At 36.6% G+C, this 72089-nt stretch overlaps 3 protein-coding genes and 1 pseudogene across 4 annotated transcripts; all 4 read left to right on the forward strand.

The window, feature by feature from the left end:
* The first annotated feature begins 16459 nt into the window (after positions 1-16459).
* On the forward strand, positions 16460-24553 carry LOC107821902 (large ribosomal subunit protein uL29m-like; annotated as a pseudogene).
* Positions 24554-26750: 2197 nt separating this feature from the next.
* LOC107821901 (uncharacterized) lies at positions 26751-29049 on the forward strand. The gene is made up of 4 exons (XM_075242947.1): positions 26751-26900; positions 26963-27626; positions 27741-28793; positions 28901-29049. The coding sequence occupies exons 1-4, from the start codon at positions 26751-26753 to the stop codon at positions 29047-29049; spliced, it is 2016 nt and encodes a 671-aa protein (XP_075099048.1).
* A 3705-nt stretch (positions 29050-32754) lies between these two features.
* On the forward strand, positions 32755-35104 carry LOC107821905 (uncharacterized). The gene has a single exon (XM_016648362.2). The coding sequence runs from the start codon at positions 32903-32905 to the stop codon at positions 34868-34870; it is 1968 nt and encodes a 655-aa protein (XP_016503848.2). The 5' UTR covers positions 32755-32902; the 3' UTR covers positions 34871-35104.
* Positions 35105-38579: 3475 nt separating this feature from the next.
* On the forward strand, positions 38580-47212 carry LOC107821904 (uncharacterized). Of its 2 annotated transcripts, none has more exons than XM_016648361.2 (5): positions 38580-38827; positions 38939-39278; positions 40708-41079; positions 41371-45825; positions 46439-47212. In XM_016648361.2, exons 2-4 carry the CDS (start codon positions 39129-39131, stop codon positions 45787-45789), a joined length of 4941 nt encoding a protein of 1646 aa, XP_016503847.2. In that variant the 5' UTR covers positions 38580-38827; positions 38939-39128; the 3' UTR covers positions 45790-45825; positions 46439-47212. The 2 variants fall into 2 exon arrangements, with proteins under 2 accessions (XP_016503847.2, XP_075100252.1); XM_075244151.1 differs by having other exon boundaries at positions 38685-38827; positions 38939-39289.
* Positions 47213-72089: the final 24877 nt, after the last annotated feature.

The raw sequence follows: 72089 nt of genomic DNA on the forward strand, positions 1-72089 counted from the left end.
TTCATCCTATCATTTCCTCTCCTCTAACCAGGTTGAAATACTCATCATAGCAACCCTCACAATGCTAGGAACTTTAATTGGATATGGAGCCTGAAATTTTTCAATAAAATAAAACCCTTTTTTTGCTTGCTCCATCATGAAAGACTCCCCACTAGACATTACCTAAATAGTATAGGTCTGAATGTCCCATCTTTTTGCTCCACAACTCTAAACCAATCCCTCACATCTTTTTATTATGCCCTGATGTTATCATTTTTTGGCAGCACATTAGCCGCTTCTGTACTGATAACATTCTTGGTAACACTCTCCAGTTCAATGCCACATACTGGAACACAACATGGAATAGAATCAAGAATGGGAATTTCAATCAAATGCTTACCTGGAAAATTCTTATTCCCTTTTGCTTTTGGCACATGTGGGATGTATTCAATAATAAGAAGAAAACTACTTCAACTTACAATACAATTGTCAAGTCTTCCAAAGCACAACTCATCCTCAACAATGAAAGAATTTAGAACATTAATGTAACTAGCACTGTCAGATGGGATCCTCCTTTTATAAGGTTCTATAAGCTCAACACTGATGGTTCATCAATTGGGAAGCCATGTGTGGGAGGTATTGGTGGTGTCATTAGGAATAGTCAAAGTGACTTGATTATTGGTTTCATGGGAGGATTACCAAATGCTTCTAAAAATCAAGCAGAACTATTATCACTCATGCAAGGTTTAAAGATAACTATGGACCAGAATCTCACTCCACTGAAAATTGCAACTGACTCAACTGAGGTAATCGACATGTTGCATAATGGCCTACTAGCTTATGAACCTATTATTTATGAATGCAGGCAGTTGATGCAACAATTAAGAAATCCATTGATAAGGCACACATTCAGGGAACAAAATAAAGTGGTTGATGCACTTGCTAAGGAGGGTGCAAAGAACAAGCTTTGTCTTTAATGTCTGTAATAGCAACTTAGGTGAAAACTCTTTGATACTCGGGTGCAACCAGAGGCGGAGCCAGGTGCGGAACCAGAGGCGGGTGCAACTCTTTGATACTTCGGCATCCTAATCGTTTTAAGTTATTGAGTTCTAAATTAATATTTCATACATATTCACTGGATTTTCTAAGACAAATACATGGTTCAAACCAAAGCTACTGGGTTCGGCCGAACCCGTTCCCCGCGCTCTAGCTCCGCCCCTGGGTGCAACAATGCCCCATCTGATGCTGTAGTTCTGGTAACACCTTAGGTGTTTATATGTATATATAAATATAAATCAATTTAACCAAAAAAAAAAGAAAGAAGTTATGTGAAGTATAATATACTTGAGAAGTCACATATATTTACTCATGATACTTCAGACATGGTTTAGATAGCAAATATTAGCGGGTTCTTCCTAGTTTTATGATTTGATCTCAATATTTTCTTGTTATTAGTGTTCTATGGCTAACATTTTTGGAAACTGAATATTTTTAATCTTTCACTTACCATATTTTTCAAAAGCAAATAACTCTACACTTTTCACAAATTTTATTTATTTTTGAAATAGCCTCTGCTCCATTAAAATAGTGCCAGCCCTCTTCAATGGAGTATAGACTGAAATTCAAAAATAGCCAGATTTATAAGTGGTAATTGAAAAATAACCACAGTTTTAAAAGTAATCGAAATTCATCCACTTTTCATGTAAAAATAAATCTGAAAGAAAACACTGTTCAAAATCCGGAAAATATTCCAGCATAATATACTGGAGTTCGAATTTTTTACATGTGAACTTTCAGCATAATATACAGGAGTTCCAGCATAATATACTGAAGTTCTAGCATAATATACTGAAAGTTCATACACAAGTGCTCCAATCTCCAGTATATTATGTTGGAACTTTCCGTGTGCTGGAGTTCCAGCATAATGTGCTGGAGTTCCAGTATAATGTGTTGGAGTTCCAGCATAATATGCTGGAAGCTCATATGCATGTGCACCAATCTCCAGTATATTATGCTGGAACTTTCCGTGTTGCAGCAAAATAATAGCTATTTTTCAATTACTTTGCAAATGCTGGCTATTTTTCAATTATCAGTCCGAAAACTGGCTAGCCCGTGCTATTTTCACTGGAGTATAGCGCACATGATGCAGGTTCTGTCTTCTGAATAAAACGGGACAAATTACATCGTATAGCCACTCACAAAATAATAGTCGACAAAATATATAATTTTATATATTAATGTATAATATACATAATTTATATAAACCTTTGTCCAAGTAATCTTGAATTAGATTTTGTATATTTGACTAGTGAATGTAATTACTTTTGTTATGTTTGGCCGACCTACCGGTGTGTAACTTGCCCAAAAAAAGTTAATGTTAAAAATATAAAGTGTGTTGATAACAAGACTTTTCCCTCGAAGACAAGGCAAAAAGGAATAGCAATAATTGCTTAATACAAATTAATTGCTTCTTGTTTAAAAGTTACTAGGCCTCTAACAACACTTTACAGAATAAATAGATGAAAAATTTACGAAAATATCCCAAATAAATTCTAACTTACCAACCTTTAGCCATTAATCATAGACTTACCAAAACTAGCCAATCACATATAAAAATTGAAAACTCAACTAAATAAAGATTCTTTTTCTCCAAGAATCACATGCAAAGATCTCCTTGCGTGTTTTTAAGCGTGAACAGCAACAATAGATGCAAGATGGAAAGAAATTTCATGGATGATATATATATATATATATATATATATATATATATATATATATATATATATATATATATATATATATATGTGTGTGTGTGTGTGTGTGTGTGTGTGTGTGTATAGACACACACACACATACAAGATTCCAAAAATATAAGCGAAAATGACCTTTTTCAATGGTTATAATTAAAATTCATTTAAAACATACAGATGAGTCAATACACAAAATTTGAGAAAGATTGGAAGTGATTTGGACTGATTTGATATCAAAATTCGCAGGTAAAATCGAATTCAAAAAACTCTTCTGCGACACGTGTATCAAATATGTATCATGCATGTATCTCACACACATGTATACATAAAAAAAGATGATATGCGTATCACAATGTGTATTATTTGTTTATCACATATGTAACACACACACACACACACACACATATATATATATATATATATATATATATATATATATATATATATATATATATATATATATATATATATATATATGTATCTATTTTACTCTATGTTCAGCTTTTACTTCAAATTTTTAATTCAAACCACCTCAAAACTCTACCAAATTATCCCAAAACTGAGATTTAAACTCCTTAAGATGTATCCAATCTATTCCAATAACACACACTCAAAAGAAAGCAAAAAATTGATTTTTTTGGCTAGAAATAGTTAATTGACTAATATTGATAATATTTTATGAATTGACTAATTTTTGTACTAACTTACTTCTGAGCTTGCATAACTTGTAATTTTCCCTAAATAGATACCATTAATAATTTCACATGCAATCCAACATTCTAACAATTATTTATCAACAAGGTGTTTTAACTGACTAAAATCTTCAGCGAATAAAATGTGACCTAAAAGTAACACGGACGTACACGCATCATATTCTTCTTTTCTAGGATTACGGCATAAGATTGATGAAGGGTTTTAGTTTATAAAGTTAAAAAGGTATAGAAGTATTTTTTTTAAGGGAAAATGCTCAAAGTTGCCCTCGTGGTCTTCGAAATGGCTTATTAGACCCTCCTTTTAAAAATGAGGTCATGTGTAACCTTACCATTAAACAAGTGGTACCCTTTTCGACTAACGAATCTGTTTTGAACCTTTTTTTCTCGAAAAATTCACAGCACGACACATGTCCTCCTATACCACCTTCTTTAATTTTTTTTTACATGTCCCTCACTTATTTTACCTACTTTTCCCACCCCTAAAGAAATTAAGAAGGGTGGTTTAAGAGAACACTTGTCTTGCTGTGAATTTTTCGAGGAAAAAAATGGTCCAAAATGAAGCCGCTAATTGAAAGGGTACTAATGGATCACTTGTTTAAATTTAACGGCAAAATTATACATGACCTCATTTCCAAACAGAGGGTACAAACAAGCTATTTCGAAGACCACGATTGAACCTTTTCCCTTTTTTTATGAAGAAAAAAAAGTATAGTATTTAAAAGTCACCATGTGCGATCTACACGGAACAAGTGATTAAAAAGAGTCAAATCTAAGGTGCATTTCATTTCATGGCTTGAAATTTGAAAAGATTCATTATTTGTAATTCTTTATAAATGAATGTATAAATAATTAAGTAGTATAAATTATTTATATTCATGTTACTTCAAAGTATTATAACAAAAATTCATTAATAAACAAACCTTTTTATAAGAAAAATCAAATTATGGTGGATGTCTACTCTTCCTCCATGATCTTCTTAAATGCTTAATGGCATATTCAATGACATATTTATATGCTTAATGACATATTCAATGACATATTTTTCTTCACTTTTCATGCATATATAAAGGTCTTGTAATAGATAAGAAAATACACACAATTGAAGAAGAAAATCTCTTGCTTCTCTCTATCTCCATTTCTTGTTCATGTTTTACTAAATTACTTTTATTTTATAACAACATGTCTTGTTCATATTATTCTAAATTGCTTTTATTTTATAACACGTTATCAGCACGAATTGCTCATTTTATAATCTTCTACGTCAAGACTATGTAAATTATAAGGAGACAATGAGATCAAGTACAATGAAAAATATCTTGGATGATAATACAAAGATAAGTTTTACATCCATCTAAACACATTCATACTTTCATATCTTTGCATTAACTTTATGTGCAGTATTTAGTTAAAATATTCTTTTCAATTGTATCCACTAAAATAAAGAACTGAAAATGTATGTCTTTATTTGCTACATCTCTTATAGGACAAAGATAATATTCCAACGTATATATATGTTCTGATCTTTTACATACTATGATAGATAATTATTAAGGTAATTTAGTAATAATATTTTTACCATCACATGATGTATTTTATTGAAAGCAAAATTATCAAATATGTAGGCGATTTTATAGTACCTTCCAAATTTGGCATTTGAATCTACAATCAATATAAAACTCATTATAGTTATAATTTATAATAGTCACGGTTATGCATTAAGCCTTAAATATTTTTGCTGGAAACATAAGGCTCATTCCTTCGTATTGGATATATTTGATGAAGTTCTTATAATTTTTGAAATATAAGTGGTTATAGGTTATCTGCACCTTTCCCCTAATTAATTTATTAAAATGTAAAAGTGATTGCATCATTTAATAACAAACAAAAAAAAAGTTGGCATATATCCTAACTAGCATTTTTGTTGTAGAGGAACTGTTTCAAAGATTGAAATAGTTATATATGTCTTCTTGAAAGTTAATTTACTTATGCCTATAATTATGAAGTAATAATATTTTAAAGGTTCGAGTGCGAGTCCTAGTGAATTTTGGCCTATTATGCCAAAGATTGAGCGTAAGATGATGGGTTCAAGTCCCAACACACTATGTTGATGAAAAGACGTTGGATTCAAGTTCCAACGCATTATGGCCTAGCATGCCTTTATATGGGTAAGGCATTGGGTTTAAGTCCTAATGCACCATATTAATAATAATAATAATAACTAAAGATAAAATAATATATTTTTCATGAAAAAGCATGAAGCTTGTCCCATTTGATTTGCTCCATTCTTGAAGTGAATGTAACAGCAATGCATGATAAGTCTAAATAAAGATAAGTGGTTGACCAATGAATGTGGGCATGCGAAAGACCAAAATAATAATAGTTATCACTATGGTAATTATAAAAAGGGAGAACAAGACAATGTTTACCATCAAATTGGTCTGGAAAAAAAAACACATTGTATGATTATACTCCATTCTTTGAAGAGAATGTGACTTGTGATAAACATTGAGAATGCATACTCATTCCTAAAAGTGAATGTGAAAATATATATGTGATAAAGATTATGAATAATAATGTACTTGTGCATGGTTGGATAAATACTACAACTCACATATAAGGAAGGTTTGAGACAAAGAAAGATAATGAATATTATTGTGTAGTTACATGAATATATCATTGGTCGCATACATATGATACGCCAAAAATATTTTGTCATGCCTTATGAAAGTTATTAAAAGCAAAATTAAAGCAAGAAATTATTTTGCTTATGATGATTTTGAACATGACAATTATTATGATATGATTCTCTTTGTGAAGGAGACATTCATTATATGGATGGTGTGACAAAAGATCTTGTAGTACAAAAGCAGTTAAGAGCTCTGAGAGAACTAATTTGTTACTACCCGAATGAATGAAACTGTTCATGACATTAATATTGTAGTAAGTCTCAAAAGAAACATTTTGATTTACAAATATATTAGCCAAAGTGGTTGGCATATTGAGACTATAAATAAAAAGAAGATTGAATATCTTTATATTACTATAATCATACTGGGTAAATATGAAAGGTTACCTCACTTTTTCTATATTTGTACTACATAAGTATAAGCATGATGATGCAATCACAAGCCACAAGTAAACTAGAGATTTACTGAAATAAATATTAGTTGGCATGACCGGTTGACCATCTCGGTTCAATTATGATGCGAAAAATTAATTGAGAATTACATTGGCATATATTGAAGAAATATAAGATTTTTCAAGAATTCTCTTCTGCTGCTTTTTCTCATGATATACCAGTTAAGGTTGGGATTGAATCCCTTAATTTATGGAACGAATAAAATGTGATAAATATATGGGCCCAGTCACCTTCCATGTGGACCGTTTACTATTATATGATTTTAATAGATGCATCTATTCTATTGTCACATATGCATTTGTTATCAACTTGCAGTTTGACTTTTGCAAGATTGATTGCTCAAATTATTAGAATACAGTTTCAAAATATAAATTATGATGATTTATCTTGATAATACTGGTTTAAATCCAAGTTGGTTTAGCAGAAATTGTATGCCTCCAATTATATCTAAACCATTGGTTATGAAAAAAAAAATTGCCAAAATAAAATTTGGTATGTGATGTATTATTTAATATACAACAGTACTTGTACGCATCTATCCAAGTTATGATAAGTTCTCCCTATCACAATCGGTTCAGGGTCAGGAACCAAATAATTTTTATTAGAAATATGAATGTGCTATATGATTTAATTGTTCCACCACAATGCACAAAGATGGATCCCCAAATAAGGCTAGGGATATGTGTTGGTGATCCCAACAATAGTGGAAAAGAATGGGCAGCTGAAAAAGTAATGCATGTAATGAATTATTATGAGTACATCTAGATCCTCATACGAGAAAATGTGAACTTGAAGTTCAAGTGATAATTCATTTGCAAAATATTGCCAGGCGTATTTGCTGACCCAAAGCTAAATGTCATATTCATCTGCTAATGCTTCAAATAAAATAAAGTTCATAATGAATAGAGTCTATGGCACGCATGAAGGATAATAGACTAATCGGTTCCAAAGATAAAACTCCTTGAAGAAGGATATGAGAAAATGTTCAAGATGGTCATAATAAGGAGGCAAGTGCTCTAGAAGAGCACCACGACATAACACTTCATAAGATCTCATGGGAGAGGCTCAGGTACCTGAAAATAATAAGATAAAGAGATCTCAATAAGTTATGTCTTTATTGGATAATAGTAGAATCGATATAAAGTGATCGTCAACGATATTATTAATATAATGTAGCGCTCAATATTATTAATATTGATGAGGATCTTAACTTTAAGCTCAAATCTGTCATGAAATTTGGACAGATAAATGATTGGCCAAATGAAAAATACGCAATGAAAATTGATTTCACCTGAAAAATATGAAGTTGGACGGATAGTCTCAACACCTGAAAGTATAAAGACAGTGGAGGTATAAATGTGTCCTTGTGCGAGAAAATAAAGGTCAAGTCGATAGACATAAAGACGACTTGTGTCACAAGAAGATTTATAAATATCCTAGCATTGATTATATAGAGACATGTTTTCCTGCGGTGTAATATCCCGAAAAATTTTGAAGTACTTAAGTGGTAAGCCCGGTAAATTTTGCAAAGAAAATAATGTTTCATGGTGTCAGACTAGACTTACGTGTTTGAGGATTGTAGAAATTCTTCACGACGAGCTTGTGAGCCGCGGCTCGGACCTTTTGGGTTGAACAATGCACCGGAAAGTAAAGAATTTTTTGGCGGAAAAGTGCATTTCTACGGTCCATTATGCGACCTCACTATGCGGACCGCATAATGGCCGCAGAGTGAGGCAGTTAATTGGGCCAATTGAAAGAAATTATGCGGTCGACTATGCGACCGTATAACTGTTATGCGGACCGCATAGTGACCGCATACACAGACAGTTCTTTTGGCTATTTTGTAACCAACTATGCGACCGATATGCGGTCCGCATATCAGTTATGCGATCGCATACCTTGTTCCGGAGCTCCATTTTTAATTTTTAAAACCCGACCCTAGTTCGTTAAATACACTATTTGGGTCATTTTTGAGCTATTATGTGATATTTTAGAGTGAGAGAGGGTACCCTAGAGTGATAAGGTGTTCTCCAATATTTGTCCTTCAACTCTTGCCCAAGTTTTGGAAGATTAAGAAGAGAAACTCACTAGGTCTTCATCCTAGAGGTAAGATTCTACAACCTAATCCTCAATTTCGAATTTTGTGTAGAAATGGATAATAAGCAAGATAATTTCTGGGCAAGAGGATTGGTTATATTACATGCATGTGTTATCAAATGATGTAGGAAGATTGTTGAGCTAAAATGATAAAGATTGGATTGTGGGATGATGGAATCCTCCATAAAAAGGGCCTTGAAACCTTAATGCACACCTAGTGTTTGATAAAATGCTCAAATGAGCTAGAACCATAATCATCTTTCTAATTGTGGTTCAATTTGTTATATTTCTAAAATAGATTGAAGTTGCTAAGAATTCCGGAACGTTTTAGAGTTTAAGGAAGCTCAATTGAGGTATGTTGGCTAAACTCTTCTTTAAGAGTTGGAATTCTCATTATCCTTGTAAGTTCCGAGATGTTGATTATAAATCGAGTATTCCGATAAGTTTTGTGATGAAGATATATGTTCAATTCGTATTTCAAATGATCTTATCATATTGCATTATAAATTGAGGATGTGTCCTGAACTATGGATTACATATCCATATGTTATAATTTCTAGTCGTGATTTATGTGAAAGGTATTATGCCAAGTTGTGTAGAGATTATGATTGTGATACACCTCCACCCGCATACATTGGGGTGAGGCGGCATGACCACTTTGTGTGGGAATTATGGTATAGAGATTGTAATACATCTCCACCTACATATATATTGGGGTGAGGCGGCATGACCGCTTTGTGTAGGGATTATGATATTGTGGGACTGCACCTCCACCCGCTTACATTGGGGTGAGGCGGTACAACCGCTTTGTGTATGGTTTTGGTATTGTTGTGGCACTATCACCCGCATACATTGGGGTGAGGCGGCATAGCCGCTTTGTGTTGGTATTGGTATCATTGATGCATTTTCACCCGCATACATTGGGGTGAGGCGGCATAGCCACTTTGTGTAGGTTCTTGGTACTGTGGTTATACATCCACCCGCATATATTGAGGTGAGGCGGCAGTGTCGCTTGATTAGAGTTGTAGTATTGTACGTACACCTCCACCTGCATATATCGAGTGAGGCGGCGGGGCTGCTTTGTGTGAAGATGGTTATAGAGGATCTCATCTTAAATCCTATAAATGTTGTTGATAACTTTTAATAAGCTTGCTATGGTTGAGACGGTTATCTATATTATTCTATTGCCGCATTGGTTCATTATAATTATCTTGTATTTCTAAATTCTTAAATTGGTGTTTAGTTTTCATACTAGTACTATTCGACGGTACTAACATCCATTTGTCGGGGGCGCTGCATCTTTAAATGGATGCAGGTGATTCCACAATAGGAGATATTGATCAGTGATATCAGCACACCTTCTTCCCAGCTAACTTGGTGAGCCCTACTCTATTCCGGGGTCATGAATCTTTTGTACTTTGTATATTTTGTTTGAGGTATAGCCGGAGCTTTGTTGCCGGTATTATCATTGTACTCTTCTTTATCTATAGAGGCTCCGTAGACATAGTGTGGGTTGTGTATTGATGCTGGAAAAGACAAACTATGCTATGTTGTGGTTATATTACTTTTCCATTTGAGACTTTAAAAATGGTGAAACTTATGGTAAGAAATTGGTAATTGCATACATGACCACTTTATTGTTTAATTAAGGAAAACATATATTCTCTTTATTCATGAATGAGTGTGGGTAGAAAAAATCTAACAGGTTTGCTCGGTCGGGTTCACTCGGTTGAGCGCCGGTCGCACTCCACGGTTTTGGGGCGTGACAAATCGGTTCCAAAGATAAAACTCCTTGAAGAAGGAGATGAGCAAATGTTCAAGATGGTCATAATAAGGAGGTAAGTGCTCTAGAAGAGCACCACGACATAACACTTCATAAGACCTCATGGGAGAGGCTCAGGTACCTAAAAATAATAAGATAAAGAGATCTCAATAAGTTATGTCTTTATTGGATAATAGTAGAACTGATATAAAATGATTGTCAACGATATTATTAATATAATGTAGCGCTCAATATTATTAATATTGACGAGGATCTTAAGCTCAAATCTGTCATGAAATTTGGACAGATAAATGATTGGCCAAATAATCTGATTTCACCTGAAAAATATGAAGTTGGACGGATAGTCCCAACATCTGAAAGTACAAAGCCAGTGGAGGTATAAATGTGTTCTTGTGCGAGAAAAAAAAAAGATCAAGTCGATAGACATAAAGACGACTTGTGTGACAAGAAGATTTGTAAATATCCTGGCATTGATTATATAGAGACATGTTCTCTTGTGGTAGATGTCGCCATTTCAGGTTTTAATCTAGCAATACAAGAAAAACGTGATATGCGTATAATGGAAATCATTGAAGGATTTAAATTGTTCTGAAGCACAATAAGGTTTCCAAGAAATTTATTAAATAAAGCTTCAAAAATCCTTATACGGATTGAAACAATCAGGGCGCATGTGGTATAATAGCCTGGGTGAGTACCTGTTGAAAGAAGGGTACAAGAATGATTCAATTTGTCCTTGTGTCTTTATAAAAAGATCTGGATCTAAATTTGTTATAATCACCGTGTATGTTGATGATTTAAATATCATTGGAACTCCTAGGGAGTTTCCTAAAGCAGTAGAGCTTCCTAAAGCAGTAAACTATTTAAAGAAAGAATTTGAAATAAAAGATCTTGTAAAGACAAAATTTTGTCTTGGTCTACAAATTGAGTATATGAAAGATGAAATTTTTGTCCATCAATCAGCATACACTAAAATGATTTTAAAGCCATTCTATATGGATAAAACACATCCATTCTGACCTCATAAAAATAATGAAGAGCTTCTATCACGACCCAAATTCCCCTCCGTTTGGGTATCGTGATGGCACCTAGTCTTGGGGACTAGGTAAGCCTAACATTAATTGAAACAACAACATTATTTAAATAACATCTAACAATTTGAAATAAAAATCTCTTAAAAATTTACAATTCCCAAAATCGGTAGTATAAGTCATAAGCTCTACATAGTGTTTGCTAGAAAACTTTTAAATACAACTGTCCAGAAATAAGAATAAACAGTGCAATATGAAAACTTGAAGGTAACTCCGAAGCCTGCGAACGCAGCAGCAGGTTTACCTTGAGCCTCCACAGCAATGACCCGCACAGCTACTAACGAACAAATATCTGGATCTACACAAAAATGTGCATAAGTATAGAATGAGCACACCACAACGGTGCCCAGTAAGTATCAAGACTAACCTCGGTGGAGTAGTGACGAGGAACAGTCAAGATACCCATTGGTCTAATAAACTGAACAAGTATGAGTATGAGAACAACAAAAATATGATATCTACATAAAGACTACGCAATATGGCTCACAATACAGTAATGGCAATAAGAAAGGAAACAACAAGTATCAGCGGAATACCATAAAAAAAGTGACACAGAAAAGTGAATGGAACACAACCTAAATCCGGAATCACAAATACGGCAAGGACAAGTAATAACTCAGCAACTACAACCGCTTTTACATCAGGTTTTAGTCATCAAACTCCACGAGGTACCGAACCTCGGACAAATCATTACTCACGGGTCTCAATATTTGAACCCTAACACTTGGCATCATGTGCCCTCATAACACCTCATAACCGCACTGACGACTCACGTGCCAATAGAGTTATTCTCACATAGAAGGCAAATGAACAAGGGTGAGCATTTATGCTCAACAATATCAAGAACACCTCTTATCCGATAAGAGTGCTTAACTACGTGTATGCTTGTGCAAGTGTCCTAACATAGTCCATACCAAAAAATAAGCATAAGAAAAAAGAACGGACAGCACGTAGAATATTTTCTTACAGCTTTCACAAGATAAAGCTCACACAGGTAGGTGTACCACTACACAATATCAACAACAAGAATGCCCCCATGCCATCACAAATCAATCCCTGACACAACCCACCTTGTCTCGCCACGTGTGCAATAATAATATAAATGCCCGCCTTGTCTCGCCACACGTTCATAATAATGTTCTCACCTTGTCTCGCCACATGCGCAACCCACACACACATATATATATATATATATATCCTTGTCACGCCGCATGTACAAATATTAGTAGTAACATTAGCACAACAGAAACCTCGTGCAACCCTATAACAGCAACCGCACGGCAGAAACCTCGTGCATCACAATAACCACAACCACACGGCAGAAACCTTGTGCATCACAATAATAAATACAACAGCAATAATGATAATAATATAAGGATACGACAAATATGTCAAACTCAGAAATTCCAGAAATCAAGGAAATGGAAGAACTAATTCACAAGGAGTATCCACAATAGAGAACGCTAGTCATAATAAGAATAGCTCAACAAGAAAGGAAATATTATGTAACAACGGTCCCACAAGGTACAGTTCAACAACGAGGGAGATATCACGAGCCAATAATTCCAATAAGGATGAGTCAATTAAGATATAGGATATCTAAAAAAAAATTAAGGTTGGGCAAGTATGAAAGAGACAAAACAACTTCAATTAAGGATAAGCAGTATGAAGATAATCATAACCTCAATTAAGGATGAACAATATAGAATAAATAATTATAATTTCAGATAAAGATAAGCAGTTAGAGAAAAGACAACACGACAATAGAAGAGATACAATTTCAGTGAAGGCACATATGAATCAAATGAATAACAAAAGTGGATCAGGAAGCAATTAATTTCAATTAAAGCAGGTAGAAGTGAAACTGGAAATTTAGAAACGTAATCATAACGAGAACAACTGCATATTCAGTGAGTACAAGGACCTAAGAATCCCTAAAGGCTAATTTTTTCATAAATAAGTCCGGACACGTATTCGTCACCTCGCTTACACGGACTACAATTAGCATAGAAGACTCAAATCCTAAGGGGTAGTTCCCTCACACTAAGTTAGACAAGATACTTACCTGAAAAAAGACATACCGATACTCAAAAATGAACTTCTCGGGTGAAATAACCTTTGGACGGCTCAAATCTAATCAAAATAACTTCAAAGCACAAATAAAACTTATAAGAGACTATTCCGGATCATAAAGTTTCAATCTTTATCAAAATCTAAAAATCGGTCCAAAAGTCGACCCCCGGGCCCGCACCTCGCAACCTGACAAATTTTATAAAACTCGAACACCCATTCCGTTATGAGTCCAACCATACAAAAATTATCAAATTCTGATACCATTTCGTCCCTCAAATCATGATTTTTTATTTTGGAAATTTTCTTCAAAAACTACCATTTTCCTCAACTCAAAACACAAATTAAATGATAAAAATAAGGATAAAATCATGGAATATATAAAATTCTAGACGAGGAACACTTACTCAATCGATTTTCTTGAAAAACCCACAAATAATTGCTCAAAATCGAGCTCTAGAACTCCAAAAGTGTTAAAAATGGCTAACCCTCGGAATAGAGAACTTATATTCTGCCCAGGTGTTTATGCATCGCGAACGCGGAGAAAGGGACGCGTTCGCGAAGAAAAAAAATTAAGGCTGCCAGGAAGTGCTTCATGAACGCGAAGAAACGCTCGCGAACGCGGAGAAGAAGAAACGTAAACCTACGAGAACGCGTAGGGAAACACGCGAACGCGAAGAGGAAAATGATCACCAGCTCCCAGCTCCTAGTTTCTACTACGCGAACGCGAAGAAGAGAAGGGAAAACTTATGTGATCACGGATAGAAGCTCGCGAACGCGAAGAAGAAATATTCCCTCCTCTTAAATTACTCTTTACGAACGCGAAGGAAGGGACGCGAACGCGATTAAGGAAACCAGATGACAGAAAACAACAGTTCAAAAATAGAAGAAAATGGCATGTAGCCCACCCGAAACACACCCGAGGCCGCCCAGGACCCCATCTAAACACACAAACAAGTTTCATAACCTAACACGGACTCGCTCAAGGTCTCAAGTTATATCAAACAACGTCGAAACTACAAATCACACCATGAATTGAACTTTTAAACTTTCAAATGTTCCAACTTCTAAAACTAGTGCCGAAACCTATCAAATCAATCGGAATGATGTCAAATTTTGCACGCAAGTCCCAAATAACATATCGAAGTTGTTCCAACTCTCAGAATCGCATTCCGATCCGGATATCAAAAAGTCCACTTCCGATCCAAATATCCAAAAATTCGACTTTCGCCATTTCAAGCCTAAATCAGCTACAGACCTCAGATTCACAGTCCGGACACGCTCCTAAGTCCAAAATCACCCAACAGAGCTAACGGAACCGATAGAACTCCATTCTGGAGTCGTCTTCACACAGTTCCGACTATGGTCAAAATCCTAAGATTTAAGCTTCCGTTTTAGGGACTAAGTGTCCCAAATCACTCTGAATCACGTGGTAATTGAATTCAACCACACACGCAAGTCAATACACATAATACGAAGCTGCTCAGGGCCTTATGCCGCCGGGCGGGACTTAAATTCTCAAAATGACCGGCCAAGTCATTACAGTTTCTTGGTCCCGAAGTACCATATCTTAGTGCAATTGGTGCACTAATGTATCTTTCTAACATTACAAGGTGTGACATAACTTTTTCAGTTAATGTCTTAACAAGATATAGCTTTGCTCCTACAAGGAGACATTGTAATGGAATCAAACACATATTGCGGTATCTAAAAGGGACTGCCGATATGAGATTATTTTATGGCAAAGATTGCAGTCCCGATCTTGTTGGTTATGCCGATGCTGGGTATTTATATGACCCACACAAGGCTCGATCTCAAACAGGCTATGTGTTTACATATGGAGGCACTGTGATATCTTGGCGATTGACTAAGCAATCAATCGTGGCTACTTCATCTAATCATGCTGAGATAATTGTTATTCATGAAGCAAGTCGAGAATGTATATGGTTGAGGTCTATAATACACCTTATTCGAGACAAATGTGATTTGATGTGTGATAAACTACCCACAATTTTGTATGAAGATAATGCAGCATGCATAACCCAATTGAATGGAGGATTCATAAAGGGGATAGGACAAAACAAATTTACCAAAGTTATTTTTCACACATGATCTTCAAAAGAATGGTGATATCAATGTACAACAGATCCGTTCAAGTGATAATATGGCTGATCTGTTCACCAAAACTCTACCGACGTCAACCTTCAAGAATTAGTGTACAAGATTGGGATGCGAAGGCTCAAGGATATGAATTGATGCTTTCATCGGGGGGAGTTAATACGCGTTGTACTCTTTTTTCCTTACAAGATTTTGTCCCACTGGATTTTTCTTGCAAGGTTTTTAACGAGGCAACCAAAAGACGTATTTCTAAACATGTGTACTCTTTTTTCTTCACTAGAATTTTTTCCCATGAGGTTTTTTCCTAATAAGGTTTTAACGAGGCACATTATCTATGGACATCCAAGGGGAAGTATTATAAGAAAAATTAAATTATGGTGGATGTTTACTCTTCCTCCATGATCTTCTCAAATGCTTAATGATATATTCAATGACATATTTTTATGCTTAATGACATATTCAATGACATATTTTTCTTCACTTTTCATGCATATATAGAGGTCTTGTAATAAATAAGAAAATACACACAATTGAAGAAGAAAATATCTTCCTTCTCTATCTCAATTTCTTGTTCATGTTTTACTAAATTACTTTTATTTCATAACAACATGTCTTGTTCATGTTTTACTAAATTGCTTTTATTTTATAACAAACCTATTATTTATTGGTTAAAAAGTTATTATTTGACTTGTTGGTGCAATAAGCTTTCTAATTTTGTATATTCAAGTTAGAAGAGAAAATATAAGACAGCGGGCTCAAACTTTCATTTGTTTTGTATTTGCTCCATTAGAACACCCTATATTACTTCTCAACAAAAGCCCTTTTATCAGTGAATTCGAATCGCCTACATTTCAACAGGTACCTTGCACTCCCTCTCACTACTCCATGTAATTCTCTGCATTTCTTACATTACTAATATGCTTTGCAATTACACATGGATCGCTTCTAGTTTCCTTAAAAACTGAATTGTGTTCGACAAAATTCCTCTTAGGAAATCATTTCCACCGAGTTATTGGAGTTTCTCCCTTTTCTTTTCTTTTCTTTATTCTTGTGTTCTTGTTTTTGGGGTCTAATCATAGATCATTTACAGTATATATCTTTAAGCAGTGTAGACTCAGTCATGCTTGCTGCTAGACTTTTTGGGAGAACATTGTTGGCTGCGGCAAAATCAGAGAGTTCAGCTGCTGCTGCTACTTCTGCTGCTACAACTAAGGTTACTAATCCACTTGAGCAGTTCTTTGAAGTTGATAGAATGACTCATGACGATAAACCTGTTGTTTACGGTAAAATCCTTTACCTTTCACTGTGGAATTGCTTCCCTGTTAGCCTGATTGGATTTGCTTTATCTTTTTTTTTTATACCATTTTTATTGCTTGTATCGCTGAGACTAGGGGTGTTCATAAAAATCCGAAAAACCGAACCAAACCGACCAAAAAAACCGATACTTTTTAGGTTTGGTTTGGTTTGGTTTTGGTTTTGAATTTTAAAAATCGATCAAATTTGGTTTGGTTTTGGTTTTAATAAAAAAATAACTGAAAAAACCGAACCAAACCGACTATAAAAGCAACTATTTAAATTTATTATTATACCTATATATATGTATATTTTTATATAAAATTTCTAAAATTTTATGGTACATATTAGTCATTTGTATTTTTAGTCTAGTTCTTTGCTATTATAATAATCTAATTCTTTGCCTTTACATTCTAGTTTGATTGACAGTTTTCTTTTACCTAGTACAAGAATTTATTTCATGTTAAAAATAATCGATTTTTAATTGAGTACTTAAATTATTAATCACCACTTGATTCAATTATCATCAATATATCTTGAAAATGATAGATTTCTCAAAGAGCATTTGATTTAATAGTGTTACATTGAAAATGTAGTCGCCGAAATATGCGTTTGGTAGTGTATGTCTCATATTTAAGAAACAAACCGATAAATAACCGAAAAAACCGAAAAACCGACAAAAACCGAATCGATAAAAAACCGACTCAATTGGTTTGGTTTGGTTCCAATATTTGAAAAACCGACTTACTTGGTTTGATTTCTTTTTAGGGAAAAACCGACCCAAACCGAACCATGATCACCCCTAGTTGAGACTGTGCAAGGTTAAAGTACATTGATTTTCTTGATAAAAACGGTTACTTATGGTGCTGGAAGTATTAATATGGTATAAGTATGATTTGATTGCTAAATTTAAGATCATAGCATTGCAGCTGTGAAAATAGGCTTTGGTTTCAACTCTAAGTGGAATGTTTTGATATGCTTCCTGGCATAAGTCGTGTAGGATCAATATATTCGTGTGTTGTTGGAGAAATGACGACTGTTTCAACTGAAGGGAGTGTGCACAATGCTGTCAATGATATATTTTCTCCAGCTTAGGGTTAGAGGTCACTAAAAGGCTAAATTGGTGATAAATGCATGAAGAAAATAGTGTATAAACATTCATTTTTGATGAATCCTGTTCTACATTTTCTGCATTGTATCCCAGGACCTTTTTCTTCTTTTTTTTTCTTTTTTTTTTCCTTTTTACTGTTGTGCAATTTTCCTCATGGAAGTTCGAAAGAAAAGAATTTCCTTTTTGGAGATTGGGAATCTTTGGCTGTCTTTAATCTTAATTGAATGCTTATATTGTTGAAATTTAATGGTGACGGTTGTCTCAACATTGGAGTAATCGGGTATAAATGATATTATGTTCCTGTGAATGATGTTGTTAGCATTCCATATCAGAACATAATCTAGTAATTTCCTCTTTTTAGAAGTGGGGGTTGAATCTCATACTGGGGTATGGTCTAGGGGATGAAAGTGCCTCATGGGTTAGGGTCTTGTAGGTAAACACATGATTTGATATTGAGGTTCTTATTGCTGATAGACTGTTTGAATAAGTTAGTGCTTAAGTTATAGATCTATTTTAGAAGGCACAGGTTTTTGCATGAGTCCTATATCTGACAGGCTAAAGCTTAAAACATAATCAGGTCGAAGTTGGAAGGCTTCTGAACTGCGTCTGAAGTCTTGGGATGATCTTCAAAAGTTATGGTAAAGAAGAACATGTTAATGACTCAACGCCAGATGCTTCATGCTCAGAACTTGAGGTTTCCAAATCCTGAGCGTATTTCCAAGGTAAAAGTTAGTTTCTTTAATTAGCTCTTTCCACAATATTTTGATAATTTTACCTCTCCACTTTCAATTGTTTGTTTATTTTCTCAATTTCTCTGAAGTTGGATGAATCAATTTTCTGTCCCCCCCCCCCCCCCCGTTTGAAGCTGTGTACATGGACTCTGTTATGGTATTTGTTATTCTATTTACTTTTTTATTTGGAAGAATATGCACAAAGTAGATATACCCGTGCCATACTCATTCTATGAGTGTACATCTAGGAAACTGAATGAGCCATGTACATAAACAAATCTCTTTTAGTGCTGTCCACAAAGTAGAAAATAGCTGGCCTCCAAGCTAACCTACTGTTTAGTGTCCCTTAATTTGGTTGTAGTTGTAAACACATGACTTCTTTTTTTGGTCTCGCCTTCTCTGTCTTCACATGTGGGTTGGCATTGCTTGAATAGTCAAGTAGAACTTAGTATGAGGATGGTTGTCTTTCTTGATTCCAGAATATACTATGTGCTAGAGATGGTATGTCTTCCACTCTGGGCACAACTACTTGGCAGTTCTCTTAGCTCCACTGTCTACACCATCACGACAAGTCTTCTAGCTGCAGATTGTATCCACTGTAAGCATTTAGGAGAAGTACTTGCCGAAAATGCCAAAATCTAGTGACAACCTGGTGTTCTTGAAACTGCGTATGCACATATTCTCTGCTGCGCTCTACTGTTATTTTAGGGAATAGACCTTTTCCAATATTGTCTGTTAAATACATTGGCGGCTTGAATCTTCACAGATTAGGAGAGTAAAGAATGACCTCAGAACAAGTACTAAGTATTAGGGACGAAGAAGCCTCTCTCTCTATCCCATTTTTCCTAGAGGGATAAGGAAAAAATGCAAGTTATGGTTAGCAATAAAACCGAAGATACTGGTTTAGGTGAAAATACATGAGTATACATTTTCTGCACTAAGGAATGGTTGACTATATATTACTTGTGGGTGAAACAACAAAATGAGTCCCTGGCGCAAACTATGGTTGCTTTTTAAAAAAAAAATGTAGTTGGGATGATTTGAGGCTTGTTCTTGCTTTGACAAAATAAAAAATATCTCGGAATACGAATGCTACAACTGCAGAAATGGATGATTAGAAGTTCATAAATGCATCTATACTTTGCATGACTAAATGAAGAGGATAGTTGACAGAACGAAACCAAATGACTTATTTCACTACATGCTTTAAACCACTCAATATTAAATATTAAAATGGAAAGTTTGGAATTCTCAAACTTTTCAATCAAAATGGGTTTATCCTCTTTATTAATCATCCACAGTATGTATGCACTCAAGTAAATTTCAGCTTTTGATTACTAATTTCTTGTTATATGCATTTTTGGCATTATACTGTAAGTCAATCTATTGGTAAGCAAGCTTAGCATCTTAACTTCTGAAACAAGGTATCATGCTTTAATGGCAGTTATAATCATTATGGGGATTAGGGTTATTTTTTAAAGGAGCAATTTAGTTGCGTTCCAGAGGTTTTATATCTTATTATATCAAAATCCGATACTTGGTCAACCGATTAGGCTTACTGATGGTTGTTTGTTGTTAACTCGATTGCAGGAATTCAACAAGGTATTCGAAGATCGAACAGATGTTCAGGAGTTATAGAGAACTCGAGAAGTCCAGTTATGGAATTGTAAAGAAGTGTAAAGAGAGAGAGAGAGAGAGAGAGTTAGAGAGAAATGTAATAATTCTGATTATGATTTGTAACTATGAATTACAATGCTATATAAGAATTGAGAGTTGAGTACTGTTTATTACAACTGAAGGAATCTTTCTCTAACTGCTTTCTCTAACTACCTAACTAACTTCAGCTAACCCCTAACTAACTTTTAACTACCAAGCTGACGTGACGTTGAACTGGATTGTTATTGAGCTTATTGTGTATTTTGTATATCAATACTCCCTCTTGCAGAAGATCCTTGACCACAAGGATCAAAGTGAGGGAACCTAATCTTCAAGGCATTAAAGAACTCCCACGTAGCACTATCAACTGGCAGCCTTGCCCATTTAACCAAAACATGAGCAACAACCTTATTTCCCTTCTTTATCATCCTTCTCTGCATAATAGATTATGGCTCAGAGCAATGAGGACTAGCAATGTCATTGGTAGGGGGTAAGTAACTTGTGTAGGTAACTCATAGCATTTTTTTAGGAGAGAAACATGCACAGTAGGGTGTATTTTAACTGATTGTGGGAATAAGAGGGTGTATGCCACATGGCCTACTTTCTTAGCAATCTAGAAGGGTCCATAATATTTGGAAGCCAATTTGTGGAAAGGTTGTGATGTAATGGTCACTTTTGTGTAAGGTTGAGCCTTGAAGTATACCCAATCTCCCACTTCAAAATTCCTGTCACTTCTATGATTGTCAGCTTGTTGTTTCATCCTGAGTTGAGCTCTCAATAGGTGATGCTGCAATAATTGGAGCTTCATCTCCCTATTAAGGAAGGTGTTATCAACCTCAGTGGAAGCTGATTCTCCTGGTAAATAGGGCAAGTGAAGTGGTGGTGGCCTGCCATAAAGTGCCTCATAAGGTGTAGTTCTTATGGCAGTGTGGAAGGAAGTGTTATGCCAATACTCAGCCATGTGAAAATAGGAATACCAATCTGTGGCTTCTTCAGAGCAGAAACATCTTAGATATGTCTCTAAGCACCTATTTAGGAGCTCAGTTTGGCCATCTGATTGAGGATGATAAGTTGTTGGATTGTTTAATTGAACTCCCTGAATTGCAAATAACTCCTGCAAAAATGTGCTTAAAAATACTGCATCTCTGTCACTCACTATGGAATGTGGTAGTCCATGTAGTTTGTATATGACCTCCATGAATACCTTAGCCACAGACTGAGCAGTATAGGGATGTTTCAAAGGGCTAAAATGACCATATTTACTCAATCTATCCACTATGACTAAGATGACTTCATATCCATGGGATTTATGAAGGCCATATATGAAATCCATACTGATTTGAGACCAAACTACCTCAGGAATAGGGAGTGGTTGCAAAAGGCCAGGGTAGGCTGCCAAATCAGCTTTATTTCTCTGGCAAATATCACACCCTTGAACAAAGAGCTTGACATCTTCTTTGATCCCCTTCCAGTAGAATAATGACAGAATCCTCTTAAGTGTTGCTTCTATGCCACAGTGACCACCTTGAGGGGTAGAATGTCATAATGATATAATATTCCGTCTAAGCCGAGGGTTCTTTCCAATTACTAGCTTCCCCTTCTTTCTCAACTGATTGTGAGTCCATGAAAATTGATTGTGACTAGCTGGATTGGTCTGCAATTGTCCAATGAGGGTCTTCAAATCATCATCTGTATTCCAGCTGTCAAAGATAGCCTGCAGCAGCTCTGAACTAGTCGTGGAGATTACTAAAGAGAATAACTCAGCTCCAGGTATCATAGATAGGGCATCTGTTACTTTATTTTCCACCCCTCTTGTATTCAATAACATTATCAAAAGGCATCAACTTTGTTAGCCACATAAGCTGAAAATTTGTGTGTAGTTTTTGCTCCATTAGGAACTTAAAGGCCTTCTAATCAGTTCTTATAATAAATTTCTGACCAAGTAGGTATTGGGACCATTTTGTGACAGCATAAACAATAGCTAAAAGTTCTCTATCATAAATTGAGAGGGCAGCATGTCTAGGAGAGAGTGCTTTGCTGATAAAAAGCAATATGATGTCTCTGTTGCATTAAAACAACCCATATACCATGTCCACTTGAATCACTTTCAATTATAAAGGTCTTGTTAGCATCAGGCAATGCCAAACCTGGAGCCTGAATCAATGCAGTCTTCAACTGTTCAAAGGCTTCTGAAGCAGCAAGTGACCATTTGAAATTATCTTTCTTGAGAAGGTCAGTTAGTGGCTTGCTAATGGTATCAAACCCTCTGATAAAACTCTTGTAGTAACTAGCTAGCCCAGAGAATCCTCTAAGTTGTTTAACATTAGTAGGCAAGGGCCACTCCTTCACAACTTCTACCTTTTGAGGATCTGTTGAAACCCCTTCAGCAGTAATAAAATGCCCAAATAGTCTATCTTTTGAACCCCAAAGAAACATTTGCTATGCTTAGCAAATAGTTGATGCTTCTTCGTTTCTCCAAAAACAGACTTCAAATGTAACAGATGGTCATCCATATTGCTGCTATATATTAGTAAGTCATCCTTCCTAAGGAACTTCTGGAAAACTGAGTTAATTAATCCTTGAAAAGTTGTTGGGGCATTTGACAACCTAAAGGGCATTATTAAATACTCATAATGACCAGCATAAGTTCTAAAAACAGTCTTTGGTATATCCTCAACTGCCATCCTTAGTTGATGATAACCAGACCTTAAGTCTATCTTTGAGAAGATTTTAGATTCTCCTAGTTCATCCGGTAGATCTTCCACAATAGGAATAGGAAATTTGATTTTTAACTGTCTGCTTGTTCAAATCCCTATAATCGACACACAGCCTCCAAGTACCATCTTTCTTTCCAACCAAACTACATGTGCAACAAAAGGGCTGCTACTTGGCTGGATAATACCTTGATCTAGCATCTGTTTTACTAAGGTTTTAATAACATCCTTCTTGACTGAGGGATATTTATATGGTCTTTTTGTTTATAGGTTCAGTTCCAGCTTGAAGAATAATCCTATGATCAAACACTCCTCTAGATGGTGGCAATTGTGTAGGTTCTTTGAACAACTCCCTCAACTCAGAGCACACTTTCTCATTATCATCTTTGTGAGAATGACATTCAGGTTAGGAAGTCAATGTGCCGAATCAAGCACGTGCTTACTGAGAGAGCAATCGATGAACAAGATCCAAGGAGGTCTGCTGAGATGAAGAGGATGATAAATGCTCAATGATCTTCTTAAACTCTCTTGACATCAGTGGCGATGCAACCTTTTTAAACTTTTTTTTGTTAATAGGATAGCTTTTCGTTTCTGTTAGGCGTTAGCACAGGTGCAGGATGGTCACTAGTTTGCCATTCACTTATTGAATAGAGAAAGTTCTGATGTGGAACTGATGAACTATGTAACTAGGGTACAATGGACATGGCAATTCTGTTTTATAATTATTTGGAGTTCGGAAATAAACGCCTCATTTTGCTACTCACATCCCTTTCTATCTTTCTCTATGTGGGCGCGTAAATTCTTTTTAGCTAAGTTACTCGGACTTGGCAATTTGGGTGCCATATCCGTGTCGACACGACACTGACACGGGTAAGGGTGTGGGATCTGGGTCGGATCCGGTCAAACGAGATCGGGTGTGTTAACCAAACTTTTGGAATTTTTTTTGAGAATTGATTTCCCTAAGTAAAGATTTGAAGAGATGGAAAACGAAATACCTTCCATTACACTGCTATGTAGTAATTTATACTAGTCCTTTTGAAGCTTTTTGTCTTGATCAATCTTCTTGTTCATGCTGCAGATTTCTGAAATTAAGAGTTATAATATTTTTTTAGGGCAGAGAAGTTGAAGATGGGTGGTGGACTACTGGACTGAGCTTATTTGGAAGGCCCGGGTCTTGTTCTACTGGAAAAAAGCAGAAACATGGAAAAAATTTTGTTGGGGAAAAAGAAGAAGACAGTGATGCAGAGAATAAGGAAGAAGAAGACTTAGACCAGACAAAGAAAAAGACAGGAATGAAGAGAATAAGGAAAAAGAAGACTTTAGACTAATTAGGAATTGACTACTTTATTACTAGTTGATATGTATATGTTTGCTAATATTCTGCCGAGATAGACATTACATATAATATGTCTTCAATAGTTTTTTGTTTATAAAAATTACAGTTTTAATTGTACCAAAAATAGTTATAGTTTTAATCAAAATAATAAATAATTATTTAATTGTAAACTAAATATAATTGTATATGCTTTAAAGACACATATTTTTATCTGAGTAAACTTCATATATATTAAATAAGTATATGCTCTAAATAAATAAATTTTATTAATTTACCTAATTATACTATTTATAAATATTTTCTTTCTCAAAGAAACGGGGGATAATTTCTAAATTAATTATTAGCATGTAAATTTTTTGACAAATTACGTTCTCGCGAAGATCATGAAAATTTATAAATTGTACATAATAGAATTGACCCTTTAGTTCTCCACTATATGCTATGTTGTGACACATATTTTAAGACTAATTATAAATTACATGATTTGAGAATGAGCTAAAATAATTTTAAAAAATGATAAAGAAGAATATTCTTATATTATATTTGATTAGCACCACCAATTAATATTGAGTTATCGAAATACTTGAAATATAATTAATTATTCATGGTTAATGTTATATAGCTTTCAAACAAATCACATTAATTGACTAGAGAACTCTTCTTGTTAGATCATTTGATTCTTCCTATCAAATACAAGTTATGAACTATCAAAATACTTGAAATCTAAATAGATGTTTGATTGGAAATAACAATTGACTTTATCTCACTAATTTGACCGATAACAAGATATATCCACTATCGTATTAGGGATCCCTCTTGTTAGATTGTTTGATTCTTTCTATCAATACAAGTTCTAGAATATCGAAATACTTTAGAAATATGACAAAGAAGAATATTAGCGAATTTTAGAAAATAAACAAAGAATGAGAGAACTTAATAACACTTAATTTATACAATTAATATTGAGCTATTGAAATGCTTGAAATATAATTAATTATTCATGATTAAGGTTATATAGCTTTCAGACAAATCACATTAATCGACTAGAATAGAAAACTCTTCTTGTTAGATTATTTGAGTCTTCCTATCAATACAAGTTATGAACTATCGAAATACTTGAAATCTAAATATATGTTTGATTGGAAATAATGATTGACTTTGTCTGACTAATTTGACCGATAACAAGATATATCCACTATCATTTTAGGGATCCCGTCTTGTTTGATTGTTTGATTCTTTCTATCAATACAAGTTCTAGAATATCGAGCTAATTAATATTGAGCAATTGAAATACTTGAAATATAATTAATTATTCATGATTAAGGTTATATAGCTTTCAGACAAATCACATTAATCGACTAGAGTAGGAAACTCTTCTTGTTAGATCATTTGAGTCTTCCTATCAATACAAGTTATGAACTATCGAAATACTTGAAATCTAAATATATGTTTAATTGAAAATAACGATTGACTTTGTTTGACTAATTTGACCGATAACAAGATATATCCACTATCATATTAGGGATCCCGTCTTGTTAGATTGTTTGATTCTTTCTATCAATACAAGTTCTAGAATATCAAGCTAATTAATATTGATCTATTGAAATACTTGAAATATAATTAATTATTCATGATTAAGGTTATATAGCTTTCAGACAAATCACATTAATCGACTAATTTAATCAATAATAAAATACACACAATATCATATGTAATTAAATAATGTTTAAGGTTATATGATTTTGGGGTTTGAGGTTTTAGTTTTGGAGTTTAGGGTTTGGAGTTTGATTAATAATTATATTTCTATTAAAATTAAAAAATATTTCCAAATTAAAATGATAAAACTAAATGGTACAAACATCATTTAATGCAATATTTTACTATCCCATGAAAAGTGACGTGAATTATCTTGTCCAAAAAGTGAATTATCATCATAAACTCCACCCATCATAATACCTTTTTGTTTATTTAATGAATTATTTGTCCAATAAGTCTATTGTCATCGTAAACTCCCCATCTCCCCATCAGAATATCTTTTTTCTCATTGAATGAATTTTCTTGTCCAAGAACATAGACAAACAAGCCATTTTCACTCTCTCTTCTTCATCTCGACTTTCTTTGAATCCATAGCCGAAAAATTTTAGAATTTTTCTTCACCCAATATCCCTTAAAATGGCTTCATCAACAGCTGTGAAACAAAAAGGAAAAGGCATTTCAAGACCAACAAAAAGTATTGCATCAGATTTTGATGACAAACCCTTATGGAATCATGTTAAAGTTCTTCAGTTCCTCCTAATGGAGGTGGAAACAGAGTGTGGTCTTGTAATTTTTGCAATAAACAAGTTAGTGGTTCATATTCTAAAGTTAAAGCACATCTTCTAAAGATCTCTGGTCATGGCGTTGCTATATGCAAAGAGATTACTCATGAAGTATGTGCAACAATGAAGATCGAGAACGAAGAAGCTGAAAAGAAAAAAACTGACGCACAACTGAATGCAAGAAAAAAGGCAGATTATGTATCTCTACCGGAAGGCTTAGACTTATCACAACTGAAAAAAAGAAAAAGTTCAAATGGTGGAGCACTAGAGAAATCTTTTAACATTTGTAACAGAAACATTGCCGACAAGTTGGCGGCTCGTATGTTCTACGCATCAGGTTTATTATTTAACCTTGCAACTTCTCCTTACTATAAAAAATATTCGGAGTTTTTGGCAGTAAATTCTTTGCCTGGTTATGTTCCGCCAACTTTTAATAGATTAAGAACAACTCTTTTGGCCCAAGAAAAGGCTCATATTAATAGAAAACTACAACCTATTAAAGATACATGGAAAAGAAAAGGATTGTCGATTTGTTCGGATGGATGGTCAGATATTAAAAGGCGACCATTGATAAATATAATGGGAGCATCTAGTGGCAGACCAATATTCTTAAAATCAATCAATTCAAGTGGGATTATTAAGGATGGTGAATATATTGCTAAGTTATTTATTAAAGCCATAGAAGATGTCGATGCAGAGAATGTTGTCCAAGTTATCACTGATAATGCAGGTAATATGAAGCTTGCCGGTTCTATTGTTGAGCAAACTTTTTCGCACATATTTTGGACACCATGTGTTATTCATTGTTTGAATCTTGCTTTAAAAAGTATGTGTCAACCTTCAGAAAAATCAACTCACTTTAAAAATTGTGAATGGATATTAAAGTTGATTGGTCAAGTGAGTAGCTTAAAGAATTTTGTGGTGAATTACGACATGGCGCTTGCCATTTTCCAAAAGTATTCAGAGTTATCTTTGTTGAAAGTTGCGGAAACAAGATTTGCTTCCCATATTATTATGACTTCTCGTATTCATAGAGTTAAATCGTCATTGGAAAAAATGGTGATGGATGACGAATGGAAGAATTATAAAGGAGATAAAGTAATTAAAGCTAAAGCGCGCGAAATAAAATCTCTTGTGATGGATGATGAATGGTGGGATACTATTGAATACTTGTTGAGGTGTACGGAGCCAATTGTATCCATGCTTAGAAGTGTCGACCTTGATTGTCCAAAATTGTACCTTATTTACGACATGTGGGATACAATGATTGAAAAGGTGAAGGTGATTGTATTTGAGCATGAGGGAAAAGATCTTATTACCGGCCAATCGAATTTTTTTGCTACAATTCAAGGAATTCTTGTGGCAAGGTGGAATAAGAGTAATACTCCATTGCATTGCATGTCACATTCATTGGTTCCAAAATATTATCATGAGTCATGGCTTAAAGGTGAAAGCAACGGATTAAGAAGACTTGCTCCTAATGAAGATATAGAGATTTCACAAAATAGGCTCAAATGCTTTCAAAGATATTTCAAGGATTCAAATGATTTAAAGAAAGCTTCTTTGGAGTATGGGGAATTTTGTTGTGGGAATGGTTACTTTGGTGAGCCTCATGTAATTGATGCTATGGGGTATGAGGAGCCTTTATCTTGGTGGGCTAACCATGGTGTAAATGCTCCACTTTTACAAAATCTTGCTTACAAATTGCTTTCCCATACAGCTTCTTTATCTTGTTGCGAGAGAAATTGGAGTACTTTTTCATTGATTCATAACATCAAGAGAAACAAGCTAGCTACTTCTAGAGCCGAAGATTTAGTTTTTATCCATTATAATCTTTGCTTGCTCTCTCGAAGAAAGGAAAAGTATACAAGTGGTCCAAGCAAATATTGGGATTTAGGTATATCCGTATACATACATATCCATAATTTGATATTTCTTGAGTAATTTCTTTAGCATGATAAGTTCCTTTCACAATCTTCTAAATTTATTTTGGTGTTGTTTTAGGTGGGGATTATTTTAATATTGATGAAAGTATCAATGATCTAGTTGAATTGTCAATAGACGAACCTCAACTAGAAGGAGTCTTCTTTGAAGAGGAAGTTCAAGATTTGCAAGAAGTTGACATTGAAGAGATTGAGGAAGATGACCTTTGAATAGAATGTACTCATGCACAATGTTTCAAGTGACAAGTCTAGCGTAGTTTAAATGTGTATGCTATGTACTTATTTTTTGTCTATGAACTTGTGAACTTACAATTTCTGTAAGACTTTTTGGTGGTCATTTGAGTAACTTAATTTGAATAGCTAATTATTTAAAACTTTTGAATAGTGACTCTTGAATATATGTTAGTCTATTTAGTTCTAAGTTCTAACTTCCAAAGGTATGTTTCATTTCTTTTGTATCTCTAAATCTCTTTATAACTTTTATTTGTTATATTTTAACAAGTTTATAATAACTTATTTTAATACTTTGTTGTGCGAGTTGTAGGAAAATTAATGAATCATGCCATTTTGGAGAGTGTCTATGTGTCTGCCTACAACTTGAAAACTAAATGACTCAATTACTACACTTTACAAGGCACAAGTTACACGTAAGTTTTCCATATAATCTCTCATAATTATGCATATCTCTATAACTATATTTCTAGATTTTTAATTTATTTTTGCCGAATCTTCGCACCCGTACCCGTACCTAGATCCGTATCCTCGAATCCTAAAATTTAGATCATGAAGGATTCGACCTTTGGATCCGCACCCGTGTTGGACACCTGCACCCGAGTCCGAGTAACTTAGCTTTTTAGTGCTACTACACTCTCAGAGAATCTCATTTACTTCGGTAAAAATCCGATTTTTTTGGATTTTTGGATTTGGGATTGGATGTTAGATTTGGTACTTCGGAAATCAAAAAATTTTATACCTTATATGCAGGCGCGGAGCTAGCCCATCGATTACGGATTCGGCAGAACCCAACCGCTTTCATCCAATCCATGTATTTGTCTTAAAAATTCATTGAATATGTGCAAATTATTAATTTAGAACCCAATAACTTAAAATGATTAGAACCCGAACCAATAACCTTCAAATCCTGATCCCGCCTATGCTTTTATGGTACTATCTATTAGACATTAGTCCATTGCATTATTAGTATCTCAATTGCATTTCCTGGATAATGGTTTCAGTACTTGCATGCATACTTTATTTGGATGATTGCGGTGAGAATGATGAACTATTAAGGCAATTTAACATGAATACTACTTTATTTGGATGTTCTTTTTTGTAAAGAAGAAGCATCATCATCATCTCAACTTATAGGATCAAAACTGAAAATCCAAAATATTCAAACTGATTAATCCGAAACCAAACTTAAAAAATCCGATCCAATCCAAGCTTATTTTGGATTGGATTTGGATTGTCATTTCTTCGATCGAAAATTGCAAGCAAAATTTTTATATCCTGTGTACAACACACATTTCAGAAAGCCACCGAGAGACTCCATTAGTTTTCTTAAATTATTATTTTGTAATATATTTTACATAACCGACATACATCTCTCAATAATTATATTATTAATATTATATGATTTTTATATATATCCAGAGACCTCATCAGTATACTTAGCGGGCATTTGGACATAAAAATTTTGGAAAAAAGCGAACTTTTTTTTAAGTAAAAATGATATTTGAAAATTAGAGTTGTGTTTGGACATGAATATAATTTGGAGTTGTTTTTGAATTTTTGTGAGTGGTTTGAAGTGAAAACTTTGAAAAATAGTTTTATGGAGTTTTTTAAATTTTCGAAAAATTCGAAAATTCAACTTCAAGTGAATTTTAAAATTTTCATGGTCAAACACTGATTCCGAAAAAAATAATTTTTTTTTCCAAAAAAGTAAAAAAAAAAAATTGTGGCCAAACGGCATAGATAGCTACTTGAGAGTCTCCATTGGTTAGGTTTTATGGAGGAACGATTTTTCTATATATCTTGTACCAACGAAATTTTGTAGGTAACGCCTGGTAACTGATGGTATTTCCCCAGTAATCCTCATCGATGAAGAGTTAACACGAACATGTGCGCCTATTTTGTTTTTGGTGGTGGAGCTTATTCATATTTAAGGTATTCTGAATTTCATCTACTATCGACATGGATAACTGATTTTCCTTTCAATTTCCGGAAACTCAAACAAACATCTTCATAAATAAAGAAGTTTTAGTTGAGTTTCGGTAACTTCTTATTAATTAAGTAATACCAAACCAAATTAAGGGTATGTTTGGTTTGAAGAAAAATATTTTTTAATTTTTTCATAGTTAGTTGGCTTAAATATTTTTCCTATCAAAAGAAGAAAAATATTTTCCACAACTCTTCTTAATTTTCCCCACCCTATTCCGCATTCCCGCCAACCCTCCACACCTCACCCCATCCCTACCCCATCCTCACCACACCCACCCCTGCCTTAAATAAAAATATTATTAAAAGTACTTTTTTTTCATGTTGTAGATAGAATACTTTTTTTTTTCATTTCAACAAAATGAATATTTTTTTTCATGATGTAAAAAAAATATTTCTTTCATTTCAACAAAAAAAAAATATTTTCTTTTCATGATATAAAAAAAATATTTTCTTTCATTTCAACAAAATGATGTAGTAAAAAGTATTTTCTTTCATTTTAACGAAAAAGTACTTTCTTTTTATGATGTAAAAAAAAAAATTTCTTTCAATTCAACAAAAAAGTACTTACTTTTTATGATGTAGAAAAAGTATTTTCTTTCATTTCAACAAAATGATGTAGTAAAAAGTAGTTTCTTTCATTTCAACAAAATGAGTATTTTCTTTTCATGATGTGAAAAAAGTATTTTCTTTCATTTTAACAAAATGAGTACTTTTTTTTTCTCCATGTTGTAGAAAGAGTACTTTTTTTTTCAACCAAAAAAGAGTATTTTCTTTTTAGTTATGTAACACAAATTTCAACGTTGTTTTTGCGTGAAAAAGTAAAATATTACATTAGTCCCTTTGAGTTTATGTGAATTTTTTAAAAGAATGATTAAATTATTGAAAAAAAATAGAGTACTGAAAACATTGTGTATTTGGGGCTAGGGTGGGAATAAGGAAAGTAGCATAAAAATTTATTGTCCTAAAAGATATTTTCTACTCACTAAGCAAACACTAGAAAATATTTTCTGGAAAACCCTTTTTACTCACCAACCAAACAATGAAAAATAAGTGATAAAATCACTCATTTTCCAAGAAAACATGAAAACATTTTCCATGGAAAATATTTTCCTTCATGCCAAACACACTCTACACGTTACTAACTTTTAACTTAAATACCAAATTATATCAAATCAAGGCACATATTGATGTTTTAGAAATTAATTTAATTTTTCAGTCCGATTTGTTATTCAGTTAATGTTGGATACCCAACTTATAAGAATTTTATTATGGGAAAAAAACTTATACTCCCTCCGTTTCAATTTATGTGAACCCATTTGTCTGCATACGGAGTTTAAGAAAAAAGAGAAAACTTTTGAACTTGTGGTGTAAAATGAGTCACATATATTTTGTGTGATCATAAATCATTGCATAAAGGTAAATTATTTTTAAATAAGGAAATGATTCATTTTTCTTAGCACAGACTAAAAAGTAAATTGGTTCAGATAAATTAAAATTTTGTTCATTTATTTCTTACTAATTAATTCATTCAATCTCCACCAACCTATCTCCTCGATTCCCGAGCCCTCCTAAATTTGAATTCAAATAAAGATTTCTACCAATAAATGAGTGCCACGTCCCTGGTTTGGCGTTGGGGGTATTAGCCCAAAGTCCATTTCAAAACCTCAGAAAAACCCTAGCAAATTCACGACTTTTTGAAATTTGTACGCATTTTCTCTGAGCCGTAGGAAACAAAACCCTAGAAAAACTCTTCACCTCTCAATCAATCTTCTTATCTCATTTTCCAAAAACCAAAACCCACCACAAAAACTCTTTAGCCAAAACCCAAAAAAATACACTCACAATGGCCAAAAAGAAGGCAGCCCCCCACACCCACCAGACTGAAGAGGGAAAGGAAAAGCAGCAGCAGGAGGTGAAAGAACACAATCACTCCGCAGCCATGGAAGAGGCTTCTGAGAAACTTGAAAGCCTAAAGAGCCTCAATAACATGCTTCTCAAGGAGACCATTGAGAAACGGCAACAGGTGGACTCACTCGCGCACGCTAAAAGCTCTCTGGAATCGGAACTCAAAAGGTCTTACTCGGAGAAGGACGAGTTGAAGGCCCAGTTGACTCGGCTGAATGAAGATGTTGTTCAGTTGGAGATTGACAAGAATCTGGTGTCCGTGTTTGTCGCTGTGCAGGTTGGTTACCATGCTGAGGTGGCTGAGAAGGAGAGGGAGGGGTTTCACAAACAGAATGATGCGGTTATGAAGAAACTTGAGAGTTTAGAGTTAGAAATGAGTGATCTTATGAAGGAGAAGGGTGAGATTGAGAAGGCGAGGATTGAAAAGGAGAATGAGATTGAAAGCCTTAAGAAGAAACTGAATGCTATTGCATATGAGGTTGCCCGTGAGAGAAATGTTTCGGAGGAGATTCGTAAGGAAAAGGATGAAATGAAAACGAAACTTGATGCTCAAATAGAGGAAGCAAATGGGTTGAGTGTGAAGTTGGTTGAAACTGAGAAAAGAGAGAAGGGAATTGAACTAGCAGCTGGGAAATTAAGTGTTGAATGCAAAGCCCTTTTGGAGGAAATCAAGGACAGAGAAAGCAAGATTAAGTCGATGCTGACAGAGAAGGAATTAGTTGAGAAAATGTTGTTTGATTCGAATAAGGAGATTGATGAGCTGAGAGGACAGATTGATGTGATTGTTAGGGAAAAAGAAGGGATTGAAGGGGAGAGAAAGGGCGAAGCGAAGAAGAGCAGGGAGTTGCAGAACACAGTCACTGGTCTCAATGAGACTGTGCTGAGTTTGCAAAAGGAGCAGGCAAAATTGCGTGAAAATTTGGCTGAGTTAGAGAACAAGTGTGTGGAAGGATCGAGGAAGGAAGAGGAGATGGAGAAGAAGATTAATGAACTTGTGAAGGGAAACAATGAGAAAGAGAGCAGAGTTGAGAGTTTGATTGAAGAAAAGGGCTTTGTTGAGAAGGAATTGGACAAGGCATTGAAGCAGTTAGATGAAGAGAAGAAGAAGATCGAGCAAACTGTAACAGAGAAGAATGAGATGGAAGAGGCAAAAGTTGGGAGGGATGCTGAAATTGTTGAATTGCAGAAACAATTAGTTGAATTCAAGGATGTTATTTCTGAATTAGAGATGTCCTGCAATGGTCAAGAAGAGAAAGTGAAGAATTTGGAATCTGAAGTTGGGAAGTATAGGGCTGCATTCGAGCGAGTTGCACTTGAGAAGGATGAGATACAAAAGTGTTTTGATGATGAGAAACAGGATGTCATGAACTTGAAGAAACAGATTGAAGAAATGGAGAAACACATTCAAGAAATCGTTAAGGAGGTTGAACGAACCAAGGCTGATTACCTCAATGTGGTTGGAGAAAAGAAAGAGATGGAAACTCGATGCCAAGTGTTGAACAAGGAAATTGCTTATGTGCAAACTTCACTTGGCGAAGCACAGAAGGAAATCAGTGATATGCAGTGCAAGGTTGTATTGGCAAACAGTAGTTCCGAGGAAATCTTGAATGCTTTGAGGACTGTTGCAGGTTCAATCTGCTCGAATGATCAAGGAGCAAATGGCAATGTACTTCGTGAAAAACAAATGAATGAGGAAGATGTCAAGCCTTATGAAGCAGAGTTGGAGGCCATCACGAATGCAATCAAGAGTAAAGAGAACAAAGTAGATGAGATGAAGAGACAGGTTGAGTTCCTACAGCTTTCGGTAGCACAAGCACAAAAGAAGAAGAATTTTTGGACCATGTTATCTTCTGCAACAACACTTTTTGCTGCAATTTCTCTTGCATATGTTGCTCGTGGCCATTGAATGAGGGAGTCATTTAGTTTTATCCAAACTGCTAACCGCAAGTTCCAAGAAAGGATTTCAGTTTTGGTCCCATAGTTTAACCTGTTAAGGAACATGGGCAGGTTTTTGTAATGCTGGTATCATGGCCTGACATGATATTTGACTGCTGTTAGATTTTTTCAATGTCATACTTAACAATCTATGACCACGTTCTTTCATGCTTCCATAGGAAATAATATGAAATCCTTTACTTTACTATCTCCGTATTCAGATTGCCATTCAGTTTTCCTGGATTTATCTTTGCTTAGTATGAATCATGAATCCATTTGCTGTTCGTCCGTGTTCTTTTTATGTGTGTTTTCTTTAGGGTGTTATTTAAAGGAAGACTACTGGAAACAACAAGATAGAGATAAGGTCTGCGTACACACTACCCCTCCCCAGACCCCGGGGTGTGGGGATAATACTGGGTATGTTGTTGTTGTTGTTATTTAAAGGAAGAAGCTCCAATCATAAGAGATTGTGTAAATGGTTGTGAGCTTTAGAAAACTCACGATATGATTGTTCTGTTAGAAACTTCATTGTGACAAACAAAGGTTTAAAAGCTTAAAAAGCATCGATTTTATGTCAGATACAAAAAGAAAATCGATGAAACATCATGAATGTATAACTCTGTTTGGTTTCAGGATTTCAATATTTATTTCCCTAGTGTTTGCTTTCAGGTTCTGAATTTTTCGTTTCCATTTGCTTATTGATTATAGCTATTACTGAAGGACCTAAATGCTACTTAGCTTTCAAATTTCACACCCATTTTGGAGGTGAGAAATCAACAGCACTTTTGACTAAAGAGGTACGTGCATAGGATGAAAGGAAAGCTGCAGAAGTTTCAATTCACATGGTCTGGTGGGATCTAAGAGGTAGTTGCAGAGGATGAAAGGGAAGCTGCAGAAATTTCATTCCACATTTCCTGGTGGTTTTAAGGGTGTGTTCTACTTTCAATGCATCACCATCTACTCATTTGAAAGCTTTCTATGCATTATATTTCTCCTTTCTGGGTTAATCTGGTAGTTGGAAGCATGAAAAATGAGAAGTTGGAAGATCTGGACGATTCAAGAAATGTGAATAATCATAGTGTAGCTTTATATTCTGAAAGTACTGGAGTGACCAACATACATTCAGAAGATGAGAAAGTAATTGACAATAAAAGTATACTGAAGTTAGATGCACTTTATGCTGCAAGAGACTTCTTTTTAGAAATGTAATATGTGCTGCAACAGACTTCTTCCAGGGTACAACTGACTACTGAACAGGAAGAGTAAGAGACTTCTTCCTATGTCCTTTTAACAGAAACGAACTTGATCTTTTAATTACATTGCATATAAAATGTTAACAGAAGGGAAGTGGACGATGAGGTCACTTGGAAAAGTTTTACCCTTATTTGTGGAAACGCTGGAGTGGTATCTCTTTATGTTGTTGCATACTCAGTACTTCTAAATGCATTTTGTAAAGCTGGTGTATTGATTGTCAGAGTAGTTTCTTTAGGACTATTCTTCCCTTCTTTTGCATCTTTAATGCCTACATTTTTTTGACATGTACTTTTATGCCTACATCTGAACGGAAATTCAACTGATACATGATATACTAAAGACATGTGGTTTCATTTTTTTGCCTAAAAGGTTTATGTTGATGCTGTAGCTGTGACAAGCTAAATGAAATCAGAGAAGTTGTTAATATGGGTATTTATAAGCTGAATCAGTTTGGAACACTCTGGTGGATTGACTCCAATGCTGCAACTGATTTCTATTTAGGAAGGCTGCAACATCTATAGTGCCAGTGATCTTGTCGAACAAATAGCTGCAACTTCCACAGCTGCATATTTAATTATTTAGTCTGTTATGTATTTGCAAATGGATTTGAGCTATTCAAACCCCATGCTTAATAACAATATTCATGTTACAAAAAGAAGCAAGGAGAAATGCATCTATAAGTTCTATGTGGTGGAAGTCGCACCCAAGGGTGTGGCCTAGTGGTCAATGAAGTGGGTGAGAACCATGAGGTCTCAAGTTCAAATCCCAGCGGAGGCAAATACTAGGTGATTTCTTCCTGTCTATCCAAGCCTTGGTAGATAGAGTTACCTGGTACCTGTTGCTGGTGGGAGGTGGCAGGTATCCCGTGGAATTAGTCGAGGTGCGCGCAAGCTGTCCCGGACACCACGGTTATCAAAAAAAAAAAAAAAGCGTGGTGGAAGTCATAATTCTGATGCTTTCACTATGGACATGGATGAACATGATTCTTCTTTTGTGGGTGAATTGCAGCAACTAACAAGAGAAGGTGAATTAGTGGTGGGAGGTTAATGTTAATTAACTCGTCTATTCTAACTGTTAATGTTAATTTTTATTCCATAAAGCTATTTATTTCTTCCTAATTTATTAAGTTTCCTACTCCCCATTGTAACTTCATCTTCATAAGTCCCTGTTTGACTATAGATTTTCAAAATAAAATTGAAAATATTTTTTGTTTATGAAATATAATCATGTTTTGGGAAAAAAAACTTTAAAAATTTTCAAGTTCCCAAAAACTGATTTAGGACATTTTTTGGGTGAAATTTTTTCTTCCATTCACAAAACTTCAATTTTTCTTCAAATAAAATGCATACCCAAACCCAACTTCAACTTTCAAAAATTATTTTTCAACACAATTTCAAAAACTCTTTTTTCAAGTTTCGGTAAGGATTGTTTAAATAAATAGAGGGAGAGAAAGCAACAATTAAACAAGATTTGGAAAGTCATTGGAAGGACAAGTAAGGACAACATTTTGTTGAATGTTCTCCTACTACCAACTTATTCTTCCCCATCGTATTATTATTATTTTATTATCATAAATAAATGGCAACTTCGACATAGGCAAATGTTTTACCCTTTAATCATGAACCTGGCCGCCAAATTACATATCTGCCCCCCTATGATGATGGTAAATTGTCCTTTTTGCTCTTCTGCGTACAGAAGCAGAAGAGACAATTGGATGAATCTGATGCCAATCGAATTCGAATAATAAGAAAGAAATAGAGTTGCTTTCTTTGGAAAATAAAAGTCAACACATCCCCACATCTGTCAACTCATCTCTCCGAACCAGCACCACTTAGCAAAAGAGACAATACACAATTTTAATTCAGTAAACGTTAAGTATTACTCCTATCTATTATACTACTATGGTTCTTTTTATCATGTGTCAATAGATACTAACTTAATACTATTAATCAATCCGTTAATGCTAAAAATGGTCACTTAACTACTTTTGAAGCGTTGTTCCACATGCACACATGATTATATAGAATTTACCCTCAAAGAGGCATTGAATTTGGAAAGTACTTAATTTCCTAGACTTTATTTAATGTGAAACTATTACATTACAAATAGAATATTGCGAGTAAAGAAGTGGACAAAAGAAAATATTAATTCTTTTTTTTTTATGTGGTTATTACTATAACAACTTTTCGTTAATAATAATTCAGCCGGAAAATATAACATGTGCTTCATAACTCTAAGGGGTCGATTAGAATAATTTCGGAATCAAACTATATACTATATAAGTTTTCACAATTTCTCACTGCAGAGAAAACTCCAATCTGGGGACTCGGAAAAAGAGGAGGAGGTGGCAGGGTAGTTTTATAGTACAGGGGAGGGGACCTTTTCAGTTTAATTTTAGTTTTGGAGTTTTTAGTCAGTCGAGTCACATCTTCACCAGTAGCAGACCAGTCACAAACATTTCAGTCTTTTTAACTCGTCCGTGGGGCAGCGTTATCAATGCCCTGCCCTCTCTGCCCATCCCTGCCCGCTCTCCCGAAATTCCTCTATCTCTACAACCCCAACTTTCCCTTTACTCTCTCGCGACATCTCTCTCTCTCTCTCTCTCTCTCTCTCTCTCTCTCTCTCGTTTGTTAAATTGAATACTTCACTACCCTCTGTTGTAAATTTATAAAAGGTTTGTATTTTTATTGTATTCTAGCTGTATATATCCGGTATATGTCTACACGCAACTACTGTTATGTTGCTTATGAATTGAATTAATTGGATCTACTATTGATGGTTGCAGATCGGTGAATTGATGTTTTGCTGTTGAAATTGAGTTAACGAAGCTAGGGTTTTTGTATATTTTGTGAGCGATCGACGGTTTTTTGAGGGTTGAGGAAATTGGGGATTTTTAACTAGGGTTAGAGGAATTGGATGGTATAATTGATGGTTGAGGGGGAAGGAATAGGGGAAAATGCAAGGGGAATTTTATTATGCATGGGATTGGGAGGATACAGAGGGATTGTAAAAGGAGGAGTGGTGGTGGTGGTGGTCAGCACATGCCGGCGACGATTACAAGGAGGACTGTAGCCGCCGGTGATTCTCCTCTTGTTTCTACTGTTACTGCTGATTCCTTTTGCAAGGTATTACCTTGGTGGGTCTTTTCGATTTTGCCTTATTTTCTCTCTTTTGACGAGAGTTCTGTAATAGTGATAGGTGATTTAAAATGTCCAGTAGTATTGATAAAGTGTTTTGCATCACAGTACCTGTTCCTACACTGTTTTTAGCTGCGCAAAGCAGATTTTTTTTGGGGGCTGGGGGTGGGGTTGTATGTGATTTTTGTTCCAGTTGGAGTTTTCCCCCTTTTTTTGGCGGTAGTATCAGTTGAGCTTTAGAGGCTTGTCGCAGTGTTAAATACTAATAAATATGATCATTCAATTGCATTCCATATTCACGAGTAGCTTTTTTTTGGTTATATTTCCCGGATAGGTGCACAATGGGGTACTTCGTAAGTGGAATAATTATGGGAACACATTTTGTTTTAGTACTTTATTCCAAATGATGATGTTGGGTGCTTCCAACTTCGGTTTCTTTTGATCTTTCCGGCAAGGAGAGGCCGATGGTGTTGGTTTCAACTGTGGGGAAAAATTTAAGAAATGTTAACTTTCTTTTCTGGAACTCATTTGTGTCTCTTCTACGAATATTTATCAATATGTTCCTGAAGACATTGGCACCAACTTTGATGTGATTTCTTTTTTCTGTTCTAGTTGATCATGAGAAAAGATGTGCATGGTTCTTCATCAAGAAAAGATGTGCATGGTCACATTGCCCTCCACATACTCCATGTATATGGACATGGTTACAGAACAAATGGGATCAAAATGAGCTTTGACTAAATATAATACTTGGTGAAATTTAAGATTTTAGCATATAAATCCTTAGGAAGCAATACAGGTAGCAGTTTTACTAATTAAATGCCCTCATGTTACTAATTGACTGCCCTTGGAACCACGCTAAATAGTCTCCTCTGACTAGGTTCAGCAACAAACAACACAGTAACAACAATTACATTTCAGTCCCAAATGTATCACTAGGTTCACATCCGCACTTATTCATCTTGTAAGCTTGATTGGAGGTTATGTATGGCTGTTGGCTGCTCTGTTAATTTGCTTGTTGGGTGAAGAGATGCTTTAATAACGTAAGCAGTTAAATTGCAAGTGCATTTCAAACCAGTGTTCTCCAAATTCTGCGTATATGTGTTGATAGTGTTGGTTATACCTGATGAAGTAGTCAATATCAGAGCGTACCTAGAAAATCATGGAAGCGTGTGTTACCATAAATGTTTGCACAAAGTCAGAACGATGAGGATAAAGGGTTTTCCGCTTTACCATGCCTCCAGCCCTATCAACATCTTTCCCTATTTCTTTCTAGTTCTTTTATTTACTCATCTCTGTGTAGTTCGCTTTTGTTTCTATGCTTTTTGTAGTTTGCTTATATTTCCGTCAATTGATTGTGGCATGTCTACTGTTTATCGGGTTTTCTTGGTGAAGTGAATGTTATCTTTCTATGCAGGACGGTCGCAAAATTAGTGTTGGAGATTGCGCTTTGTTTAAACCACCACATGATTCACCACCTTTCATTGGAATAATCCGTAGACTAACATTGAGTCAAGATAATAATTTGCAATTAGGTCTTAATTGGCTCTATCGTCCTGCTGAGCTGAAGCTTGGCAAAGGCATCCTGCTGGACACCACACCCAACGAAATCTTTTATTCCTTCCATAGGGATGAGATTCCAGCTGCATCATTACTCCATCCATGTAAAGTTGCATTCCTTCCTAAAGGGGCTGAACTTCCAACAGGAACATCCTCATTTGTCTGCAGGCGGGTTTATGACATTCAAAACAAGTGTTTATGGTGGTTAACTGATCAAGATTTTATTAACGTAAGTTATCATATCATTCCTTCACAGCTCAGTATTCCTCTGCTAAACTACCAAAAGGTAAATTGTATTATTGATAAAATAGATAAATGGGGGTTGAAATGTTGAAAGAAAAAGGGAAAGAGAGTCTGTCTTGTTCTTGGATCTTTTTTTTTTGTCAAAGAAGGATTTTGGGACTCTTTGCGGGGCAGGTGTTTGAAATGGTGAGAACAAGAGAATTGCAAATCTTTCAGGCCTTAACTTTGTACTTTACGCATAATGTTTCACTTATTGAATATTATTTTTCCTCTATAGGAGCTACAAGAAGAGGTAGATCAGCTGTTATACAAGACACGAGCAGAGATGCATGCAACAGTGCAGCCTGGTGGTCGTTCTCCTAAACCAATGAATGGCCCTATATCATCATCACAATTGAAACCTGGTTCTGATAATGTACAAAGTAGTGTAACTTCTTTTCCTCCACAAGTCAAGGGAAAGAAAAGGGAGCGGGGAGAACAGGGTTCTGAATCTATTAAGCGTGAACGTTCAGTTAAATCTGATGATAGTGAAAGCATCTTGAAATCTGAAATTTCTAAAATAACGGAAGAAGGAGGGCTTGTGGACAATGAAGGGGCTGCAAAACTTGTTCAGCTCATGCAACCAGATAGATTGGACAGGAAAATGGATTTGATTAGTCGTTCAATGCTTGCAAGTGTTGTAGCTGCGACTGACAAGTTTGACTGCCTTGACAGGTTTGTGCAGCTAAAGGGTTTGCCTGTGTTAGATGGGTGGCTTCAAGATGTTCGTAAAGGAAGGATTGTTGAATTTAGTAATATTAAGGAGGGTGATAAACCAGTTGAGGAATTTCTCTTGGTTTTGCTGCGTGCACTTGATAAGCTTCCTGTGAATCTTCAAGCACTACAGATGTGCAATATTGGTAGATCTGTTAATCACTTGCGCCAACATAAAAACATTGAGATCCAGAGAAAGGCACGGAGCTTAGTTGACACATGGAAGAAACGTGTAGAAGCTGAAATGAACGTCATTGATGCTAAGTCTGGTTCAAATCAAGCTGTCACATGGCCCTCAAGATCACGGTTGCCCGAGGCTTCTCATAGCGGCAACAAAAATCCTGGTGGTTCTAGTGATGCAACAAAGAGCTTAGTTACACAGTTTTCTGCATCTAAAACGACCTCAATTAAGCCTACACCAATGGAAACTAGCATAAAGTCTGAGTCCTTATCCCCAAGCTCCATAAAACAAGCATCATCTCCTTCATCTGGAAAAGTGGGTCAGCCAAGAGTTTCAGCTGTTGGTTACTGTGATGTTCATCTAGCAAAGGAAGATAAAAGCAGCAGTTCTAGCCAGTCTCACAATCACAGTCAATCCTTCTCAGGGAAAGAGGACGCAAGGAGTTCAACTGCAGTGTCAATGAGCAGCATCAAGATCTCTAAAGGTGGTTCTCGGCACCGCAAATCAATAAATGGTGGTCATGGATCATCAGTATCTGGAGGTCAAAAAGAAAGTTCTACAAACAGAAATTCTTCATTGCACAGAAACCCTAGCACTGATAAGTTGCTGCAGTCTGCATTGAGTGGTGAAAAAACAGTTCATGTGCCTGCTGTTGAGGGGAGTAGTCACAAATTGATAGTTAAGATTTCTAACAAGGGTCGCAGTCCTGCCCGGAGTGCTAGTGGAGGATCATATGAAGACCCTACCATCATGAGCAGCCGAGCTTCTTCTCCTGCGTTTTCCGAAAAGAATGATCAGCCTGATCGTAATTCTAAGGAGAAGACTGATGCATATCGATCAAATGTTACTTTTGACGTGAATGGAGAATCATGGCAGAGCAATGTCTTGAAAGATGTTCTCACTGGATCTGACGAAGGTGATGGATCACCTGTTGCTATTCCGGAGGAAGAGCGAAGTAAAACTGTTGGTGAGGGCAGGAAATCAGCTGAAGTTGCAAAAGCTGCTTCTTCATCATCAGGAACGGAACTGAAGTCAGCGAAACTGCACGAAGCTTCTTTCAGCTCCATGAATGCATTGATTGAGAGTTGTGTAAAATATTCTGAAGCAAACACGTCCATGTCACTAAGTGATGCTGTTGGAATGAATCTGCTTGCCAGTGTGGCTACTGAAGAAATGTCCAAGTCAGAGAGGGTTTCACCTTCTATTTCTCCACAAGGAGAAAGTCCTTCAGGTGAAGAGACTGGCACAGGTGATGAGCTTAAGTCAAAGTCATCTCCTCTAGTCAGTTCTTCTGGTGACCTTATTGGGCAAAATGACGGTGATGGTAATGGTGGTAAAGAGAAACAGTTAATTGCTGCTAGTACTTCGTTGTCTGAGGGCAAACTACATGCTTACAGAAGTGCAGTGACGGAGTTTACCGGAGATAGAAGACCCACTTCATCTCCTTCTGAAGAAAAAACTACGGGAGAGTGCTTCAACTCTTCCTGCATTGGTTCGCAGACAGCTGGAGATTTAAAATCAGATGTTAATGGGAAGTTGGGTGAGATGGAAAAGTCTGCTGCTTCTCCTTGCAGTGTATCAGAAAGGACCAGTGATGGTGAACAGAGCAAACAATTCCAGGAGGAAAAAGTGGTTTCCACTAAGACTTTTGACGGTGTTCTAGATGCTGAATTAGATGGACATGGTAGTTCAATAGTAGAAGACAAAGTCACTAATGCCCTTTTAAGCATGGAAGACTTAAAACGACCAGTTGAAGTTTCCACTTCTAAATTTGAAGGCGACCACAAAAATGAGGTGAGTAGGGTGTTAGGTGTTGCTAGTACAGAGCTGAAACCAGCTTCGATTGTGGCAAAATCTGAACCTACAGAGGGAAGTGACAAGGAAGAGCTGCAACCAACTGGTTTTAGTCGAGATTCTGTTGCACGCCAAGGTGGACAGCCTGATAAAATAGATGCAAAAAATACTAAGCAGGTAGAAAAGCTAAATTCTGATCAAGAAGCGGTTGATGCTTCTGTTATTGAGGATAAAGCCATATTTGAATCTAATTTAGCTAGAAGAAATCTGATAAAGGATGAACCTAGTGTCGAAAATAACGATATTCCTGCACATGATCCTGGCGGCGGATTATTTACTAAAGAGGCACCTGGATTTTCTAATGCGGAAGTGGAGAAATTTGTGGAATCAAGAGAATTTAAATACTCTGGTGTAGAGGCAGATAGAACAAAGGACTGTGCATCCACCAAGGGGGAAACTTCTTCCAGCTCTGCTGCTGCCGCTCCAGATTCAGCTTCAAAGATGAAGTTTGACTTAAATGAAGGTTTCATTTCTGATGAGGGGAAATATGGGGAGCCAATCAACTCGAGAGGCCTTGGGTGTTTGTCAAATGTCCATATAATGAGCCCATTGCCATTTGCTGTCTCTTCTGTTTCCAGTAGTCTTCCTGCTTCTGTTACGGTGGCTGCTGCTGCCAAAGGACCTTTTGTCCCACCAGAAGATCTATTGAGAGTCAAAGGGGAGTTTGGATGGAAAGGATCAGCAGCCACAAGTGCTTTTCGTCCAGCTGAACCCAGAAAAGCACTTGACATGCATTCATGTTCCACGGCCATCTCTCTTTCTGAAGCTTCTACTAGCAAGCATGGTCGGCCTCCATTAGATATTGATCTGAATGTAGCAGATGAAAGAACCTTTGATGACATAAATTCTCGGGATTCTGTTCTAGCGATAGTATCTGCGGTGGACCATATAACTGATCTTGTTGCATCAAAAAGTAAACACCCAGATTCTCCTGCTGTTCATAGTTCTGGGGGACTCGATCTTGATTTGAATAGAGTTGATGAACCTAATGATGTAGGGCAATGCTCCTTGAGTAGCAGTCATAGATTAGAGGGTGTAGTGTTACCCTCAAAATCGATTTCATCCGGCGGCTTACCAACTGTAGAAGTCAGGAGGGACTTTGATTTAAATAACGGGCCTGGTGTTGATGATTCAAGTGTGGAACAGCCTCTATTCTACCAGAGTCATCAGGGAATCTTGCGTTCCCAATTTAATGCTTCTAGCCTCAGAATGAACAATCCAGAAATGGGAAACTTATCGTCTTGGTTTGCTCCTGGGAATAGTTACTCAACTATGACAATTCCATCAATTTTGTCTGATCGTGGGGAGCAGCCGCCGTTTCCAATAACCCCATCTGGTGCCCCGCGAATGTTAGGTCCAGCTGCTGCTGGTCTCCCCTTCACTCCAGATGTTTTCAGGGGTTCAGTATTGTCATCATCACCTGCTGTGCAATTTTCACCTTCGCCTTTCCAGTATCCTGTGTTCCCTTTTGGAACCACTTTCCCACTTCCTTCTGCAACATATGCAGTTGGATCAGCCTCTTATATTGATTCGTCCTCTGGTGGAAGGCTTTTTACTCCGCCTGTGAATTCACAGTTACTGGGACATGTAGGTGCTGTGTCATCTCAATATCCAAGGCCTTATGTGGTTGCAGTTCCTGACGTTAACAGCAATGGAGCCGGAGACCACAACAGAAAACGGAGCCGGCAAGGTCTGGATCTGAATGCAGGTCCTGGAGCTATGGACTTGGACGGGAAAGAAGAGTCAGTTCCGTTGGCATCAAGGCAACTTTCTGTTGCTGGCTCACAGGCACATGCAGACGAGCATGGGATGATGTATCCTGTGGCTGGGGGTCTACTGAAGAGGAAGGAACCTGAGGGAGGATGGGACAGCGAGAGCTTCAGGTTCAAGCAATCATCATGGCAGTAGAAACACAAAATAACTGCGACCTTGGCGACTTTCAAGGTGATGCGAGTTTCATTTCTTGTGTTTATGATTGTCTTCTTTATGATTTAGACTGTAAGCTCCTTTGTTTCTCATGTTGTATAAAGGCTGAATGTGATTAGTTTCTAGGCCTGTGCTTAAATTGCACGTCACAAGCTGTGGTTGAGCTGCTTGTTTGTTTTTGTAAATTCCTTTGCCTTGTAATTCTTGCTCTTTTTTAAAAATCGTGTCCCTTCCGCCGGGCACGTATACATGCAAAGTATATGTAGGTTTTCAGCAGCACTTTTTCTTTTCATTGTAGTTTGCATTGATTGCAAGAAAATGAAGAATCCCAAAAATTTGATAACATTTGGGATCTTTATCGTATTATCAAGTTACACTACTGGTGTTTGTCCCTCCTGAATATCCAAACTCAGTATGCTGTTACTATACGCCTCATACATAAGAGAGGAAGGGTTGATTTTATAAGTGGAAAGAAATGTTTTGAAGTGTTGATTGAGCTGTTCCTCTGCTTAGAATACATGCATACCTCTTAGTACCATATTTTGGTGTTGATGTTGGTTGGTGGTTTAAGCATGGTGAAGTATATTTGTTCGTCTTTGGTATGACTGTCTTTTTTCTTTGCTCGTTGCAGTTATTGGAGGATGGACTCTGTTGGGCTCCTCAAAGTGTCAGCTTCTAGTGTGCTCTCGAGGCTATGTGATGTGTCCGATTACGTTTACTCTAACCACCATTTCTTTTGGTGTATGAATGGAAGGAGAACTTCGATGGGTTTATGAGCACTTTGGTCAGCGATTTTGTCTGGGTGGACGCAGATGAGTTTCCTCTCTGTAAATATTTTAACTGTAGGAAGGCTTGAAATCTGCAATACCCAGCAACTGCAGATAAATTGTCTTATCCTGGACCAAAACATATAACCAGTGGAGGTTGGGTTTCTGGACCGAGAAATGGAAGGCCTTTTATGTTCTTTGTTGCCAATCATCTTTCTTGGCAGTTCTGCCCTCTTTTTTTGTGCAATTACATAAATATAAAGAGGCTGACACCAAATTTTGGTTCTAGAGCGTCCATCTGCCATGCTTTTATTTGATGCAGTTGCATTGTACCTTAAATTCACTTGGTTCCTAACTTTAGCTTTAGTCTGATTCACAGATAAGACTAGTTCAAGGTTATATTATCAATAGTGTTGCGAGAACCGTGTTTTACCTTCTAGCCATTATTTGTGAACCAAATTATTCTTGAGAGCTAGGAAAAGAATACTTTGGTTTATGTTGAGGATCCAAAGGGTGTAGAGTTTGGAGCAAATGTTGGATATAGTGGTCTACAATACTGTTGTGTTTTCTGCCATCGTGTGGCTGCTGCTAGGGTTGTTTCTATTTGAAACGGTTTTGAAAGATTTCAGTTTGGTATTTTCAGTTCGGTCTTAAAAATGATATTTCAATTCTAATACAAAGTCTCGTTCTTTGTTTAAAAAGTTAAGAAAAACGTGAGACACTATTTATTAGAAGCCAAATATAATGAACTACCAATTTCACAATAAAAAACTCTTGCTATGAGTTAGCCATTCAACAAATTAAATCTAGGGTAACAAATTTCACTTATCATGTTTAAGGGTTTAATACCCACAGCTGATTTGACCGGAAAAGAAAAGAGTATTCAACAAAATGTTCTCCATTCTAAAATTGAGAACATATATACGTTAAAAAGGAAAATGTACTCCCATCTATATTGCTTTGCTTACAGATCACAAGCCCATATAGTTCCTACACCAGAATTGGGTTTTACTAAGTTGAAGAATATATATTAATTTTCTCAAATTTCGCCCTTGGCATTGTAAATGAACTTCCATGCAATGGAGGCTGAATGGTTTCTTTCATCTTGTATTACCTTGGCAAAGATATCAGATGTTAGTCCTTTGGGGTACATCTGAAACTATAAAAAAAGATTAGCATAACCGCTGCGCTAGGAGTCAATAAAAAATGGTCCAAAGATTGTAATGCACTCTCACAACTGCGCAAAAGTGGGGGTGTCCAACAGTGGCTGAGCTTGCTGCACTATCATCTTGATTGACTGCATTCTCGTCTACCTCTTTGGATTGTGCCCACAGTACTAACCTATTACTATTATTGTTGCGCCAATGACACTACACGTACCACACAAAAATTGTTGTATTAACTGCAGCTTTAAAATAGTTTATAACAAAACATGTCGGATCAGGGAAGGGATTGAGACCTGGAATTCTACCCTCCAACATAAATTTTATATTATAAGTGTGCAAAAAGCTAGGAGGAATATTGAATCAGAATTAGGAATCTGTTTCTTTAATAAAACAAAGGAAAGAGAGAGAACCAGGAACCTATTACTTTACCGTTGAGTATATTATTACTCTATTTAGAGAGTTAACCCTTTTTAGAAACATTTGGTATGTTCCCATGCCCTATAAAGGCAGTTTCAATAGCTCTCTCTTCTACATGATTCTGCTCTAAATCATTTATTCTTTCCCTGTCTAGCTTTTTCTATAAGGATATAATTATGGGTTTGAAGGAGCCATTTGATTGTGACGTTTGCTTAGGTGAATTTTCAGACCATGACATTTGACAAGCTCAAATTTGAGCTAGTTCTCAAGGTAAGATCAGCTTTTCTGTTTCTGAAATTTGGTCTTTGGTCTTAGAAAGACAATTTCAAAGTTGTTCAGAAATTAATAAATTCTGGAGGAATTTCTCTCAATCTTGATATGCCAATGACTAATAAAACTCCGTTTGTCTGATCATGTTTTGCAATAATATTTTTACAGTTCCTTAGTGAAAATGATTAGGTCAATTCTACCATTTTTTGTTAATTCTTGCAATATAATTGCGGGTTTAGGTTTGTAGGAACTATGTACATGGTACATTAACTTGCATTGGTGTGGACCAAAGTGGTTAGGTGTACGAACTCATTTATCGATATTAGTTGCAAGAAGCGTGAGAACATAGGCAAATTCGAGTTTTTTTAATTAGATATGAGTATCAATATTTCACAGTTCCTTAGTGGCAAATGACAATGACTGTAAAATGAATATTAATGTGTCCTAAGAGAATTTCAATTTCGAACATAGCCCGAACCTGCAGCCAAAACGTTAGCTCTGTGATCAGTACCCAAAATTGGCATCAGCCTGGTATCATGGCATTTTTCCTAATGTCGTAAGATTTGATTTCTTTGACGAAATGCTGTTGACAACTGGAAACAAAAAATCATGAAATCAAACCCTGATTCAACGATTACATGTCTGATTACTTTGGATTTGTTGGAAAAAGTCACAAAAAATTATGGACTTCAAAGCTTGATGCGTGTAAAAGGCATTGTCCTTAAAGATATTTCAACAATAAAATATATTCCCCAATATTCAACAAGCTCTTCTAGTGTAAAACTAGGAGCAAAAACTAATAAAAAATTATTCTTGATAGAAAATTCAGCAGAAGGAAGTAGAGTATTATTTTGTATTCTTGGTATCTTTTACAAAAGAAAAAGATATGCCTCACACTACTAGAAAACTGCCAAAAGCGTCCAAGAATACCGACCGAAATCGGTCGGAAATAAAAGAAAATCGACCGATTTTCGACGGACTTCAATTTGTCGAAAAAAGGTTGGTCGCTAACGTGTAGCGACCGATGATGGTTGGTAAATTTAACCAAAAGTTGACCAAATTAACATACACAAGTTCTTGAAAAAGTAAAAATACCGATCGAAATCGGTCGGTATTTTGGAACATAATTTTTAATTATTTATTTATTTAGATATAATTTTTTTATATCTTTCCGACGAAATCGGTCGGTATTATTAAAATATAATAAATTTATAAACACAAATTCCGATCGATAATTTTAAATCCTAGAGATTATTCATTGCAGATACCTACCGAAATCGGTCGGTAAATTTAAATTTTTGAAAATTTAATATTCACATTTTCGACCGACTTCGATCGGTATGCGGTCGATTTTTTGGGTAAAAATTTGGCAGTATATTACTGTTTTACAGCTGAACCATCTGCCAACAACTAATAACAACCTATAATGGCATTGCTTCCATTCAACCAATAACAACAATAACAGTAATAACAACAATAACTATAACAAAACAATTCAATATCAAAACTATATCAACAACATTTATAGAGTTGCAAAACTTCCAACAAATAAACTATTCACAAGCTAAAGACTTCACATATACTACAAACACCATTCAAGGAGTGTTTTGTACTGCATCATCTCCACTACTAGAAGCTTCATCATCGGCACGGTTCGAACGATCAGGATGAGAAGGAGTAGCATCTGGGAAGACTCACGAGATCGGAGAATCGGGAAAGCTCCACTAACAAAAAGATTGGCCACCTAACCTTGAAGGGTATTAAATTGTTGATCTATCTTTTCTTCTCTAGCCTTTACCTCTTCAATGACAACTTTGTGATCTTCTTCTCCATAACCGAGAGAGTCGACCTATTAAGTACCTCGCCCTGCACGAAAGTCAGTATACTTGCAATTCAGCCTTGTAGCGTCGAAATGATCTCTCTGGAAGGCCGTATGCTATCCCCTTTTTAGGACCACCGATAACATCCAACCAAAGCTTCTGCGCTTCTTCGTTTGAAATAGAAGCTGGGTCGCCCTACTCATTCAGTGGCTGACTCTGACTGTACTCTTCCAGAGTAGTCTTATAACGACCCTTTCTTTAGAAGATAGAAAATTATTAACTCTATAATATTATAAACTTAAATTTTAATTTATAATAGTTATGAAACTTACATAGGTAGTCTCCCCGGTCCTCAACCCATCTACTTGGATTCGTCGGTACCTTCTTCTTCCGAATATGAGTCTCCATGAAGAACTTATCGTGAGTCAGCTTCCTCCCATATTTTTTTCCTAAAAATATAATAGAACTTGTTAACTAAATTGAAATAAATATAGTTCGATAAAAACAGATTTAAATGCTTTAAAGAATTACCAGTAGTCTCCTCGCAGTCCCCACGCTCCTTGCACCCACACAGTGCAAGGAGCCACCCTTCTAAGATACTCGGGGTCTTCTTACCCTATTCACTCTTCTTCTCAAAATCCTCGGTGGTCCACTGCCTCAATAGATCCTCCCATAAATGGGTAGAACCCAATGAAGGATTCTTGTTTTTTGTTCCGAACAGAACAGAAGGCATCGGCTAGTCTCTTAAGATATTTGAACTCAAAATTTGTAAGAATTGCACTGTTATGTCGGTCCTCCCAAGCACACTTAGTCTGCAAATAAAGTGTGTAAAGTTAGATGAAAATATTGTTAATATAGCGCTTAAATAGATAAAAATTATATTAAAACCTTAAATTGGTTAAAATTTTATTGTACGGGCTCCGGTGGAAAATCACTCCAAGTCACATAGGGTGGTACATCATACAACCAGCCAATGGCTTCAGTGATTATTTTTATAGTTTGATGACTAGGTATGAACCTGCAATATAGCAATTATATTAAATAAACAAGAATTGCTATTATAATTCAGAAAAAAGAAGTAATAAATAAATCTTACCCATTTCCCTCAGGCCTAGTGATCATCCTATGATAACGATCATACCGCACTGCATCTGGATCATCATTCTCATGTGTATCTGAAGTGTGCGTAGAAAGGGAGGCATCTGGCTCAACGCTACTAATCCCGAAGGCGAAGTTCTGAAATGCTAGGAGACGCACTCTGTGGAGAGGGAGATAGAGTCGCTGATGAAGATAGGTGCGATCTAGAACCCTATTGCGATCCAGACCTCTGTTGCAATCCGGATGGCTGTAATCTAGATGTATGCGATCCAGCTAGTGGTGAAGCAAATAGAGCAGATGATGGGCGTATCACCATATGGCCCTGTGACTGCTGACCTGGTGTAGCGATGTAACAATATGCATGATTATGTGGAGGAATCAAGGTATAGCCATATGGTGGAGAATGATAAGAATACTACAAAGAGGGCGAATTATAAATAGTCTGATGAGTATATGGATGTGGTGGAAAAGATGTGTGCCAAGAAGATTGCTGTCGGCCATCTGCAGTGGAGGGATGCAAGTGTGGAGTGAAAGGAAGCGATGGTGTAGCACTATCCTCATGATCAATACACCTCTTATCCTTCCTAGACCTACCTCGACCCCTACTGGTCATCTGCATAAATTAAAGAAAATATTAGAATTGAGAATATTAATCTATATAAGCTGAGAGCACTTGAAAAAACTAACATGTTAGTCGTCTTCGAAATATCCTTCCTCGTCCGTGAATTCTTCCTCTTCACTTATTTCATTTTTATCAGCTGATTCTTCGTCCTCATTTTCTATGGTTGATATTTCCTCCATATCAACTTCTTCTAATATGCGTTGAGGATACTCCAAGTCATTTTCTAACTGATCATCCACCATTTGGTTAACACTTAAGGTATTGTTTTGGTAAGCAATATCTAGTACATTCTTAACTTCCACCCTACCAACATGCTTAGTTTTGATCACAACCAACCAATCAGACTTGTCCCTCCGCAATGAATATGGAGCATCATACACTTGCCTAATATTTTCTGCAATTATAAAAGGATCATAGCAATCATACTCCCTCTTTTTATTAACCTCAATTATGTTGTACTGCGAGTCTACATTTGTACCTCTTCTAGGTGTTGGGTCAAACCACTTGTATCGGAAAAGTATGATTTTCTTATTTGGCCAACCTGAATATGATAATTCTAGAATCTCTTTGATCATACCATAATAATCATTATCCCCATCCTGGTTGCCTTCACCACCTTTAACATACATCCCACTGTTATTGTATTTTTTAAAAAATACTTGGAGCATTACTCAATGTGAAATTTGTAACCATTCACAAAATACTTAAACATAATTGTAACCGTAGGTGCAGGTCCCCAAGATATATCTTTAAAAAATTAATTAACACCGTTGTTTGGATTATGACCTACATGTAGTGTTAAAAAAATTACAAGTGAGCAAGTGTATTCACAAGTGACCAAGTATGTATATTCACATGTGAGCAAGTATGTAAGCCGCACTTACAAAGTCTTTAAACCACGCCTCAAATGTAGAATATACAACATCATGGCCAAATTGAATCACGAAATCACTGAGCGAGATATTAAAAATTTTGTTAGTTGCATCAACCTAATTAAATAATAGTCCATCTAAATTAATAGTAAGTCAACACTTACTTAAGAAAGGGTTGAACTTCTGAACAATTTAGCAATACATGCATTGAAGCTGATTTGTACTCCATCTACTTAGGCCTCTTTCTGATCGATCTTTAGAACCTCAGCCTGATTGATTGAATATGGACATTGGTGAATATAATGGATCATTCTCAATCACGCCATTTTGCTGATTGGGCCTCTTTCTAGAATATGGCACATCACTCTCGAAGTAGTAAGAACAAAAATGGACAACTTCCTTTGCAAGATAGGCTTCGCATATAGATCCTTCAATCCTATTTCGATGTTTAAAAAATCATTTACACTTGCCGATTGTCCTGCACAATGTCATATTAGACGATAACGTAAAAGAAAATTACAAGAATGAATCAAGGTTTGATAATTACCTCTCGAATAGATACGTCCACCTGCATTGAACCGGCCTTCCAAGTCACGCCTCGTGTACAAGGTAGATTAGAAGGTGTTCCATCACATCAAATAAACCACATGGAAAAATCTTTTCCACCTTATTACTGATTAGAGGAATATTTCGATTCATTTGAAATAAATTTTCTTCCCTTAATGTGGTAGAACATAAGTCTTTGAAGAACAAACTTATCTCTATGATGGGTTTTCAGATTCTTTTAGGCAAATCACAAAATACAATAGGGATTAAAGTTTTCATGAAGGTATGACAGTCATGACTTTTCATATGAGTCGGCTTTCCTTCAACCATATCGGCACATTTTCCCAGGTTCGAAGTACAACCCTCAGGCATCTATAATGAATGTGTAGCTGGACTTGGACTTGAACACCTTACCATTGTTCGCTGAATGCAAATGTAATTCAGGTCACCTACAATATTTTTGTAAGTCCAGTCTACTCATCGGGTTATCTTTTGTCTTATTCTTATCATTCATCACTGTGTTAAAAAAATTATCAGAATGGTTCTTCTCAATATGCATGGCATCAAAATTGTGTCGGAGAAGATTATCCTTCCAATATGGCCAAAATATGCTTCGTTTTGTTCAATTATGGGTAACACCATATCCAGGGAATCTAGAAGGTGGAGCCTCGATAACTTTAGTGAAGTTCTGAACCCTCTCCCAAATTTCTTCACCGGATAAAATTGGAGGTGGCATATCATATTCAATTGTATTATTTTTGAATGCATTCTTCATCCTTCTGAACTCATGATCAACTAGCAAGAACTAACAATGACAATCAAACCATGGCTGCTTTCGGACATGTCTTAAAGTGAATGCTTTACCATTTTTCATGCAGTAAGGACAAGCTAAATTTCCAGCAGTCATCCACCCAGACAATATTCTATACGCAGGAAAATTATTAATGGTCCATATAAAATTAGCATGCAAGTTGAAATTTTGCTTAGTTGATATATCATATGTCTCAACTCCATCATAACACAACTGTTTTAGCTCATAAATTAGAGGTTGCAAATATACATCAATTAAACTCTTTGGATTACGGGGACCGGGGATAACACAATTTAAAAAAATTTATGGACTAGTCATACACATTTCGGGCGGAAGATTATACGGCGTAAGAAAGACTGGCTAGTATGAATATGGTATTGAAGAAAGAGAAAATGGCGTAAAACCATCAACACACAAAGCCAACCGAACATTTCTTGGTTCACTAGCAAAATCCAGATACGTCCTATCAAAATGCTTCCAAGCTTCTCCATATGAAGGATGATACATAACACCGGGTGACCTTCTATTTTTACAGTACCTCTATTAGTGCATAATCAATTTTAGTTACAATATAGTTAACTTTAATTATAATATAGTTAATCCTTAGTCACAATATAGTTTAAAAACTCTATTTAATCACATAAATCCTAAATAGACAAAAATCTTAAAAAATTGCATAAAATTATATTCCAAAAATAAAAAATTATAAATCTAATAAGGTAGATTACTAACCTTGAAAGAGAATGGCAGTGGTGGCAGCAGGAGGGGAATGACAGTGGTGGTGGTGGCGGACGGCAGCGGGCGGAGCAACAATGGTGGGGCTGGGGGTGTGGACGTGAGAGAGAAGAGGAGGGGCTTTGATTATGGGGGATGGGTGACTTGATTTTGGGTGGGATTTGGCCAAAAATGTGTGAGTAAAAGAGATGGAAGAGAGAGAGGGAAAAGAAGAAAGCGGGGAAGAAACCCGTCTAGGGTTGTCTAATTAACATATTACCGACCGAATTGTGTCAGAAATGTCGGTCGGTAATATTAAAAATTATTTGACCGTTTGACCTCACAAATACCGACCGAATTCGGCCAGAAACTATTTTTTTAAAAGTTTAATAATAACTTTTTTTATTAAAAACTTATCAACATCTTACAAAAGTTATATCATACTAAATATTTTGTTCTTTGCATTTTTCACACTTAATATATGCTTTCTTTCTTAATTTGTACTTTAATCAAAAAATTTTAATTAACGTACACCCGATATCAATCGATTTTGTGTTTAAACATTATAACAAAATAATATATAATTAGAATTATATATAGCACCACATCTTAAGTTTTACCATAACATTACATCAATGATACACTTTATAATCTATTTATAAGACAGTAAGTGTATCATAGCATGTTGGGATACAACTACTATATCAATTATACTCGATCAATTATATATATAATGTTTATCATCCGTGTACTTTCGTATCAATTTTATCTCATATTCCGTATACGTGTAATAGATTATAATAGAGTGTATGATTTTGTTTCATTTGTGAGAATTTACACTTACATATATATGACAAGCATTGATACTTTATTCTCAACTGTTCATTACTTCGCTCGAATGCTTGATCGGTCAATAAATAAGAAAACAAATCTCTAAGTTTAAGTGAATATTTTAAACATTTTATTTATCATGTACCTGCATTTTAAATTTTAATTTTAAGTGACTAGATGCTTCGGTATAATGAGTGACTAGATACTCCAAGATGCGTACAATCGACCGAGTCTTGAATGTTTTTGTAACGACATGGCCGGTCGTTTTGAGCATTTGCACTTCGCTCGGTTGTTTGAGGGCATGAGTAGCTTCGTATGATGTATTATGACTTGTGTGTATCATCGGTTTCGATTTTCGGGTGATTCAGAATTAGTTTGGAAGGATGAACTTCATGTTTAAAGATTTAAGTTGGAAGAGTTGACAAAGTTTGACTTTTTAATATTTGACCTCGGATTGAAGTTTTAATGGTTCCGTTAGGTCCGAATGGTGATTTTGGATTTGGACGTATGCCCATATTTGCATTTGGATATTTTTGAAGGTTTTGACACTAATTGGCGAAAGTTGGAATTTGATGGTTTGGAATGTTCATAAGTTTGACCGAGAGTTGACTTTGGTGATATCGGGTTCGAATTATTATTCGGGGAGTTGGAATATGTTTGTTATGTTATTTGAGACTTGTGTGCAAAATTTAAGTTCATTCGGAGTTGATTTGTATGGTTCGGCACGAGTTTTGGAAGTTGAAAGTTCAAAAGTTTATTATGTTCGATTTGAGGTGCGATTCGTGATTTTATTATTGTTATGCGTGATTTGAGATCTCGAGTAAGTCCGTGTTATATTATGGGACTTGTTTGTATATTCGGAGGAGGTCCCGAGGGACTCGGGTGAGTATCATATAGGTTTGGGTTGTGTTGCTCTCGTTATTTTGATGTTTCGACGTCGTTTCTTCATGCATAAATGGCACCACATTAAGCAAATGAGCTCCAATTTCTGTTTTGATTGAAACATTAGATCCGTATCGTAATTATGGTACCATAACAAAAAGAATTATCGAATTTGAACATCGTATGGGGAATTTATGGTCATTTTACAAAGAATTGGGTTGCCAGATTTTTCATATTAATTAGGAAATTGCCACTGAATTCGTATTTAAAAATCTGCACTATTTTTAAATATTGAAACCAGCATATCTCCTTCATTATAAGGTCAAATGGAGTGATTCAAAAGCCTAACTTGACTGGCATTTTATGAGAAATCCATTGGAGGCATCAAAAGGGAGTTTCAGAATTGTTTGGCACAAGAAACAAGGCAGAACAGCTGGACAAAAGCATATAAATCGAGGGTTTGTTCATTTGGTCATATTTTGAGTTGGGGAGCTCGAAATTGGGTGAGTTTTGAGGCGATTTTTACCACATGGATTGGGATAAGTATTTTTATTCGGTTTTGATTATATTTCATGAATCTATCTTCATTTTTGGCATTTGATTGATGATTTCAAAGAGAAATTGAGGGTTTTTGTCTAAAATTTTATAAAGTGATTTTTTGAGTTTTGAACATCGATTCAGAGTCGGATTTGAGTGAAATTAGTATGGTTGAACTCGTAATTGAATGAGTTGTTGGATTTTATGAGTTTTGTCTGATTTCGAGGTGCGAGCCCAAATTTAACTTTTTAGTTGACTTTGAGTAAAAATATAAAGATTCGACCTTAATCATTTGGAATTGTTTCTTTAGGCATTATTTGATATTTTTGAGTTGCTTTTGGCTAATTTTGAGCCGTTCAGAGGTGGATACACGCGGGATGGCATTTCTAGAGTGTCGTTTGGCTTGCTCGGTATTTGTCTTGGCTTGTTTAAGGTAAGTATCTTATTTAAACTTGGTTGAGGCACTAGTTGCCTAAATTATTTGTGATAGCTAAGTGCTATGGGTGTGCGCATGCGTGGGGTTTGAATCCATGTGCTGACACCGGGGGTATTTATCCATGCTCGAGTTGCGTTTAGGCTATGATAAGCTTAGAATTGACTGTTAAGCTTTAAGATATGATATTTCTCATATTTGTAACATTGTGTGAACTATTTGAGTCGTGTTTGAGGCTACATAGAAGTTTAATACCTGAATGAAATTGATAAATGCTATTCTACGATGAAATTGCCGATTTGAGCTATGATAGCACACTCTGCTCATACCTACACTTTAGCATGTCATTTATACCAGTCCAGGAGCATGAGATTTGTTATTCATTCATCACATACATGTATTCTTGTTTATTTTCTCCTGTGTGATATGATTGGACTGGGTGCTTGTCACGACCCAAAATCCAGCTTGTCGTGATGGCACCTAACCCAACCCGCTAGGTAAGCCAAATAGCAACAATCTAATTCAAAATGCGAATTTCTGAGAAAATAAATGCTGAAATAGCTGAACTTTTATACACTTCCCAAGGACTGGTAGTACAAATCATGAGCTTATAAGATTTAGAGTTTATAAAGCTGGTATGAAATAAATACATCATCTGTTTGAAAAATATACATGAACAAATTAATAATTCTAAAGCTACCAAGAACAAGTGGAAGCTTCGACCGGAACGCAGGTACGTCTTCAATGCCAACTCTCGCCGTACACAACAATATCAACATCCAAAATCTGCACCCAAGGTGCAAAAGTGTGGTATGAGTACAACCGACCCCATGTACTCAATAAGTAACAAATCTAACCTTAGGTTGAAAGTAGTGACGAGCTTGGACAAAGATTAGTGTCCAACCCCAACAGCCAGGAACAACTCATAACAATATAACTAAAGCGGTACAAATAATAACTCAAAGATGAAATGCTCAGCTAGTTCACAGTTACGGTAAATAGGAATGCTTTACAATTATAACAGTAAAACCCAAATCTTTCACCTAAATTACCAAAATATGAGTAAATATGAAAACTGTGATTTTTTCCAAAAACTTTAAACAACAGATAAAAAATATTTCAATCTCAGATTGCATGAGGAAAGTACATCTCTATGCCTACATGTTAATGTGCATGTGAAGTCATGAATGTCACAATACCGTGTAGCAAGAGAAAATGCATCTCCATGCCTATATGTCAAGTATACATGTCAATACAATGCATCACAGTGATGAACTCATGTACCCACACTCTCAGTGTACTCAACCTAACTGTCTCGCACTCCTACTCATCATGCTCAATCCCTCAGCACACTCAGCCACTCAGTATTGTACGGTACCTGTTGCGGCGAGCAACCCAATCCCATCAGTAGTAATAAAGCCTATAAGGTCTGCTGCGGCGTGTAACTCGATCCACACATAGCCATAAGGCCTGTTGCAATGTGTAACCCGATCCACATATAGCCATTAGACCTGTTGCGGCGTGCAACCCAATCCACATATAGACATAAGGCTTGTTGCGACATGCAACCCGATCCATATATGAATCTCTAATACCCATTGAGGCATGCAGCCCGATTCCACCATGAATAAATAAACCTACTGTGGCGTGCAACCCGATCCCATCAGTACCACTCAAAATCCAGCCCTCAGGACCCAACTCAGTCATCAATCTCTCCAGTCTCTCAGGCTCACAAATCTCATGCCAATCAGCCTAAATAATGATAACATGATGTGAGAACAAATGATAACAGAGACTGAGATATGATATGCAAATGAATGACTATGACTGAGTATGTAACTGTAAATTTTAAGCAAATAACTCAACAATAGAAATGACCTCAGCGGGTCTCAACAGAATAAGCATATAGCCAAAACATAGTTTCTAACATGGATCACAACTCAATTACTCTATCACGTAGAAATTCCATGGATAAAGACAAGATTAGGTAACTACACAGTACCACAGAATCAACCAAATCATAACTCACACGATGCACGCCCACACGCCCATCACCTAGCATGTACGTCACCTTAACACTAAGCACATAACACATATATTTAGGGGTTCATACCCTCAGCACCAAGTTTAGAAATGTTACTTACCTCGAACAAGCTGAATCTAATACCGAGCAAGCCAAACAATACTCCAAAAATGCCATCCTGCGCGTACCGTCCTCTGAATTCTTGAAACTAGCCAAAAGCTACTCAAGAACATCAAATAATGCCAAAGGAAACAAACCCAATTGATAAAGGTCGAATCTTTAATCAAAAGCCCAAAGTCAACCAAAAAGTCAAACCCAGGACCATATCTCGGAACCCGACAAAAATCATAAAATCCGACAACTCATTCAATTATGAGTGCAACCATACTAGTTTCACTCAAATCCGACTCCAAATCGATGCTCAAAACTCAAAAATCCACTTTATGAAATCTTAGACAAAGCCCCCCAATTTCTCTTTTGAAATCATTAGCCAAATACCAAAAACGAGGATAGATTCATGAAATATAATCAAAACTGAGTGGAGAACACTTACCCCAATACATATGGTGAAAATCGCTCCAAATATTGTCTCAATTCGAGCTCCCTAGCTCCAAATATGCAAAAATGGCCGAAACCCCCGAAAATAGAGTACTTATAATCATTTGATGAATTAATGAACCGCGATTGCGGAAATACCATCGCGGTCGCGAAGAAGAAAGATGCACTGCCCCAGAAATTACACTACGCGATCGCAGCAACAACCTTGCAAACATGATACACAAGGCTCACAAAGCTACGCGATCGTGGGAACAATATCGCGAACTCGAAGAGGAAACCTGGCGCCTACCCAGCTCAGCCCAATCACTACGCGAACGGGGCCTCCACTATGCGAGCGCGTATTGTATCCAACACCAAGATACGCGATCACATTCATCCAATACTACCCAACTCCAATTTTCCCTCTACGCGATCACATCTCCTATTTCGCGATCGCGAAGAACCCTTGGTGCAACAGACATTAGTAAAGGCACCAGTGCAATTATATGGTCAGAAAACAATTCGAATCACGCCCGAGCCCCTCGGGACCCCGTCCGAACATTCCAACAAGTCCCATAACATAACACGGACTTACTCGAGACCTCAAATCATGCATAACAACATCAAAATCACGAATCGCGCCTCAAATCAAACTTAATGAACTTTTGAACTTTCAACTTCCAAAACTCGTTGCCGAATTATATCAAATCAACTCGGAATTAACTCAAATTTTGCGCACAAGTCCCAAATGACATAACAAAGCTATTCCAATACCTAGAACCAGAATTCGAATCCTATATCATCAAAGTCAATGCTTGGTCAAACCTATGGACATTCCAAACCTTCAAATTTCCAACTTTCGCCAATTAGTACCGAAACCTTCTAGAAATATCCAAATGTAAATTCGGGCGTACACCCAAGTCAAAAATCACCATCCGGACCTAAGGGAACCATAAAAATTCAAATCCGGGGTCAAATACTAAAAAGTTAAACTTGGTCAACTCTTCTACCTTAAAACTTCTTAATTGAGAATCATTCTTCCAAATCAATTCCGAATAACTTGAAAACCAGAATCGACGATTCACACAAATCATAATACATCATACGATGCTTCTCAAGACTTCAAATAGCTGAACGGAATGCAAATGCTCAAAATGAATGACTGGGTCGTTACATTCTCCTCCACTTAAACATACGTTCGTCCTCGAACGTGCCAATAGTTATTCCAAAGCCGCCAAATCTCCGTGTAACCTTACCATGCACATACCCGGGGGTGATCCCATGTCACCCCTATCCATATAAGCCTAACGGCACAAGATAACTGAAGATCCTTAATTTAACCTTAGCCCATAAACCTTGGAATCCAATTTCCAACATCCGGATTTCCTTACAAGATCCGAATCTTGCATCTACACACTGTATAAGTCTGAACAAGCTGTATCAAGCCATAACCAAATCCCAAGATGCAATCACATAATATACCACATAACTCAGATGCTCACAGCAATAACTTCTGACCAGAGTAGCTACTAAAAACAAATCCAATATCGGTAATAAACCTCATATCAAATAAAACCTCGTTCTAAAACCTTCGTACACTGCTGATGATGAAAGAAACATGCAGAAACTCATAACCACTTATCAGATCAACAAGTCATTGAGTCCTCTCTCATCCGACAAGAACCAAAGCCAAATCCTAAGCCGACTTCCGATATTATCCCTCCATACATATTGTAATCAAATTCGATAGTACCTATTCTAGGTCCAACGACCCCATCTCATCAAATACAACAACTCTACTGACCTGCCATACTAATACAACCTTAAGCCACAAACCATGCACTAACACGCAACAATTCAAATGCACCCAAAAATGGAAAATGACTCAAATGAGAGAACCGTCCCGCAAGCTCAACAAGCACCACCACAACCATAATGCTACGAACCCATCATACATAGTAGAACCAAGACATCCGAATCTATCACTAAGGATCGTATCCCAACATAACTCCGCTGCAATGCGTGACCCCATCCAAACACCGATCCTATGAAATACCTCAAGCCACAATGCTCAAAATCAACAACCGCGCGCAATTCAACATCAAGTACATCAAGTGCATAACCATAACCATGTAGAAGCAAATAACACAACATACCACAACCCGGAAAGAACTTAACCAAGGCGCAATCAACCATTCAACACCCCAATAGCCATCTTGCTCGAATTTCGCTACAAGGCCCAAACGAAAACCTCATTATCAGCTCTGAGTCACCAGCATCATGCATACCCGATTAGTCAAAAATCTTCCATTTGATCCCATCTAGGAGAAAATCATAACACACAACATACTCCTCATGCCAGTAGAAAATATCCATCTCAAACCGTGGTAGAAACCATCGAGAACTCTTCGAAACCCATTTGCACATAATCAAGCCATCAGAACTGAACCTCCTTAACTTGACCAAATCATGCAGGTCGTCAAATTCAAGAGTATTGCCACAAAACACCCGTAGAGACTCACACCATCATAAGTACCCAAAGAACCGAGCATACCATTACCATACTGATCCAACCTACTACCAAGTTGTCTTATTTCCTCTGAGTTCCTTATGAATTACCCTCAAGGTGACACTTCTCCTTGCCAGAACACTACAATCCTTACCCAAAGCTGACCACAAGAGATCATAGCATAAAACCACACTGCCCTAAGGCCCATAAGCCACCATATTCCCTCTTAAGCACCCCAAAAATACTACAACCGAGACACCCACTCTAAAGAGACCTTTTGCGAATATAAAGCCATTTCCTTCACCTTCCTGATACTGAATTATAGAATCCATAATGATATAGAAATACCGCAAGTCCTGACACCATCCGATGCAAACCTCAGATTCTAGCCATTTACAAGTCCGCAAAAATCTCAATTGCCACATATAAAATCTTGAATCCATTATAATCTTCTCAATATTCATCTACTTTGCTCAAATCTCAATTATACTGCCCAAACGGGCCGAACGACCTGTGCCCCATTAGCACCATAACACCCAAAGAAGTAACCCCGTCTTAACACAACCAAGCAAAATCCTACTCCATACGCACTATATACTCTAGGAATAACAACTCAATCATTCCATGATTCCCATATACCCATAAAGTATAATACATCATGTATCCAGAAATTCTCTTGCTTAAGTCATCCTCAAACCAACCTCTACAAGATAACTGATCTACAAATATGCCTCTGACCGACACCAATACAACACGTAATCATGTAATCAAATCGTCGATAACAGACTCCCCCACTTGGCTCAAAGCCATATATCAAAACACTCGATAACTCACAATGCCCATACTTATTATTTCCATAATACCGCAGTGACATTCAACTAAATCTTTCATAAGCTCATGTAACACAAATCATATAGTACCTCAAATCATATGCTAAGCTCGGATTCATCCTCGTAACTGTCAAGCCAACTTCCTCAAGCGATCCAAACTCAAGTTGCTACACATATATAACCTATCGGTAAGAGAAAACTCTCCACAAAAACAACATAGGGATCACACAACCTCAGGACACCCCGCATGTGATAACCCTTTTACTTAGCCTCAACCGGACATCTCTCTATACCCTTTCATAGCCACAACTACTACGCAATCACCTAATCTTCTTGAATTTGAACTCATCAACAAGACATGAAAATCTACTTCGTTCCACCAATTAAATAACATGAAAGAATCCCTCAAAACCCTCATAACTCCAGACCGTATGACATATCCACAAAAATCGAGCAACTAATAGTCCTTTCGCATCCCAAGCAAAATCTTCTCGTCATATCAAACCATCTATACACATCCCACAGTCACCACATAATTATCATTTAGCCATCCAACCACTCATCGAGATGCAAACTCTGCTCATATGGACACTACTGGACATATAGGTCCAAAAGCACGTGCTCACACAATCGAAATCACCATGCTCAAGATACAGTCAAAACTCGGCCTCAAGTCTTCCAGACTGACCCATCATCAACACAAATAAAACACATCTCGCACCTCATCCATGGAATCACAAGACGTCGATGCTCAACTGATACCGAGCGCTCACGTATGCAAATGAGTGAGTGGAAGGAATTCAAAGCGATACGCTCCAAGCTGAATCAATGCCTCACGATAAAGAAAGAAAGATGGGAAGTTTATCCTTAAGGACCTATAGCCTCTCGAAGATAAGTATGGACGTCATCATACCGATCCGCAAGACTCTACTAGACACTTGCTCATGACTCGTAGAACCTATGAACCTAGAGCTCTGATACCAACTTGTCACGACCCAAAATCCAGCTAGTCGTGATAGCACCTAACCCAACCCGCTAGGTAAGCCAAATAACAATAATCCAATTCAAATGTGAATTTCTGAGAAAATAAAAGATGAAATGACTGAACTTTTATACACTTCCCAAGGACTGGTAGTACAAATAATGAGGTTCTAAGATTTAGAGTTTTCAAATCTGGTATAAAATAAATACATCATCTGTTTGAAAAATATATATGAACAAATTAATAATTCTAAAGCTACCAAGAATAAGTGGCAGTTACGACTAGAATGCAGGTACGTCTTCAATGCCAGCTCCCGCCGTACACAACAACTAGGGGTGTTCATGGTTCGGTTTGGGTAGATTTTTTCCTAAAAAGAAATCAAATTAAGTAAGTCGGTTTTTCAAATATTGGAACCAAACCAAACTAATTAAGTCGGTTTTTTATCGATTCGTTTTTTGTCGGTTTTTCGATTTTTTCGGTTATTCATCATTTTTTATTAAATATGAGACATACACTACCAAACGCATATTCCGACGACTACATTTTTAACGTAATACTATCAAACTAATTGCTCTTTGAGAAATCTATCTTTTACCAAGATATATTGATGATAATTGACTCAAATAGTGATGAATAATTTAAGTACTCAATTAAAAATCAATTATTTTTAACATGAAATAAATTCTTGTACTTAGCAAAAGAAAACTACAAATCAAACTAGAATACAAAGACTTAGATTACTATAATAGCAAAGAACTAGACCAAAAATACAAATGACTAATATGTACTATAAAATTTCAGAAACTTTATATTAAAATATACATATATATAGGTGTAATAATAAATTTATATAGCTACTTTTATAGTCATTTTGGTTCGATTTTGTTTCGGTTGTATTTTTATTAAAACCAAAACCAAATCAAATTTGATCGGTTTTTAAAATTTAAAACCAAAACCAAACCAAACCTAAAAAGTATCGGTTTTTTTAGTCGGTTTGGTTCGATTTTTTATTTTTTTATGAACACCCTAACAACAACATCAACATCCAAAATATGCACCCAAGGTGCAAAAGTGTAGTATGAGTACAACCGAACCCATGTACTCAATAAGTAACAAACCTAGCCTTAGGTTGAAAGTAGTGATGAACTTGGACAAAGATCAGAGTCCAACACCAACAGCCAGGAACAAATCATAGCAATATAACTAAAACGGTACAAGTAATAACTCAAAGATGAAATGCTCAGCTTTTTCACAGTTTCGGAAAATAGGAATGCTTTACAAGTATAACAGTAAAAACCCATATCTTTCACCTAAATTACCAAAATATGAGTAAATCTGAAAACTGTGATTTTTTTCAAAACCTTTCAACAGATAAAAAATATTTCAATCTCAGATTGCATGAGGAAAGTTCATCTCTATGCCTATATGTCAATGTGCATGTGAAGTCATGAATGTCACAATACCGTGTAGCATGAGGAAATGCATCTCTATGCCTGTATGTCAAGTATACATGTCAATGCAATGCATCACATGAACTCATGTACTCACACTCTCAGAGTACTCAATCTTACTGTCTCGCACTCTCATTCATCATGCTCAATCCCTCAGCACACTTAGTCACTCAGCATTGTACAGTACCTGCTGCGGCGCGTAGCCCGGTCCTATCAGTAGTAATAAAGCCTATAAGGCCTGCTGTGGCATGCAGCTCGATCCACATATAGCCATAAGGCATGTTGCGGCATGCAACCCGATCTACATATAGCCATAAGGCCTGTTGCGACGTGCAACCCGATCCACATATAGCCATAAGGCTTGTTGCGGCGTGCAACCCGATCCACATATGAATCTCTAATACCTGCTGCGGCGTGTAGCCCGATCCCATAATGAATCAATAAACCTACTGCGGCGTGCAACCCGATCCAATCAGTACCACTCAAAATCTGGCCCTCAGGCCCCAACTCAGTCATTAATCTCTCCAGTCTCTCGGGCTCATAAATCTCATGCCAATCAGCCCAAACAATGATAACATGATGTGACAACAAATGATAACAGAAACTAAGATATGATATGCAAATGAATGACTATGACTGAGTAAGTAATTGTAAATTTTAAGCAAATAACTCAACAACAGAAATGACCTCAGCGGGTCTCAACAGAATAAGCATATAACCAAAATATGGTTTCTAACATGGATCACATCTCAATTACTCTATCACGTTGAAATTCCATGGATAAAGACAAGATTAGGTAACTACACAGTACCAAAGAATCAACCGAATCATAACTCACACGGTGCATGCCCACACGCCCGTCACCTAGTATGTGCGTCACCTTAACACTAAGCACATAACACATATATTCAGGGGTTCATACCCTCAACACTACGCTTAGAAGTGTTATTTACCTCGAACAAGCCGAATCGAATACCGAGCAAGATAAACGATACTCCAAAAATTTCATCCCGTGCGTACCGACCTCCGAACGGCTCGAAACTAGCCAAAAGCAACTCAAGAACATCAAATAATGCCAAAGGAAACAAACCTAATCGATAATGGTCGAATCTTTAATCAAAATCCCAAAGTCAACTAAAAAGTTAAACCCGAGCCCGCACCTCGGAACCTGACAAAACTCACTAAATTCGACAATCTATTCAATTACGAGTTTAACCATACTAGTTTCACTCAAATCCGACTCCGAATCTATGCTCAAAACAAGAAAATTTACTTTATGAAATCTTAGACAAAAGCCCCAATTTCTCTTTTGAACTCATCAACCAAATGCCAAAAACGAGGATAGATTCATGAAATATAATCAAAACTGAGTAGAGAACACTTACCCCAATCCATATGGTGAAAATCGCTCCAAAGATCGTCTCAATCTGAGTTCCTTAGCTCCAAATATGCAAAAATGGCTGAAACCCCAGAAAGTAGAGTACTTATAATCACTGGATGAATTAATGAATCGCGATCGCGGAAATACCATCGCGATCGCGAAGAAGAAAGATGCACTGCCCCAGAAATTACTCTACGCGATCGTAGTAACAGCCTTGTGAACGCGATACACAAGGCTCAAAAAGCTACGCGATTACGGGAACAACATTGCAAACGTGAAGAGGAAACCAACCGCCTGCCCAGCTCACCCCAGTTACTAGGTGAACGGGGCCTCCATTATGCGAACACGTACTGTATCCAACACCAAGCTATGCGATCATATTCATCCAATCGCGACCGCAATTAAGAAACTGCCTAGCTCCAATTTTTCCTCTACGTGATCGCATCTCCTATTTCGCGATCGCAAAGAACACTTGGTGCACCAAACATCAGCAGAACCATTAGTGCAATTATGAAGAAAAATGGTCCTAAAACAATTCGAATCACGCCCGAGCCCTTTGGGACCTCGTCCGAATATTCCAACAAGTCCCATAACATAACACAGACCTACTCCAAGTCCCATAACATAACACAGACCTACTCGAGGCCTCAAATCACACATAACAACATCAAAATCATGAATCGCGCCTCAAATTGAACTTGATGAACTTTTGAACTTTCAACTTTCAAAACTCGTGCCGAATCATATCAAATCAATTCGGAATGAACTCAAATTTTGCGCACAAGTCCCAAATGACATGACGAAGCTATTCCAATTCCTGAAACCATAATCCAAATCCGATATCATCAAAGTCAACTCTCGATCAAACCTATGGATATTCCAAACCTTCAAATTTCCAACGTTCACTAATTAGTGCCGAAACCTTCTAAAAATATCCAAATGCAAATATGGGCATACGTCCTAGTATAAAATCACCATCTGGACCTAACAGAACCATCAAAACTCCAATTCGAGGTCAAATACTAAAAAGTCAAACTTGATCAACTCTTCCAATTTAAAGCTTCTTAAGTGAGAATCATTCTTCCAAATCAATTTCGAATAACCTGAAAACCAAAACTAACGATTCACACAAGTCATAATACATGATACGATGCTGATCTAGACTTCAAATAGCTTAACGGAATACAAATACTCAAAATGACCCGCTGGGTCGTTACAATGCATGTGACCACGCCGAGCGGATTGTGTTGTTATGTCTGTGACCATGCCGGGCGGATTATTATATTGGGCCTGTGACCACACTGGGTGGATTGATATTATTAGCATGTGAGTTGTCCGTGCAGCATGTGAGTTGTATGTGCGGATCCAGATATTGATATTATAGCACGTGAGTTGTCCGTGCGGTTGATATTATTAATGTAATGACCCGACCGATCGTTTTGAGCTCTAGCACATCATTAGGCAATTTGAGGCCTTGAGTACCTTCACTTCATGTATTATGGCTTGTACGCGTAGTCCGAATTAAATTTGGGAAGTTCGGAGTTGATTCGGATGAAATATTCTTATTTCAGAAGCTTTAAGTTGGAAGAGTTGACTAAGGTTTGACTTTGAGTGAACGACCTCGAAATCGAGATTTGGAGGTTTCAATAAGTTTGTATGATGATTTCGGACTTGGTCGTATGTTCGGGTTGAATATCGGGTTGTCCGGGAGCATTTCGGCGTCTATTAGGGAAGATTGACATTTTGGAAGATTAAGAATTTCTTAAGTTTGATTTGAAATGAATTTCTATGTTATCAATGTCCTTTTGGAGTTCCGAGCCTTGGAATAGGTTCTTATCGTGATTTGCGACTTGTGCATAAAGATTGGCGTCATTCCGGAATGTTTAAGTGTAATTCAGACGCGCTCAACGAAGTTTGAAGGTTGGAAAGTTGGAAGAAAGGTTTTTGGCCGTCGATTCATAATTTTGATGTTGTTTGATGTGATTTGTGGCTTTGACTAAGTCCGTATCGCTTTTTGGGATGCGTTGGTACGTTTGGATGGGGGTCTCGGGGACCCCGAGTTTGAATCGGATTGAAATTGGATCAATGTTGGATTTAGGTGATTGCTGGAGCTGCTGAAGTTCTGGTGTCAACGCACCTGCGGTGGGTTTGGCCGCAGGTGCGGACATGCATGAGCGATGGTGTCATCACTGAAGCAGACATGGGCCAGTAAGGGGAGTGTCGCAAGTGCGGAATGTTTGGTCGCATGAGCGATTTCGCGGAGGCGGGCTCTATCCACAGAAGCGCAAAAAAGCGCAAAAGCGAGGGTCGATTCTCGCACCTGCGATGGCGTATGTGCGGCTCCTTGACCGTAGGTTCGAAGGGGGTGGCCTCTAGTGATTTCCGCAGAAGCGGCCATTTGCTTCGCAAGTGCGAAGATCGCTTGGGCAGAACTATCTATGTTGGCTAAATCGGGTTTTGGCTCATTTTCACTCCATTTCTTCATGAGAGCCGACTTTGGGAGAGATTTTGGAGCACCATTTTCATCATCAACCAGGAGGTAAGTGATTTCTTCTCATTGTGAGTTAAATACATGGATTGGAACATGGACATTTGTGGAAATTATGAGATTTTGAAGAAAACTTAGAATTGGTGTTTTTGGATTTTTACCGCGAAATTGGACATGGAATTAGGAATAAATTATATATTTGAGTTTGAGGTGTTATGGGTAATGATTATCTTCAAATATATTTGCAATCCGGGCACGTGGGCCCGAGGGTTGACTTGGTTGACTTTTTGAGCGGAGATGGGAGGTGTTATAAATTAATTAATTATGATGTCAGAGTATATTTTTATTGGTTTTCATGATTGTTGGACTAGCTTTGGATCGACGGGCATCGGTTTGAGGTGTTAGAGTGGCGTTGGAGCCGGTTGTGGAACTTCGGAGCGAGGTAAGTCTCCCGTCTAACCTTGTGAGGGGAAAATTACCCCTAGGTGATATAATTGTTATACGCTACTAGTTGTGGGTGCTACATACACACGGGGTGATGAGAGTCCGTACGTAGTTAAATCAAATTTATGTGAGAGTTCGCACGTAGCTAAAGCATGTTTATGTCCGGGTAGACTTAGGACATTATCATGTAATATTTGAATTATTTGAACTCATTCTGCTCACTTTATATATATATTAGGCCGAGCCTTATCACCTTGAGTTGTTGGCAAGTTATTTGAGAAACGGTAAAGGTTATATTCATTTTGTGCTCATGTACTGTATTGTAAGCACGTGTCTCGTAATTCGATAAATTCCTTCCTTTCTTGTGGAGCAGGCCGAACTCCTCAGCAGTATAATAAATGCATCTATGGTTCGTTTCACTCAACCCTCGACAGTGTACATATTATTCTGGATCGGGCCAAACAACCTCGGCATAATGGTGTGTTATATCGCTGGCAGTCCGAGTATTCACGAGATGACCTTTCCACTGATGCCTGGAACTTTACATGGTATTCCTTATCCATTTGATTCTGGCACTTGATATATCTGAGTTGCTGAGGTAGAATACAAGACTGAGAAAATCATACCTTTAAAAGAAATTTTTGGAAGATTATGTAACTTACAGATTTGCCCCATTATTGTTGTGTGCTTCATATCTGCTTATGATTTATTATATTGCTTTATTGGACCTCTAGTAAGTGTCGATGTCGACCCCTCATCACTACTTCTCCGGGGTAAGACTGTATACTTGCTTGGTACGCGTTGATTTACGTACTCATGCTGCACTTCTGCACTAAATGTGCAGGATCTGACAGGTTTATTTGGTGGTCACCTTGTCGCACAGGTGCAGCTGCTGGGGAGACTTTATGGTGAGCTTCAAATTCCAGGCTACGTATCGTGGCCCACACAGTCTCCATCGTATTACTTACTTTATCCTGTCTTATTTACATTCCAGATAGGTGTTGTATTATCATTGTACTCCTTAGTAAATGCTCATGCACTTGTGACACTGGGTTTTTGGGATATTCTAGTTGATGACTATGGATTTGTATATTATTATCATCTTTCATTTCTTTTTTCAGACTACTAGTTATGTACGTACCCATGATTTTAGAGGTGTAAACCTCCTTAGTTAATTACAATTATGATTCAAAAATAATAAAATGAATAATTAAGTTTTTATTTCACCGTTGGCTTGCCTAACGACGATGTTGGGCGCCATCGTGACCTATCATGGGTTTTGGGTCATGACAATTAGCACGTGAGTTGTCCGTGCAGCGTGTGGATGTGGATTTATTCCTATAGGGTCACCCTCTCATGTTCCTTCTTGATGGTGTACACGCGGATTGTGAGAAACCGACAGGTTTCTAATTGATGTGAGCTCTGAGAGAGTTGGTTACTGTTATTGGATCGGGTTGCGCGCCGCAATGGACAGATATTTGGTTATGCATTTCATTTTTTCTTGAAATTTCCTCGACTGTTTACCTGATTTTACTTGCATATCTTTTCCTTATATGCTAGATTGTTGACTGAGAAGAACACTTTAAAACAAAGAATTGTGAGCATCAAAGTGGTTTTACCTGAAATTTCCTGTTTTGATCATGTATCGGTTCTATACTTGTTGAAATTATAAACTGCACCGATGTTAGTGAGTATCATCTATAGTTCTTGCTTCTTTTACCTCGCCGAGGTTAGTTAGGTTACTTATTGAGTACATGGGGTCGGTTGTACTCATACTACACTTCTGCACCTTGCGTGCAAATCTTGGAGTTATTGCTGCTGTTTATGGCGAGAACTGGCATTGAAGATGTA

Source organism: Nicotiana tabacum, chromosome 22, assembly GCF_000715075.1.
Source record: "Nicotiana tabacum cultivar K326 chromosome 22, ASM71507v2, whole genome shotgun sequence".
Taxonomy (NCBI): Eukaryota; Viridiplantae; Streptophyta; class Magnoliopsida; order Solanales; family Solanaceae; genus Nicotiana; species Nicotiana tabacum.

Bases quoted from the DNA above. Each gene is read 5' to 3' on its own strand.
- LOC107821901 (XM_075242947.1), top strand. From the start codon at position 26,751: ATGGCTTCATCAACAGCTGTGAAACAAAAAGGAAAAGGCATTTCAAGA. The intron at 26,901-26,962 runs GTAATTTTTGCA...CATCTTCTAAAG, and splicing joins TGGAAACAGAGTGTGGTCTT to ATCTCTGGTCATGGCGTTGC. The intron at 27,627-27,740 runs GTAATATGAAGC...GTCAACCTTCAG, and splicing joins AGTTATCACTGATAATGCAG to AAAAATCAACTCACTTTAAA.
- LOC107821905 (XM_016648362.2), top strand. From the start codon at position 32,903: ATGGCCAAAAAGAAGGCAGCCCCCCACACCCACCAGACTGAAGAGGGA.
- LOC107821904 (XM_016648361.2), top strand. From the start codon at position 39,129: ATGCATGGGATTGGGAGGATACAGAGGGATTGTAAAAGGAGGAGTGGT. The intron at 39,279-40,707 runs GTATTACCTTGG...CTTTCTATGCAG, and splicing joins CTGCTGATTCCTTTTGCAAG to GACGGTCGCAAAATTAGTGT. The intron at 41,080-41,370 runs GTAAGTTATCAT...TTTCCTCTATAG, and splicing joins CTGATCAAGATTTTATTAAC to GAGCTACAAGAAGAGGTAGA.